At 48.4% G+C, this 60948-nt stretch overlaps 2 protein-coding genes across 2 annotated transcripts; both read left to right on the top strand.

Annotated features, from left to right (window-relative positions):
• The first annotated feature begins 1433 nt into the window (after window positions 1-1433).
• On the top strand, window positions 1434-2822 carry LOC136566461 (uncharacterized). The gene has a single exon (XM_066565615.1). The coding sequence runs from the start codon at window positions 1434-1436 to the stop codon at window positions 2820-2822; it is 1389 nt and encodes a 462-aa protein (XP_066421712.1).
• An 18909-nt stretch (window positions 2823-21731) lies between these two features.
• Window positions 21732-22664, top strand: PTF1A (pancreas associated transcription factor 1a). The gene is made up of 2 exons (XM_066561402.1): window positions 21732-22356; window positions 22462-22664. The coding sequence occupies exons 1-2, from the start codon at window positions 21732-21734 to the stop codon at window positions 22662-22664; spliced, it is 828 nt and encodes a 275-aa protein (XP_066417499.1).
• Window positions 22665-60948: the final 38284 nt, after the last annotated feature.

Below are 60948 nucleotides of genomic sequence, written 5' to 3'. Positions count from 1 at the left end.
AGAATTAGACTCCCCATGGCTCATGACAGCATCCGTATCTTCAGACCCTACTTTTTCTTGGTAATTGTTTGTTTAGGGGGGAGATCATATCTATTGCCAAAAAAGAGGAAGTAAACTTAGCATAAGTTTTCCAGCTATGGTATTAAAACCAAGTCTAAGCCAACACAGGCAACTTGGCTCATAAAGAGAAACTTGACCTCTTTCTCAGAGCAAATGTGATAAGGGCTTGGTTAGAAATCATAGAATAAAAAAGAGAGAAAATAGGACAGAAGGAGAAGGTTACTCTTACTAGTAACTTCACTCAGAAGAAAATCAGAATGGGCAGAAATGGGCAGAAGTCATAATGCCCATTATTTTAGCCATGTATCCACAGAATTGTAGTGATGCTCTTTTCTACTGCACCATGCTGCAAATCATTTGGACTCTTTTTTATGCTTGTGGACAGCCTAGTCTGACTTTGGTCAGAACAGGAAAAGAAGGGAGACTATTGTCAGTGCAAATATAGGATTTTTGCCACCCGTAAACACCTCCAGCATAAGGTGGCTCAGGAGATAGCCTGCATGAGAAGGATCTGGAAAAGTCTCATTCAGAGATTTTCTTCTTTTCTGAGTATTTAGCTGGTACTCCTAAGCATGTTCGTATTTTCTGGTCTTAAACCTTGGCCCTACTCTGTAGAAGAAATGAGTCCTGTGACATGACTCCACTGCCTCCTCTTTCATTCACTTTATGGAGGTTTGCACCGGGCAGTGAAGTGTTTGAAACCTCACTCCAGGGTCTGCCCCACCTCCTGCCATACCCGAGTGATGAGCTGATGGTGACACAACGCTCACAGCACGTCATGTGCTGCTCAGCACCTCATGGATTTATTCCTCAGCTCTTCACACGCAAACGATGCCTCGCCCCAGCCCTTTGAGGTGGTGCTGAGCCACACATCACAGAATTGGAAGCTGAGGGACAGCTGTGGGAAGTGACTCGCCCACAGTCCCCTGGGGCAGGGCAGGGAAATCTGATTACAGAAAGGGTTCTCAAAAGCTCTCCAAGTGTGAGCTGCTGCCAAAATTCACAAAGGCAAAGCAGTTTAAAAGCAAAGCGCCTTATTGAAGAAGTGCCCAGAGTTTTTCAAGACTAAAAGAATTTGTCTCAAGGCAGGTGTGTCCATGGGGACTGGTTTTAGTAGCACTGAGGAATTTGTGTGGAAGAGATTGGCGGCTTGCCACGGGGCAGAAGAAAGAGAAATGCATGCCCATTATTGCGCTCCCTTTTACTGTCTTCTCTTTTGTTGTGATGTTATTTTTTTTTTTTTTTCTGTTGCTCTGTGGTATCCTTCCTCGCTCCTGCTCCCCGGGCTCTCGCTTTCTTCACTGCACTCACCCTCACCTTGTGCCTGATCCCTCCCAGCTCCACATCAGTTCGCTCCCCTTGGTGCCCGAGGGATGAGCGAGCACACCGGAGCACACGGGAGAGCACGGGAGAGCACCGGAGCGCACGGGAGCACACGGGAGCACACGGGAGCACACGGGAGAGCACGGGAGAGCACGGGAGAGCACGGGAGAGCACGGGAGAGCACGGGAGAGCACCGGAGCACACGGGAGCACACGGGAGCACACGGGAGCACACGGGAGAGCACGGGAGAGCACGGGAGAGCACCGGAGCACACGGGAGAGCACGGGAGCACACGGGAGCACACGGGAGAGCACGGGAGAGCACGGGAGAGCACGGGAGAGCACCGGAGCACACGGGAGAGCACGGGAGAGCACCGGAGCACACGGGAGCACACGGGAGAGCACGGGAGAGCACGGGAGAGCACGGGAGAGCACCGGAGCACACGGGAGAGCACGGGAGAGCACCGGAGCACACGGGAGCACACGGGAGAGCACGGGAGAGCACCGGAGCACACGGGAGCACACGGGAGAGCACGGGAGAGCACGGGAGAGCACGGGAGAGCACCGGAGCACACGGGAGAGCACGGGAGAGCACCGGAGCACACGGGAGCACACGGGAGCACACGGGAGCACACGGGAGAGCACGGGAGAGCACGGGAGAGCACCGGAGCACACGGGAGAGCACGGGAGAGCACGGGAGAGCACGGGAGAGCACGGGAGAGCACCGGAGCACACGGGAGCACACGGGAGCACACGGGAGCACACGGGAGAGCACGGGAGAGCACGGGAGAGCACCGGAGCACACGGGAGAGCACGGGAGCACACGGGGGCACACGGGGGCACACGGGAGCACACGGGAGAGCACGGGAGAGCACGGGAGAGCACGGGAGCACACGGGAGCACACCGGAGCACACCGGAGCACACGGGAGCACATGGAGCACACGGGGGCACACGGGAGCACACCGGAGCACACGGGAGAGCACCGGAGCACACGGGGGCACACGGGAGCACACCGGAGCACACCGGAGCACACGGGAGCACACGGGAGAGCACCGGAGCACACGGGAGCACACCGGAGCACACCGGAGCACACGGGAGCACACCGGAGCACACGGGAGCACACGGGAGAGCACCGGAGCACACGGGGGCACACCGGAGCCCACGGGAGCACACGGGAGCACACGGGGGCACACGGGAGCACACGGGATCGCACGGTCCTGCAGCCATGTCCGAGCCAGCAGCTCCCTGCCCGTGCCGGGGGTGACTGCGGGATCCGGCCGGCAGCTCCTGGGGCTCGGATCCCCTGCAGGCTCCGGGGCTGGATCCCCTGCCAGAGCAAACCTTGGCTGTGCTCATTCTGCTCACCTGCTTTGCACACATGCTTTGACAACATTTACAAGGCAACTTCCAGAAAAACTTATCAAGGGCAGAGGAGTTGACGCAGAAATCAGGAAAAAGATGGTAAAAAAGTCCTGAGGGATTCTTGCACAACCTGCTTTATTCAGCAGACAAGGGCTGTTGTACTACTGATGCATGAGATGTAGAAATGAGGACCACAACCGGTCATCTTTGCTCAGGTGTCATTTGTGGAAGACCAAAAGATGGATCCAGACATCTTGTAATAGCAGGAAAAGGAACAGGAAAGAACAGCATCTGTTGCCCAACTTCTATGTAAGAGGCAAAGGCAGCACGGAGGAAGGTGCTGGAGTCAGGGACAGCAAGAATTTGTGTTTTCCTTTTCAGAGGAGTCAGCACTGAAAGATGATGACACAGCTGGTGGATGTCAGTTGAAGAGCTGTCTGTGAGCTCTCAGAAATGGGAGACCTGAGATCAATCCTCCCTGGTGTGAAAGTCTCTTGGGGATAGTTCTGACAGAGACATGGGATGTCTGTGCATTTCCTGGGATTACTGAAGGAGAAAGCCTGGTGAAGAGCTGGGATATGAGCAGTGCTAAAGCAGGTGTTCATTCTTGGGAAGTTCAGGAGATTGACCTCACTGTTAATCAGAATACCAGGTGCAAAATGAACCCGCATACGTTCACTGCCCCAGGAATGACCCTATCCCAATCCAGAAAATGTTCCCTCCCTATTTCAGCCTTTACATTTTACCTCTTGGTCCTGGGCCTCTCCTGAATGCACTTGGGTTCACGCTTGGATCCATTATGAACAAAGATTGTTAAACCTTGTCATGTACAATATGTTTAGCTGGAGTTTCCTTAGGCCCCCAGAGAAGGAGAAAAGGGGCCTCCAAGACACTTCTCTTGGCAATAGCTAAAATAGCCTCTGCCTCTGGGCTTAGTCTGTAAGAAGGGTATTTTCTAAAACTGGATCACATGTAACTTTCTATGACCTTGTAGCCTTCACTTAAGTTTTATGAATGAATCTCTATTAAAAGCAGGGGGTAAATGTTTTTCCTTTGTCCCTCTTTCAGTTTACAAATTTGTCTTCTCCTATAGCCAGCTGTTAAAAGATTGGTTCTGCCCCTGCTTTCACCTTTCCTGTTTTATCAGCTGAGACGTCAAACTGAGGGCCTGACCACTTGGTGTTAAAGATCCATGGCTTTTTTTGTAAGGCAGTGGCCTGGCCAACTCTCTAAATGCTGCCTTCTCCTACAGTTTGAGTTAGCCTCTCATACCCTAAATCACCAGGCATCATTGCCTTGAGCAATGAGCAGCTTCTCTCTCCTAATTCAGGGATGACAGCAGTGAAGCAATAGGTGAAAGAAACTGCGCATTTCTGGTGTTTGAGCACTGCTGAGAGGCTTGATTCTTTTAGCTCTTGAAAATTGCTTGACTTGCCCAGTTGAAAGGGGCTGTAGAAATACTTATGATGGCTTATTATTTTGATCCTGTTGCTATTTTTATTTCTATTACCTATGAGCCAGTTTTTCTTTTCTGCAAAATTTCACCTTTTTGCTCTACACCTGCCTCATGAATAGCCAGAAATTGCCAATTGATAAGTGTTGGAGGAAGCAGATGAACTTCTCCAAAGAGGCAATAAAACTCCCCTGCTCCACCCATACCACAGTATTTACCAAAGTCCCCTAAGCACCTCTCCACAGATAAATACAGCTGATCAGAGGTGTAGAGCTGTGCTTGGGGTGACTTCCTGCAAGGACCTATCCCTCTGTGCCATCAGAACCACTCCTCCGGATGGAGGAAGGCAAACAAAGCTATTTGGTGGAACCATGGTGGGGTGAGGGGGCAGCCTGTGCATGCTCGGGAGATGCGACACAGACAGGATGATGAGACTGGGCTGCTCCACAGCAGGAACACCCCACGGGGTGAGGTGTGGCAGAGGGAGTCGGTGGGAACAAGAGGTGGAGGGTGCGGCATGAAGGAGGTGACATTCTGCCCGAGAAAGGTAACAGGGTAGAGTTTTGGGATCCTGCTCTATGGAGGTATGGCATATGGTTGGGTGGTTTTGGAGAGAGATGGACAATGACTACAGAAAATCACCTCAAATAGATCAGATATTCCAAAGTGTTTTGACAATTTTCCCTCGAAACACATTGCGACTCAAATGACTGCTCTGCAGTGACCTCTAGGGCACGTTTGCTTTCAAACCTGCTGCAACACTCAGTCACCTCGGAAAAACAGCTTCCCCCAAACATATTATATGGATCTACTTTCTCTTCTAAGAGTGGCTTGTGCCATTGCCAGGCTGAAAGTCCTTCTTCACATAATGCCCTACACAGGCCTTGTAGAGAAGAGAGGGTTGTTATCTCCAGTTTGCTGGTGCATCAAAGGAAGTTGCAGATGGTCTGCATGAATCTGATCCAACACTCTTTGAAGTCAATGAAACCCCTTCCCTCGACCCCTCATTCAGTTGTCTCTCTCAGCTCTTTATGCAAATCATAGTCTATTTTGTGTGTCTCTCCAACAAAACCAACGTGCTCCTCCCAAGCATATCCCTTTGTGGAACCTGATAGCAAACCTTTCAGAATTCTTGGTGTTCTCTTCTTCTGATGAAGCGTGACTTGAAAGTAGATTGATGCTATCCAAAGCAGGGGGGAAGAAGTGAGCCCCAACCCTACAAATCTGTTTAAGTACTAATTACAGACAGCTATTATCACTGACTGCAGCAGGACTGCTCACCTGCGTAACAGCCAGGAGGAAGAGGCTTCAGAGAGGAACCTGATGAAAATCAGACACAATGCCAATGAATGCAGGCCACTTGATGCAGGAGGTTGTCAGGAAGCCAAACTGGAAAGTGCCGTCCAAGCCTAAAATGAAATCGACTGCATTTGCTACAAACAAACAAACAAACTGATGGATGGATGGATGGAAGGACAGAGTGCATAAGTCCTAGAAAACTCAGGAGGAAAATGTTGAAAAATTAGACCAAAATTCATGGTGGGGGCTAAACCAAAAAACGGGCAGCCCTAATTGTGGTGCCTGGGATACAACCCTAATGCTTTGTGCCTTACAAGATTGTCCTCATGTATTCATGCGCCAACTGCACCCCCACCCCCAATAACAATTAAAAATCCGGGATACGGATTAAAGCGATAGCAGGTGGCAATCTAATTACTATCAATCTTACATCTGAATCTCTCATTTGTCATATAAGCCCAGCAACAGCTGGCTCTCAGCCCCGGTTATCCTCGTGGCTGTTACAGCAGGTTCAAAGAAGGTGCCGAGGGCTGGTCCCGGATCTGCACGCTGCCAGGGAGCGAGGGGAGCCGAGGGTGTCCGGGTGCTGTGACGAGACGGAGGGAGCGCCACTCAAACCTTTGCTCTTTCTCTTCACTGGGGTCATTCACGGCGGGGCTCGGCCCCATCTTCCATCCATCCCGAACCAGGGCGGACTGATGGGCATCGCCGAGCCCGGGCTGCGGCCGGGCAGCAGCACAGCAAACGAAAGGCCATTCCAGCGAGACCTAGGGAGAAAGCCAATGTCTGGTTTTCGGGGCTGTTTCGGTCATATCGCGGTGCTCCAGGCGGCGGAGCCGTCCCAGCGCCGCTCCCGGCCCGCTCCGAGCGGCGACACGAGGTGGCGGCAGAGCCCCGAGGCTCCCGCTCCTGGCCGGCTGCTCCCGTGGGGAATCTGGAGAGCCGGCCTGGAAAAAGGCGGAGTAAACTATTGTGGGGTGAGTTTGGGGGATGTCTGTGCTCACACTTAACGGAAACTTGGCCGATTTTTGCAGCCAGGTACATCATACATACATCACACACGTTTCCTTCTGAACACGTCACACTTCCACCCCGGAGTGCAATCCAGGCACAAACTTATTCGTAATCTTGAGAGCTCTGTGTGGTGTTTGCCTCTGGAATTAAAACGTGGAGGCTGGCAGCACCATCAGCATCTTTTCTGCCAGCATTTGGTGAGAGACAGTCACCTTGAAATGAAGAGGGACAGTTCTTGGGTAGGGAAGGAGAAGAGGGAGCAAAAGTTGGTGACTCCAGGCACAGGGCAGGGGAGAAAGGGAATGAGGTACCCGCTGAAGTCGGGCAGCATGGACAGGGGTTTCAGCAGGTAACTGGAATGAGTGAAGGAAGAGGCTGAGGTTCCCACTGTAGAGTCATAGAATGGTTTGGGTTGGAAGGGACCTAAAGTATCCAATCCTCCTATCGTGGGCAGGAACACCTCTCTCTGCACCAGGTTGCTCTGAGCCCCATTCAGCCTTGTACACATTAAGAAATGGGGCATCCACAACTTCTCTGGGCAACCTGTTCCAGTGCCTTACTACCCTTACAGTAAATAATTTCTTCATAAAGTCTAGTTTAAACCTACTCTCAAAGCCATTCTCTCTTGTCCTAGCACTACATACCATTTTAAATAGTCTCGCTCCATATTTCTTGTAGGGTCCCTTTTGGTACTGGAAGGTCACAATTAAGTCACTCTTCTCTTTTCCAGCCTGAACAATCCAAATTTTCTTAGCCTTTCCTCATAGGTGCTCAATCCCTCTGATAAACTTCATGGCCTCCTCTGGACTTGCCTCAAAAGGTCCATGTCCCTCCTCTGCTGGGGATCCCAGAGCTGGATGAAGGACAGAATCCCCTCCCTTTACCAGCTGCCCAGGCTGCTTTTGATGCAGCCCAGTGCAGGTTTGGCTCTCTGGGCTGGGAGTGCACATGGCTGGGTCATGTCCAGCCTCTCACCCACCAGCACCCCCAAGCCCCTCTGGGCAGGGCTGCTCTCACTCTGCCCATTCCCCAGCCTGAGCTGACACCATGGATAACAGCATCTCTGAGGACTCCTTAGCCTGTGTAACCTGGATGTGTGTTGTGGCTCAAGCTGTCATTGCCAACACGACTCTTCAAATACATGGGGATATGTTTACCAGGTAAACTCCATTTGCATCTGATAACAGTAAAAAACTGGCAATATTATAACCAAAAATGTTAATGTTAACTTAAAATGTGTTATTGTGTCTTGGCTGCTATTCCTAAACAATTGCAGCCCCCAGGGATCCAAAATAAAGGGAGGCAGCATCTCTGCCCTCTAAAGGGAGGACAATCTGGTGTGTGAAACACCAGGCAGAAGCCCTGGGAATGCAGCTGAGCCGTGAAGCCCTATGGAGGATTTGCAATGAATGCTGGCATGGCAGAAAGAGGGCACTGAATTCACACGATTGCCCCAAGCCTTTGTGTGCCAGGGTGCAGGGCCAGCTCTGCTGCCCAGCCCCACAGCCATAATTAAGGGATTCCCACTCGCCATGAACAGGTGCAGCCCCACCCAAACAACAAGGCTGCAGACAAAAGATTACAAATAAGGCCTAAATCCCTCTACTGTACATTGCAGTGGTGAGGGGGGACAGGTGGCCTAGGGCAATTCAGGTTCAGTCCCCATGCTGCGGTGGGAAATTGCAGCAGCTCATTTGGATTTGATAACTCCTTGCTGGCTCTGTTGATTGGGAGGCCGATGGAGGCATGGATTAAATCAAACAGCCTGTAAGATACTGGCAGTGCAACTTTTCCTACAGGTTTCTGACAGCTTGCAAATAAAGGCACAGATGATGGAGAAGCTGTTTTCTCAAGCTATCCTTTTCTCACACATATTCTATGTAATTTATTCATTCATTCATTAAGCAATAATTGATTATAAAAACCTTGTACATCAGATGAGCCTGACTGTATGCATGCAGGGCATTTGCAATGCTCACACACCTTTGGGACTTGCTATGTCCAGAAGAGGTCCTGAGAGTTTTGGTAACAAAAAATTGTTCAAAATATTAAATTGCCATCTGATGTGATATTTACTGCTTTCCAAATTTATTGCATGTGTCTGTTGCATATTGTTGGGTTAGGCATGTCTTGCCACCGGTGTCCTGTCTGTAGATTTGGAGGGAGGTGTTACCCAGCTCATGCAAATTTCCAGTTTCACAGTCTGTACTACTTCATGCATCTGCCTTGGGTGCCTGTGGCTCTGTTATCACAGATCAGAGTGCTCTGCAAGCTTTCTTCTTGTTATCCTCACCTGAGAGGGAGTGAAAGGCTGTTTTCTGCATTCAGTAGGTAGGGCTGAGTTATGAAACCCTGGATTCCTCTGAATCAACAAAAACACGCCAGCTAAAGTTTAAACAGTGCAAGTTCTCTTCATAGTTGTTAGTGACCTACAAGCATGTAAAGATGGTCTAGAAATAATTTGAAGTAATTAGCTTCCTACATGGTATATTTTCAGTAGTGGTGAAAATCAGCCAGACTAAGTATGGGCCAGACTGAGTGCAAGGTGCTTGAGTTCTTTAAAAGTCTTGTTAGGCTTTTGAATCATTAATGGCAGAACGCCTTGAGAAACATGTAGCTGCCTAAATATTAGTCCTTTAACTTGCAGGTAAGTTGTTTCAGTTCCTTCTGTTGCCAGTGAACCAATAGTGGCATCTTCAACTGCCACCATACTCCACCTTAAAAAAGTTCCCTCCTGAGGGTGGTTTATTGTACCCATCTTTTCCCCTTGCCTATTAATGAGCACCTTATACAGGGCAGTTACATTAGCATAGATGTAGATGCCCAATCCTGCTGTAAATGTTCTCAGGTATCCCACAAGGATAGCCTGCATGAAGGCTCCAGCTGAGCTCCCAGAAAGGTGCAGGTCTCCTATTGATCCTGTATCATACCTGCAAGCCCCAAGTTTTGGATACTCCGTAGTACTTAACATAGTACTAGACCGTATAAGTCATTGCTCTGTGTGGGGGACTGAATCCCTCTCCTAATTAGTGTCCAGCTCTTGACTGGATGAAGTTAATGAGGACTCACACTTGCTTGAGGACGTTGATGCCAGAGGCATGTGTTTACAAGCCTAAAAAAGAGCAAAGAAGAGAGTCCTGGGAAGTATAAATCCATCAGCCTAACCATGATAATGAGAGTCAATTATTAATCAATTTGTAAGCATGTAAGTGATAAGAAGGCAGTAAAACATATCAGCATGGATTAATCAAGAACATATCACTTCCAATTAATTCAGTGTTCTTATTTGAAGGACTAACTAGGCAAGTGTGTAAAGGCATATATGTAATATATGTTGACTCTGTTAGTGTCCAAAGCCTTTACTTTTATTATAAACAAAGCCATTTAATGAGATCTAAATAAAATAGGGATTGAAATGAGCCTATAATGTTTGAATCATGTGAATGTGCTCATCCACAGTTCACTGTCAAATCTGGACATGCCAAGTGGAGTCCTGCAGGTGTCTGTTGCAGCTCCAATGTTTTCAATAATAAATAGGCTATGGGGAAAGAGAGTGCTTAATTCCGCTCCTGAGAGCACTGGCTGGGAGTGGTTGATCTGGAGAACAGGATTGGGACTCGCATTGATCTTCACAGATTGGAGAGCTTGCCTGAAATCAATAAGCCGCACTGTAATAAGACAAGTACAAAATGCAATCTTGGGAGAAAAGACAGATCAAATGCATGATTTGTGAAATGAATAACTGATGAGGCAGCAGTAGCGCAGGAATGGACCAGCTGGCTGTTGTGAACTATGCTCTATGCAAAATGGGAGATGCAAAAAAACAAATGTCATTTGAGGGTACACTAACAGCAGTGTTTTGGGTAAAACATTGAGGTAATTATTCTGCTCTACTTGGCACTGGTGAGGATTAGCCTAAGTACAGCTTTGGACCCTACACTTGAAGAAACGGTAGAGGGAAATTAGCAGCAAACACCATAGAAATGTTAATATGTTTTAGAAGTGCACACTTGAAGGGATATGGATTTGTTTAGTCTCAGGAAAAGGTCATTCAGAAGAGACATGAAAACAATCTTTGTTGTGAGAAAGTTTTTCATAGAGTGGGATGAACAGTGTTCTCCCATGCCTCCCGGAAGGTGAGCACTGGAGAAGAGCTACCAGGCTGAGTAAAAAAGTACTTTCAGTGTGTGGACAACTTCCAAAGGAAATGCAGCATCTCCTTGTGTAGATGTTTTTCGTGTCCCTGGCTTGGTTAATAATTTGCCACAAAGATAAAAGCCTCAGGGCTAAATGGATGCAGAGATGTGGTTTTGCAATGCCTAAATTGTAGGTGCTGGGCACACAGCCCCAAGGCTCCTGGGATAGTGACAGGCAGGTGATCAACATAGAATGTAGGAGAGACCCACTGGGCTCAGTAGGGAGCCAAAAAATGTCTAACTCTGGGCTGGACAAAAACAGAACTGCATTGAGAAGTGAGGGTTGAGGGATCTGCAGCAGAAATCCTTTCCTGGAACTGAACAACCATGACAGGTGAGCCATTCTTGTCAAAAGTCATCACGATAGTTTTAACATGATATTACACCCAAGACTACTCAAAAAAACATCACCAATGTGGAGTATTTCCTTGTGAGGCTATGTGGCAGCTGATGGCAGATTCCTGAGGAATGTGGACTCTTAAGGTGCTTTTAAGCCTTTGGTTTTTCCTGCATCTCTAAACCTTATCTCTTTCCAAGACAGGAATCATAATTTCAAAACTCAGCTCTAATAAATAGTACCTAATACTTTTAATAACATTATTTTAGTTTTAAAAGCCATTAGACAAGTTCATGGAAGGGAGAGAGAGGGAAATGTATCAAGAACTCTTAGACACGTGGATCTATGCATGGCCCAGGATAGTAATCTCATTGCTCTTATGGACAAAACAAAATTTTTCAGGAAGGATTGTAGAACAAAAGAAAAATTGTAAACAATATTTGTCAGTCAAGGAGCAGAAAAGGCATCCCAGTATGGAAGGGGCTTGAACAATCATCAGAAGAAGCCTAGGACTGTGAGAATCAAAGTGGCAAAGAAGGAAAGAAATCCAGTGTTAAGAGGTTGCACTTCAGGCACGTGTGTTCAGAGCATGTGCTGTGGCTGTGTCTTGATAGTCCTTGCCAGGGAGAGGAGGGAAAAGACCTTGGGTCACTAGCGAATGACGAAGTGGTCATGAGCCACTGAAGGAACATGGCCATGAAAAAGGTAAATTGAACCTTTGCAGTACAAAGTGAGGGATTTTGGCAGAAAGGCAAATGCTAACATCATTCTCCAAGGAACTGTGAGAACTCTGCTGGACAGTTGTGTACCATTACGGTTCTGGCTATCCAGGAAGATTAATTTATATGGGGAAAAGGGCAGGGAAAGGTGATAAAGAAAGGGGGAGTCCAATCCTGAGCTTGCTTTTCTTGTCCTGGCAAAGTGAGAGCTGGGAAGGAACGTGTGTCTATAGACCTAAGGGAAAATCCCATGGAGATTGAGATCTTTCATGGGAACCAACACCCACACCAGAACAGATGGGCATAAACCAGGAAGGAAGAATTCAAGGGAGGAGGATGGAAAATTAATGGAGTCTCTAACCAACAAAAAGGATCAATGACTGGAAAGCTTCATTTCTATTTAATCTAGAGCTGGTTTTATTTATGGAAGAGATTATGTAACACAGGCGCTTAACAGAATGAAGAAGTGCCTTGTTACCCATTGGGATAAGACTCTTAGTTGTTGGAAATTGTCAGGAATAAAAAATTGAAGCCAAATCACAGCGCCTCCTGCCAGCTGGTGTTGGGGAGCCTTACTGCCCTTGTTACACGGTAAAGCAAGTCTCTAGCGCTCCACCAGCAGAGCCCTGCTCTGCTGTGTTTCAGCGAACCCTTTTGCACTTGTGGGGACAGCCTTGTGTAGTGTTTCGAACGAGCGATCCTGCCTCGGAGCAGTGATGCCAGGACCCGGTCTCAAGGAACCATTTCCCCTTCTCTTGAGTGGTTTTGCGTCTTGGAGGATAGGAGACTCCTTACCAAATGTGCTTTTTGCATACTGCTTCCCTCCAGGGCCCTGTTTATGCATTCCCCACGGGGGAACGGGAGGGACACGGCACACCCGTACGGCATGGCACGGGCGGGGGGCACCGGGAGAGTCCTACCGGGAGCTCTGGGCAGCCCGGGCAGCCAGCCCCTGCCCCCAGCCTGCCCACGCCTTCTGGGGCGGTCACGGCCCCTTGGAGGAGCCCGTTCCCTGCAGGGACCAGTGGGGTTTGTTGTGGTCTCATTCCGCTGCGCTGCACTAAAGGAGAGACTGCGCCATCCCCGTGCTGCAAATCGGGCACCCGCCCGACATCGCCTACCCTGCAGCACCGTGGCTGCATTTCCCTCCGGCCTGCCCGTGCCCCGGGCCGGGCGGCGCCGGTGGCCCCCGCTGGGCACGGCCGCCCCGCTCGCACCTGAGCAGCTCCCGCAGGAAGCGCCGGGCACAGCCGCGGGGCCTCGGGCCCGGCCACCTCCGCGGGTGTGAATGATATTAACTTTAGGCCCTTCTGTTGACGGGTCAATTTAGAAGCTGATGAAACAGTAAATTGTTGGTGGAAACGTAGGCAGTTTTGTGCTTTGCCAAGCAGGTGCCTGGCGGTTTTCGTCAAGGATTGGTAAATTTACAAGAGCGCAGTGAACGTGCCCTTCCCGGGCTATTGTGAAATTCAGGGGCGAACAAAGGAGAACGTGAATATTCACACAGCCGCCTTTCAGCGTGTGGCATTGCTTCGCAATTTTAAAGCGCTGCGCTTTTTTGTTGTTGTTGTTTTGTCTAGGAAAAAAACTACCAACACTCCTCCCCTCCGAATTAGAAAGTACCTGTTTGCGTTTTAAAGAACATGGAAATCATCCGTGAGCAACCATATAATTTGATTTGCTAAGCAATCTGCGAGGCGATTGCACATCATTTATAATGTTCATTGAGCATTTTGCTTAATTGTGTCTCTTTTTGTAAAGGAAGCACAGCCCCCTCCCGGCTGCTGCCGGCACAAGTGGCCAGATTCCCATGGAGCCGCAGACAACCGCCGGCCCCGCGCGGGGCTTTTCCCAAGAGGAGCCGTCCCCGTACGCGCGTCTGGGGGGCGAGAAAAGGGCTCAGGTACGAGCTCGCTGTCTGAAACCCCTCTGCCCACAGCCCGCGGCTCGGCAGGTGCTGCCGTCCAGGCTGGCGGGTGCCCGGCTCGCCTCTCGCCGGGGCGGTGCGTCCCGAGGACGGCGAGCCCCGGGATCCGCAGGTGCGGGACGGGCCCGGCGGCAGTGATGCCGTGAGGGGCGGATTCCCTTTGCCAGCCCCAGGCCCGCGAGAGGAGCTCGGAGAGACCTGAAACTGGCACCAGAAGAGAAGGGAGGACCTTTCATGCCCGACCTCGCTGCGGTCCGCCCCATCCCGTTCCCCCGCGCATGTTTTGCCGCAGCCGGTCGCGCCTCCGCCCGCCGGGAACCTTTGCGCAGGCCGGCGGCGCGGCCGGGAGCCCGTCGGGCGCCTCGGGGCAGGGAGGGACCGGCCGGGGGGACGGCGTTGAGCGGGAATGGGGCGAGCCCCTCGCAGCCGGCGAACCCCCGCCTTTCAGGCCCCCGTAGGGAGCGGCAGGAGAAGCCAAGCAGGGCTCGGCGGGAGCGCGGCTGGGGCTGGCAGCCCCTCCGCTCTCCGGCGGAGGGAAGCCAGCAGCCCGCCCGCCGCCCGCCCGCACCTTTTGCCTGCCGCGACCGCCCAGCCGCACCATATAATTTGATTTTCCCCCGTGCCCGCAGATCGATTGCAGCTCATTTGATACATTCAGCGGTTCCTCGGGACGGGGAGGGGGGAGAAGGGCGGGCCGAGGGAGCCGGCGGCACAAGTGTTGGGATTCCCATGGGCTGTGCCTGCTCTCCAGCTTGCCGCACTGGCACCCCGGCCCGAGCGGCCGAAGGAGGGGGGTTTGCAGACACAGTGACCTCCGCGATCTCGGTTTGAAAGAGCCTGAAAGGCGGCCCGCCATGGTGCATTACCAGCCCAGCGCCCAGGTACCGGCTCGGAGGGGAGGGCGCACAGCCGGGCCGACCCCGGCTGCAGGTGCCGCCTCCTCCGCCGGGCGGGCGAGGGCCCGGGGCCGCCGCGCCGCCTTTGTGGGGCCGCGTCCCGCCGCGCCGCGCTCGCCCCGGGAGCGGCTCCGAGGGGGGAGAGCCTTTCCCCGCCTTGTTTATGGGCCTCACACGGTGGAGGGGGAAGGGGTGGGCTCGCCACTGCCTGCTCTGCTCCCTCCGCACCCCTTGGGCCAGTCCTTGCTCCGGGAAAGCCGCCCGGGTCCGGGTCCCGGGCACCTGCCTTCGGGGATGCTTGGGCTGCAAAGTCCGGGGGTGCTGTGGGCTGGTGAGGTTCTGCTGGCAAACGAGCTTCCGCAGACGTATCTGCAAAATGTTTTTGGGTCTCCAGTACCTCGCAGCTCAGCCCTGTCTGGTGCCTGGCGGGCGGGACTCCTCACCGCGTCTTCAGACCAGGAAAGTTGTGTGAAAGTCTATTACCACGAAAAGCACAGTGCCCCGCGGTTGCACTGGACAAAGTGTGATTTCAATTATGCTATCAGTGGTAAAAAATTCCTAGAAGTTGATAAACAAAATGCAGAGTTTTTTTTCTCACTAAACCTTTCCTGGTAATTATCATTTGCACAGATACTGGGCAAACTCTGGTCCCGTCTTTTGAAATACTCTTGCTTCCTTTCTCAATCAAACATTGCAACTCTGAATAAAGTGCAGCACGCCAAGGAATCCCAACAGGTGAGCTGTTGAGTTTTATAATTTGAGGAAAAAATTATCACATCCAGAATTTACTCCACTGAGACTTTATGGACTTCAGACTTGTTGTTTAACCAAACGCTGACAGTGTGGGTATGAAGATTTGAGAAGAATATTGGGTAGAGCCCGCATGGATGAAGATGGAGCTCTCCTGACTTGTCTTTCCATGACTGTGGAATGACCCCTTGAAGGGTATTGGATCAGCAATAGAAGTCAGGAAAATTATGCAGGTAATATAGGAATAAGAGTTGGATGGGAAACCAAACGCACCTGAGCACTTTCTGGGGACCTGGGGTATGGCCTCAGCTTCAGCTAACAGGATTCGTTGCTCTGGAATATCACATGAGTTTGGAGCTACTTCACAAGGCTCTGGGCTGAAAGGCAGCGTGCGGGGTGCGGATCTCGCCCCTCACCTGTGACTCCCCTTCACCTCGGAATGCTGCCCCTTTAACGCCACCCGTTATCCATCATTTTACGTGTCCCGGCTGTTGGGTGAAACGTGGCAGACAGTGGAGGCCGGGGCACCTGCGGGTTCGGGCGGCTCGGAGGCAGCGGGGGCCGGGCAGCTCCTGCCCCTCGCGCAGCACCCGCGGGGGCTCCGGGTGCGCGGACAGGAACAAGGACGGGCGCTGCCGCGCCTCACCCTGCGGCTCATCCCCGCGGAGGGGCTGAGGAGCAGCTCCCGGTGCCGTGCTCCTGCCTGGGTGCCCGATGGGAGACACTCCCGCCGCGCCCGCCGGCCGCTAAGACAGCCCGGACATGGGCGTGCGAAGGTGCTCGTGGGGATCGGGGCAGACTCTTGGGGAGTGCAAAGCCCGCCAGGACCCGACCCTCGGGCCCGGTCCGACGTGCTCAGCTCGGCAGGTGCTGGGACAGTCAGCGAGCCGGGACTGGCAGCCTGTCCCGCTGAGGGCAGAGCATGTCCCGTGAGCTTTGCAGCCCCTCCGGGGCGAGGGACTGCCCTCGCTTCTCGTCCCGGTTCCAAGAGACCTCAGAGGAAAGCTCTCTATCAGCGGGAAGCGATAGGTGGCGGCGGGCCCAGCGCGCCTCTTGCCCTGGACAAGAGGAGCCTCTGAAACACCCGAGCTGGCCCAGGCCTCTGGGTAAGGATCCGCCGCCAACGACATTGAATTAACAAACACTACCAACATCCTCCCCAAATAAACCATAACAAGCACCAGAGACACAAAGGAAGCCCCCAAGCTTACCAACCAACCACACCCTGCAGCTGCCACTGCAACCAGCCCAGCGCTCCGTAGTAAGGGCAGCGGTAAGATGCAACTGCCAACCCCCCCTAAAACAAAGCACAACCCTAAAAATAAAACAAATTCTATCATAAATTCCTACTCGGCCTCTCTCCTGGGCTGGGCTCGATTTACTGCGCGGGGGAGTGCACAGGGCCGAGCACCCCAGCAGAGTCAGGGCCGAGAGTGCTCTGGGTCTCTTCAATGCGAAGTTCGTGCCCTCTCCTTATTCCCCCGGCGAGGGGCTTTGCGTGGTCCGTGGAGTGTCGGGAGTGGGTGCTGGTGGGCCAGACTGCTCAGGCAGCCCTGCATGGCCCCATGTCCCGCCCTGTCTCTGGACCTTGGGCGAATCCTGGTTCCCGTGAAGGTGGCTGCCAGCTGGACTTGTGGTGTGGTCACTGACTTCGAGAGAAAGGCGATGCGCCTTTTGGCGTGCACCCAAAGGTGTCCAAAGGTGTTTTCGTTGTCCACCCCCCTTCCACCTCCCCTTTAACACTTGTTACTGCCCTCGGCGAATTGAAATAACCATGTGTCAAGCGCTGTTCATCCGTTTTCATTGCTGGAGAGTGGTGCAGGGAGGTGTCCTTCCCGAGAGCAAAACGGGGCCAGGTGAGACATCCATGCTGGACAAATATTGAAAGAAGGGAGTTTGCGACACAGGCGGTGGTGCCCAAGTGCGGTGCGGCGGCCCAGGTTCCGCTTGTACATGCTCCTGGTTTTTGCAGTTTTCCTTTTGTAATATCTTGGGCAACCCGAGAGGAACCTTCCCGCGCCTCTGGCGGTTCCTTCGGAGACGGTACTCATCTCCCAAAGGCAAATGTACGAATTGGAATCGTTCATCTTTAAAGCCATCACTGCAGCAGGGGTGAGGGCTGAGTCCGGCACAGCGAAGGAATCGCTCCTGCCGGGTGTCGCATCGAGCGCTCAGGAGCCGGGGAGCGATGTTCCATTGCCTGCGCACCCCAGCGCACGGGCAGAGCGCTGCCCGCGCCTGTCGTGGGGGTCTCCCTGCATCGTTTTCCTCCCTGGGGCACTGCTCTCAGATTTTCCAATGATCTGCTAGGTCTGGCTGGTTTCAAGACCGGTTTCCGAGCCCCCAACAGTTTGGAAACAGTGGCTTCTCAAAATATCCCTCCGCTTCCCTTTGCAACTTGCTCCCTTCGCCGTCGGTCCTGACGGAGCTGCCTCTCAGGGATAGACAGACCGCACTGACTGACTTCCCAGGCTACCTGCCTGAGTTTTGTGGCCCGGTGGTGTCGTGCCACCTCCCCAGTGTGGCATTCGCATCACACCGTGCGCCAGAGCTGAGCAGGCACCGGCAGCCCGGGGGGAAGGGGAAAGATTGCCATGGTTAAATGAACTGGGTTCCCCACTCCCTCTGGGCATTTGTTCCTCTTGGATCAACAGGAGAGATCCTCTTCTCCTCTTTCTTACCCCTTAAGACCTTCAGTAAGGCTGTCGGGAAGATGCTCCACCACGGCGTTAAGGAGGGGCACCCCGGCCTTGTCATGCTCTCGAGGAGAGGGACATACCGTGGTCAAAACGCTGCGCTGGGAGGAGGCTGGTGGCAGAGGTTTTGGGGAAAAGAGCCTGTTTGGGGGTGTTATTCCCCTTCACGATCCGGTGGCACTTAGCCTGTCTGACCTGGGGGAAACTTTGCAAGGCGGGTGGATGTGGCTCTGCGTGTCTCGAGCAGGAGCAGCGGGGTCAGGAGCCACTCGACATGGTTTGCTCATCGGCTTTCAAGTGTCTGGCTCCAGCCAGAAAGTGGCATGAGCAAGGACTCGCCACCATGGGTGATGACTCCTTGGGAGGGAGGGAACAGAGCCAGCTCTGTGGCCAGGAAATTCCCCCGAATTCACCTCGGTGTTGCTAGGGGTTTGCTTTCTTCATTTTCGGTGTGTTTTGCGGTAGGTGTGACATGGATTTGAGAGGGATGCAAGGTATATGTTAGATTTATACTTGTGCTTCTGGCTATGGTGCTCCGCCCGTAGCGATCATTCCCTGGCTGCACTCAAATCCACTTGCTTTTGAAAAAGGAGATTCCTCTGCGCTGCACGGGGCCAAGGTGGGGAAGGAGCAGGCTCCCGTTCAGGTGTGTCCCAGCGGGACAAGAAGGGTCAGGAGCTGAGCCCCTGTTCCCGGCTCTGCACAGGCCTGGAGCCCGGGCTGCTGGAGGGGAGCGGGCGCCGCAGCTCGGCAGAGCAGCACAGCTGCGGCACCGGCTGTGGGTAACCTGGCGGCTCCCGGGGGCCGTGGGGCTGCTGGGGGGGCCGTGGACTCTCCCGGACCACCCAGCCTCTCCATCCCGCCCAGCAGCCTCAAGACCACGACAGGTCCCTGGCCTCCCACCAGCGCCTCACATCCATCTACCGTGGGGTGGCAAAGCATTTAATCCAGCCAGCGCTGAGGAGGGCAAAGGAGGGACAGGGATGCTCTCAGGGGGCAGCGCGACCCCTTGGGGAGCCCCGGGGCAGGGAAGGGAAAACATCTCTGTCGGTGCGGTGTCGAAGCTGTGTTTGCTCTCCCAGGTGGGTCTTTCGGCTCAGCGGGACAGGGCTGCTCGGGAAGAGTGACCCGAGGGTGAGCGATGCCTCTGCCAAGATACAGCTGGGAACGCCGAGGGGCCTCCTGGCCGCCGTGCTCGGTGCCGCTCGGAGCGGTCCCCACCAGGCCACCGGGCAGCGAGCCTGGGGGAAGCCAGCCTTGTGCCCCGGCCGCACGGAGTGCCAGCAGCAGCTCTGAGCGGTGTGAACACCATCACAGCCCACGGAACCCAGGGAAGGGATAATTGCCCGCACTCGACGCTCGTGAGACCGCATCTAAGACTTGCGGGCATTTTTTGGACAGCCGGTGCAGCAAACAGTCGTGAGGGGCGAAGGGCTGACGAGGCAGAGGAAGCTGGGGCAGCTGCCTGGGGCGGGAGGGCTCTCCTGGAGCGGGGCTGGCTCAGCCTGGGGCAGAGGCAGTGTCGGGGGCACTCCGCAGCGCTGCGGGGATGGGCATCCAGCAGCCTGGCTCTGGACAGAGTGCGTGGTGACAGATCGAAGGATGGCGGCCGTGAATGGAAACAGGAGTCCGGACGCACTCATCCCAGGCCCCTCCGAGGTCCCCGGTCCCGCCCCGCGGGTGGACGTGAACGGGGAATTGCGCTGCCATTGCATCGCCCCTGTAACGGGACATTCCCACAGTTTCCCCTTTCCGGCACGGTGGGAGCAGTCCCACGGCCACTCGTGGGCGGTTCCTGACTTCGCGCACAGGTCTCCGCCTTCCCTTCTCGCTCTTTTCGCGTGGGCCGTCTGCAGGCGGGACTTTCCAAGAAGCGGTTCTTGCAAAGCTCTTTGTTCCCTCCCGTGACTCACGCGTTTCCCTGCCCTTATCACGGCGATGTCAGCTGCTTTGAAGTCCGGTCATTTATTACCTTCCCGGAGCTGGCCCTGTCTTGCTCTGCTGATAGACCCGGGGACGTTTCCACGCGGAGTTTGATCTCTGCCCGCGCTGGTGGCACGCTGGAAAGTCACTTTCGATAAACCTGGACAGACTCTGCCGGACAAACTATTGCAGCGCTAATGACAGAGATAATCCTCTCCTAATCTGGCGGGTAATCCATTTCACCCTAGTGAGAATTTTTAAGGCTTTAATCAGTGAGAGTCTGTTAGGGAATTATTAACAGAGCCTCTGCCGAGCGAGCTCGTCCAGAGAGGAGCAATGGGAGTGGGAAAAGGGAGAACGCAACGGGGCCCGGTGAGGTCAAAATCGATGCACGGCCAGGCCAGAGAGCTGACGTGATGAATTTTGATGTTGCGATAGAATTGCCTTCAGTTCGAACGCCACGAAAAACCCGCGCCATCGATTCCCCTATGCCCGCTGTGACAGCGGCTCTGCTGGCGGCGGGGACCGGCACTCCCGGGAGAGCGGGAGAAGCGCTGGGGGTAAGACGTGCAGGGGTGACGCTTCCCGGTGCCGAGAGGGAGGCCGTGCCAAAGCCCAGAGGCGCGTTTCGGTAGCGGCTCTTGAGGAGAGGTGCCGAGGCGCTCCGGGGCCCCTCGCTCGACGTGCGGGGCCGCCGTTGGGAGCTGCGGCCACGACAGTGCGGGTCTGTGCCGGGCGGTGCGAGTCTGTGCCGGGCGGTGCGGGGCTGTGCGGGGCAGTGCCGGGCAGTGCGGGGCAGTGCGGGGCGGTGCGGAGCGGTGCGGGGCAGTGCGGGGCTGTGCCGGGCGGTGCCGGGCGGTGCGGGTCTGTGCCCGGCAGTGCGAGTCTGTGCCGGGCGGTGCGGATCTGTGCCAGGCGGTGCGGGGCCGTGCGGGGCTGTGCCGGGCGGTGCGGGTCTGTGCCGGGCTGTGCCAGGCTGTGCCGGGCGGTGCGGGGCTGTGCCGGGAGGTGCGGGGCTGTGCGGGGCTGTGCCGGGCGGTGCGGGGCTGTGCGGGGCTGTGCCGGGAGGTGCGGGGCTGTGCCGGGCGGTGCGGGGCTGTGCGGGGCTGTGCCGGGAGGTGCGGGGCGGTGCCGGGCTGTGCCGGGAGGTGCGGGGCTGTGCGGGGCTGTGCCGGGAGGTGCGGGGCGGTGCCGGGCTGTGCCGGGAGGTGCGGGGCTGTGCCGGGCTGTGCCGGGAGGTGCGGGGCTGTGCGGGGCTGTGCGGGGCTGTGCCGGGAGGTGCGGGGCTGTGCCGGGCTGTGCCGGGAGGTGCGGGGCGGTGCGGGGCTGTGCCGGGAGGTGCGGGGCTGTGCCGGGCTGTGCGGGGCTGTGCGGGGCTGTGCCGGGCGGGGGCTCCGTCGGGTCCCGCCCGCCCCCTCCCGCCCGGTGCTGGGCACCGCCCCCCGGCCGCGCGCGGGGTCCCCCGCCCTCCCCGGCGCGCTCTGATTGGCTGGCGGCGGGGCCCGGCGGCACGCGCCCGGGGATGTCGTTATAAGACCCCTCGCGTGCCGGCCCGCGGCGCCAGCGGCTCCGGCCCCTCCCGGAGAGCGGCGGCGAGGCCCGGCCCCGCCACACCGCGGCGGGCAGGGCAGGGCAGGGCAGGGCGGGGGCGGCCCCGCCACCGCCACCGCCACCGCCGGGGCGGCTCGGGCAGCGGGCCGGAGACAGCGGCTGCGGGCGCGTCCCGGCGGGGCTGCCCCCCTGCCCCGTCCCGTCCGCGCCGGGCCCGGGAGCAGCATGGAGACCGTGCTGCTGGAGCACTTCGCCGGGGGGCTGGACTCCTTCTCCTCGCCCCCCTACTTCGACGAGGAGGATTTTTTCTCCGAGCCGCCTCCGCGGGACGTGCTGGCCGCGGACGGGCTGCTGGAGCCGGACGTGGATTTCCTCAGCCGGCAGCTGCAGGAGTACTACCGCGACGGCGGCGACCCCGAGGTCGGCTACCGCTGCCCGGCGCCGGCCGCCGCCTTCCCGCCGTCTCCCGCCTCGCCCGGCTTCGCCTACGAATGCTGCGGGGCGGCGGGCGCGGCCCTGCTGTCCCCCGGGGGGCGGCTCCAGGCGCTGGGCTCGGCCAAGCGGCGGCGGCGGGTGCGCTCCGAGGCGGAGCTGCAGCAGCTCCGTCAGGCCGCCAACGTGCGGGAGCGGCGGCGGATGCAGTCCATCAACGACGCCTTCGAGGGGCTGCGCTCGCACATCCCCACGCTGCCCTACGAGAAGCGCCTCTCCAAGGTGGACACGCTGCGCCTGGCCATCGGCTACATCAACTTCCTCAGCGAGCTGGTGCAGTCCGACCTGCCGCTGCGCAGCGCCAGCAGCGAGAGCCCCAGCCAGCCCAAGAAAATCATCATCTGCCACCGCGGCACAAGTAAGTGGCGGGCCGGCACGGCCCGGCGCGGCCCGGCACCGCGCTCCGCAGGAATGCCGGCCCCGGCAATAACCCCCTGCCTCCCTTTTCCCTCCTGCCCTCCAGGATCTCCCTCTCCGAGCGACCCCGACTACGGACTCCCCCCTCTGGCCGGTCACTCGCTGTCGTGGACTGATGAAAAGCAGCTCAAGGAGCAAAACATCATCCGGACAGCCAAAGTGTGGACCCCCGAGGACCCGCGGAAGGTGAACAACAAACCCTCCGTCAACGACATAGAGAACGAGCCCCCCTTCGACTACGTGGCGTGAGGCGCCGCGCGGGTGGTCCCCGCCCCCGCCCGCTCTGTACATGCTGTATGTAGAGACCTATATTGTAAATGTAATTTAAGATTCAGACTCTAAGGGCAATCAAATTTATTTATCTATTTATTACGGAGTAGTGATAATGAGGTAGAATCGTTTGTTTTGAATATATAATTTATATAATTTATCTTGATTTTTTTAAAGATATGCAATAGGTTTATTCCACCAGCACCTTTTTTTTTTTTTTATTTTAATGGGGGCAATACGTCAGAACCTGTGAAAATAATTTATTGCCGCACGTGGACTCTCCTTGTGTTTGTTAATAATAAACCCGAATTGTACGTTGTGGAGCAGTATATTTGTGGGAAGCGGCTTCCGAGGGTCCCGCCACATCCCGAGGAAGCCTTGCAATGAACGCCTGGACCGGTGTCCAGGCGGGCTGAGCCCCAAGGCTTATGGCATCCTCAGCCCAGATGCTGGCCTCACTCTGCCCCACCGCCGGCTCGGGCTGCGCTTATAGCGCCGGGGGGACGGGGACGGGCGGGGACACACTTTCGCCTTCTCTCCACCCCTTTTGACGTCCTCTCCTGAAGTGCTTCCAACTGATGTCTTTGTCTACCTCTAGAAGGTCCCCTCCTTTCAGTGTCTCAGCACCGCTTGTGGTTTCCAGCTGGAAGACCCGAGCCCCCAAACACAAACCTTGCGAGGGTGTGTGTCCCCCGCCTCGTACCCCCGACCGCGCCGCCGTGGGATTGGGCGCGCTGTCCAGAGCCGCACAAAGCTGCTCCTGAAAGTTGCCGGGGAGGGAAGGACGAGGCTGGGGGCCGGGCGGGCCTGGGGCTCTGCCGGCTGCCCCGAGCCTTCCGCGGTTCTCCCACCGGCCGCGCCTTGGAAACAGCCCCCGCGCCCCTCGCCCTGGGGCTGCCGCTGGGGGCGGGGGAGGGGGGATAGGGGGATGGCAAAGCCATCGTGCAACTGGTGGCAGAATCGCTCTGGTAGCCCCAGCTCAGCGTGCCCGGCTGCGGAAGGGACGGCTGGGCTGCACCTGCCCGGGGGCGAGGGGTGGGGGCGGCAGGGGCCGGGCGGGCTGGGGGCTGTGAGTGCTCCCGGCGGGAGCGGGGGGGCGGCCCCGGGCTGGGACGGGGGGCTCGGCCCGACGCCGCAGGTGCTGATTTTCCCGTGGCACCCGCGGCTCAGCCCCCGGCAGAGTCCCAGATGCCCGGCCAGGCCCGCGGCCGGAGCAGAGCTGTCCCCGCGCGGTGCCCAGGCGGATGGGAACCGCCCGGGTGAGCCAAGGTATAATTATAACTCATAATATACTGTACATCTCTCCTTCTCCTTTTTTTTTTTTTTTCCCAAACTGCCTCAAAGTGGGAGCAATATGTTGCATGCATGCTAATTGCATTAACCTAGTTAAACACATTTAGTTCCCTAGCGCGGATGGCATGGATCTATTCCAATAGCAATTAGAGGAGCTACTTACACACACAAACACGCCGAGGCTGGCCCGGGGCGGGGGCTGGGTGGTGGGGGATCACTACTTATTTATTTGCTCACTTTTCGTGCGATTCTGGGCTGTGGCGGGGCTGACCGGCCGCAAGCCTCGCCCCGTCCGGCGGCAGGCGGGCGGTACCGGTGTCATTGAACTTAAACGGGGCTCTTTGGGAGAAAAAGAGCCGACCTATAATTCGATCTTGTCCTGTATTAGGACCTCATTAAACACAGAAAGTCGCTTTTTCACAAATGCTTCCATCAGGCATGTAATCTCATTACACTCATTAGAAAGTCAAATGTTAGTCGGACTTCAGTTTAATTATAAGTTATGGAAGTGTTGTACCGTTTCCTTCTGTGTATAGCCTCGTTCGTCTCAATTGGCTTTGGTGATGCGATTCCCCCACAATTAAAACACTACAATCATTGTTATGTGGCACCTTTTCTTTGGCGTGCCACTTTTTTGTGATTCAATGCTTCAACACATCCTTTAGTATGGTGCAGATGAAGCGGAAGAGCCGGCCTTCGCATGTAAAGCACCAGGGTCTCTATCTTGTCACTCTCCCGTCTTGACTTGGCAAGTCCCTTTAAACGCAATCTTCAAAGAGACTGACAGCTCCTTTTGACTGACTCATCATCCATTCACCCCAGCGCCGCGCTCCTGCGACAAAATCCGCCGCACAGGGCAGGAGGGACGCGCCTATGCAGGTCCCCCGGCCCAGAGGGACCCGGCGGCTCACGCAACGCCGCTCGCAGCTCTTGCGGCACCTTTGGGGGGTTTGCTGGTGAGAAACACGGCTCGGCGCGGTACGGACCAGCGTGGGGAAGGCGTGACTGACAGCCACGCAACCCCGGTTCCCAGCCGCCTGCCCCCTCCTCCCCGCGGCCGTGAGCTGCACCCTCTAGCGCTGCCCCCGAGGCCCCGTGGGCAGCGGCTCCCCGCCTCCCTGCCCCGCTCCCAGAAGCCCCGCTGTCCCCCAAAACACCGCACCGGCTCCCGTGGGGCCACCCCTCCGCGCCCGCACTGCCCCGACGGCGCCCCGGGGGCGGGGGAGGCCCGTCCGGGCCCCGGGACCGTCCCGCCTCCCTCCGCCGCTCCCCGCAGCCCCGCGGGAGCTGGAAAGCAGGGTCGGAGAGAACAAAAGGGGGGGAATCCCCAGCCCCGCTTGGGGTGGGAGGGAGTGTTAGAGGCACTTGCAGGCGGTTTGCTTCCCGCAGTCTCGCAGCAGGGAGGTGCGGATTCTAGGTGTGCGGGCTGATGCTGTGCTTCCGGAACCAGCATCACTCGTGATGCCCCAGGTGTAAAGACAACTTAATTACCGAAACCGACAGTCCTCCATAAAAAAACCCCACCAAACCAAACAAAAAACCCTAAACCCCAACGACAACAACAAAAAAACCCAACCCGAAAAACTAAAGCAACAAACAAAACCCAAAAAACAACAAGCCCCCCCACCCAAAGGAAGGGAAGCATCAGACCGCTCGCCTGCACAGCCAGCAAAGGGATGGGAAGGCGTGCGTGACTCCTGGGCAGAGCCGTGCGCAGGCAGGGGCTGCCGTGGGCACTGTGAACCCGTCCCGCCGCGGTTCCCAGGGCCTCTCATCTGCCGGCAGTCGGGTGAGCGCCCTGCGAGGCGCGGGGCGTGAAGCCTCCCGAGCCCGGGATCTCATCCCTCTTTCATTCACGCATCTCTCGCTGGCACCGAGTACCAGCTGCGAGGTCGAACAAACACCAGTTGAGTGTCCCCTGGTAAACCTCCCGCTTTCCAAAGCATCCCGCAGCCGGTGGGAATGGTCCTAAATAACTCCACAACAAACCGCGCTGCCGAGACCTGGAAGCGTGGGCGGGAGGCGATTCCCACGACGGGGCCGGGGTCTGGCCAACAGGTGCTCGGGTTTGGCGGAGGGCGCCGGGGGAGCCCGGGGAGGCAGAGCCTCCGCTGCCAGAAAGCAGCCTGCTCCGGCGCCTCCGGCTTTACATGGCGTGGAAGCCGCAAACAATCGCAATGATATCTTTATTGCTAGGTTCATGTCCTGGGCTATAACATATCAATCCCTGTCGTGGTTCTCTCAGATGCACCTGGTATTTCAAACTTGTTCTTTTTGTGCTTCTGGGTCCTGGACTGCAGCTGCCTAAAGCGAGCAAAGAGAGAGGCCCTTACAATGTGTCCAAGACGTGTTGGCATGGTTTGCTTGTCTTTAATGTACCATTAACTATTGTCTTTACACAATATGGGAACTGTAAAGCATGACATGTGTTATAATAAAACACATTTTCAACGATACACTTGGACTCGGCGCTGGGATGCAAGCAAACAAACAGGCCCAAATCTTGTTTTGTCTCCCTCGCTAAGCCTACTGGCAATTAAACTTAAGACCACTGCTTTCCCCTGATCAGCCAATTAAATTTTATGTCTCCTAATTTTTCACATAGAAAAAAAGTCTCGGTGCCGGCCCCTAAAGACATTGATTTTCTTGCTATCACCTGGCGCTCAGACCTTAGTTCCATTTATCAAGAAGGGAAACGTCAGGCGTTGCATAAAGTGACTCTGTTACCATAAGGCTCTCACCATCCTGCCCTATTGTTTTCCCTTGTTAATAACTCATTACCAGGATTTAACAAATCAACCATTACATATGTTTTGTGTCTCCATATTTTGATCCGTACGATTAAGCAGATGTTACGATTGAAAATTGAAAAGTCCAAGGCTACTCTCGTCTGAAAGAAAGAGGGCAGCCTCAAACAACGAGCTAACAATGAGATTCAGAAGATCTTCAGAAAAACATTTACGACCAATAAACAGACTCCAACCTGCTCCATTTCAACCATTGTGCGCCTTAGGGGAATAATTAGGTTGAATAGGAAGAGGTCCGCGGGGTTTTCAATGCCAAGCCCACAGGTGCGGGGTGGCACGATGAATGATCCGCCTGATTTTTGCCAGGCTCAAGGGCCCTTCTCCTGGCCGGGCGAGCAGATACTAAATATTGTCATTTCTTTTAATTCACGGCGTTACTCTCAGGGCGAACAAAGGGGCGGGGAATGAATGGCTCCGGCTGCAAGCGAGGCGCGCCCGGCCGCCGCTGGCCTCTCCGGAGACCGCCCGGCGGGGACGAGCGCGCCGCCGCCGCCGCTCCCGGGGCCCGTCCGGGCTCGGGGGGGTGCCCGTGCCCCCCGTGCCGCCGCGCGCCCCCCGCGCCGCTCCCCTCGCGCCGCCGCCGCGGCCCCGCGCCGCCCCCGCGCCCCGCGCCGCCGCGCGCCTCGCCGGGACCGGACCCCGCGCGGGCGCACGTGCGCCCCGCCGCTCCCCGCGCCGCCGCCGCGGCCGGGAGGGGGCGGGCGGGGCGGCCCCGGGCCGGGGGCGGCTCCCGGCCGCAGCCCCGGTGCGGACCCGCCGCCGTCGGGGCTCCGGCGAGCGGCAGCGGGCGGCGGCAGCGGGGTTCTCCCGCCCGCCGGCCCGCGTTGCGCATGGAGGTCTCCAAGAGGGGGCCCGTCTGCCGGGAGCCCCCGCGGGCGAGGGCGGCGCCCCCCCTGTGCGGTGGCCGCGCCGGGGGCGGCCCCGGGGGGGGCCCCGCGCGGAGCCGTCGCGTCGCGCCGCGGGGCCACCTCTGGCGGCGGCCACGCCGGAATGAGCGGGGCTCCCCCCGGGCGGCCCCTGGGGCGGCGGCGCCGGCTCCGACGGCAGCGCTCCACTTTGCGTCTGCGGGCGCCGTACCCGACCGGGCGGCCGGGAGCCGGCACCTGGAGGACCCACGGGAGCGCCAACCCCCTGCCCGCCCCGGCCCCCGCGTCCCCAGCCTCCGCCTGCCGCCCCGGATCGGCGCGGACCCCGCTTTTCCCGTGCACCTGCTCTGCGCAACCTGGAACGCCGAGCGGCTTGGAGAAGGCAGGGCCGGCCCGGTGCCGCCGTGTCAGCCCCGTTCTGGCGCCTCGCACGACAGCACCGGGGTGCCGAGAGGCTCTTCCCGGCCCTGCCCTGCCCCGCCCGGACGGACCGTGGCCACCCCGGTCCCCCTGAGCCTCGCCACGCCGGGATTTCCAGTTGGAAGGGCGCGGCCCGAGCCTCCGGCCCCGTCGGGCGGAGGCCGTCCGCTCCCCGAGGACTGGCAGCGCGGCGGGGTCGCACGGGCGGGAGCAGCCGCCGCCAGCGCCCCGCGCCCCGACGGGGCCGGAGCCCTCTGCCGTACCGGGGCGCGGTGAGGGGACCGGGGGACCGGGCTGAGAGGACTCCTCGGCAGAGGAGCTCCGCACTCCCCGGGCGGATGAAGGAGGCTGCCCGTTCTGGGAAATGCCTCCGCCGAGCGCCCCGACGGCTGCACAGGCCCCCAAGTTCACCGGGGGCCGGGACAGATTCAGAGCGGCCGCTCGCCGCCCCCGCCTCCCGCGAGCCGGCCCCGGGCATAGCGACGGCCGGGCCGGAGCCACGGCGCGGACCCGGGCGGACGCTCCCCAGCGGATGGCGGGCGGGGACGGCCCCGGCCGAGGTGGGGACCCCCGACGGCTCCGACCCCCATTCGGGCGGTACCACGGGGAGCTGTCCCTTGCCGCTGAAGCGAGAAGCGGCTCGAGGCGCGTTGGGGCGAGTGGGGAGAGACCCTGTAGCGTTAACGCGGCTCGGCGAGCCTCTCTCGTGCCGGTGGGCTGGGAATGGCTGTTTTGGGAAACGGGGGAAAACACGGTGCCTTCGGGACGTGTCTGCACCGATCGTGCCCGCCGGCGTGGGGAGCGCGGGGTCGGGGATGCGCGGAGCACTGTGGCCCCCCCTGGGCGGAGCGCAGCCCGCGACAGTGACCTTCCCGCGGGAGGGACCGGGACGCGCCTTTCACGGAATTAGCCGCACAGACGTCTCGCTATAACTTTTGTTCCCTGCCACCGCCCGGACACAGCGCACCCGCTCCGCAGCCAGCCCGTCCCGTCCCCGACGGCTCTCCCCGTGCCCTGCCCCGACAATGCGTGAAATGCATCACTGTCACCGGGCGCGGGTGACAGATGAGGCGAAGGCGCGGACCCCTCGCCAAGGTCAAGTTGAAGATGCCGGTGGCGGCGCGGTCGCCGCAGGCTGAAGCTGAACAAGGCCCTGGCCCGGGCCCTTTCCGAGGTTTTTATTTCCACCTCCCCCGTTTCCCCTGTGCCAGCCCTGGCTCCTGGGACCTGCGAGGCCGAGGCGCGGTCCGAGGGCCTGAGGTGCTGCTCGGTGCTGCGCGGGGGTGCTGCTAGCGCGGAATGCTGAAGCTCCGGGCCCCGGGGGTCCGGGTCTGGCCCAGCCGGGCCGTGCTGGGCTGGGCCGGGGCGCGGAGCTCCGGTTGCGGTCACAAGCGCGGTCACCGCCTTGAAATAAACTGCAAAACGCTTCGGGGTCAATTTTACCCCGCGTTCAGCAAAAGTTTTCCAAACGGAGTCTGGTTAAACAAACACTTCGCCGTGCTCCCGGCTCCCTCTCTCCCTCGCCCTGTGATGATTGATATTTTTTATTCAGCCAACTTTTATTTACCTTGCAAAAATGTTGGGGACAAATGTGATAAATTACAGATATGCAAATTTCTTTGAATGGCGTTGTAAGTGTGTCTCGCTGGAGCTGAATAAGTCCTTGCAAGTCGGTCTGCGCGCACTCAGGACCCCAGGGAGCTGATCAAAGCACCCTTTCTCTTTCATCCCCAGTATTCTCCTCCAAACTATTTCGATACAATATGTTTCCATGATGCACTTAATGTGCTAGGGACACAGAACTCATTACAACCTAGCTAGTTCTGCCGACCCCTTTGTTCAGAGGCATAAAGTTAAAAAAAAAAGGAGGGGTGGAGGGGGGGCGAGCGCTGCTAGCTGCCAGCTTTCTGAAATGTTAAAGCATGCGTCATTTTTCACCAGGTCTCGTCTTGATATCCTCAAAAGACAAACTATGAAACCGGCCTCAGCCCTTTCTGGCATTAATTACGCTGCTGTCCAGCCGATCTGTTTTTCCTATTATATGCATTTCTCAGCAGGGATTTTTTTTTTTTTTTTTTGCAAGACTAATGCAGCTGCAAGTCGAAGTATGAATACGTTGTATCGGTATAGAAAAAAAAATAAGTGGAAAGGCTGAAAAAGATGTCAAAGTCAATGCTGATGTTTCTCTTGTTTGCCCCACGTTTGAGACAGTGACTTTGAAAAAGAGTTTTGAATTGCCCTGCTATGCTAACTGATTTTGTCTCGAATTATAAGCTTCTTAGAAGGGAAAAATCTCAGCTGGAGGCTGCTGAAAGCAGGTTACTTGTTTATTGAATGCCGATACGCCCAACAAATATTTTTTTCGCCGGAGAAAGGCTTCAAAGATTTGGGGAAATCACTGAAAATCAGAATCCCCGAGTTCAGGGCGATCCATTTCAAACCCATGGCGAGGTGGCGGCTGTTTGGGGAAATGACTCCAGCGGGATGACAGTAAGAAATAAACTCTATTTCAGCGGATGGCGCGTTTGTTTACGGGGTTGATTGGTTGACGGAAATGGCTGGCAGCCAGTTCTGGGAAAGATTCCAGACCTGACTCCGATTAACCCTCTCTGGTGAAACTCTGCTGGAAACCAACTCACCAGCAATTGCCATTAATCTACTTACTAATTAAGCCAATTCATTTCTAAAGGAGAAAAATTCCTTTCTTTGGCCAAACTGATGGGAGGAAATTTGAAAGAAGCGCCAAACTGTGTAACTGTAATTCAGCCAAGGACTGCTAAAACAAGGTGTTGATATATAGCTGGAGATTTAAAACAAGTTTCTAGGGCAACAATCCTTTGGAGACGGTGGTATATAGTGCATAGTAGATGAAGCTCGAATAATGGTGGACTGCAGTGTGCAATTGTACGGACATTGGTTGGAACCAGGACTGCTTTTCCCAATTAAGCCGCTCGAGGCTTTTACTCCTAATAATTTATCTGTCCCGTTTTAACGTTTCAGCCTTGGGTGACAGCTACAAAGAGCATTTGTGCCGGACCCAGTCAACATGGTCATAGAATCATAGAAAATACTGTATTGGAGGGCACCCACAAAGGTCATAGAAGTCCAACTCCTGGCTCTGAGCAGGGCATGCCCAAAAATCACATCATGTGCCTGAGACCATTGTCCAAACGCTTCTTGCACTCTGGCAGGCTCAGTGCTGTGCCCCCCTCCTTGGTTGCGGAACTTGACGTGCAGCTTTTGCGTGGCGAGGACATTCCATGTCCCCTGTCCCGGGGTCCGGACCAGCCCAAGAGGACACAGGGACCCACTCTGCTCTCGCAGGGCTCTGTGCCCGCGGGGCTGAAGCCCTGCCAGGGCTGCTCACGGCGTCCCGGCGGTGCCCATCCAAGGCTCTCCGTGGTGCTGAGGTGTCACCTTTAGGCGAGCAGGAAAAGAAAACATTTTCTTTAGTTCGGTCCGGGCGGGGGAAGAGGAGTCCCAGAGTGACCTGGCCGCCGGCCGAGGCCGCGGTGAGCCGGCCCGGAGCGTGGGTGCTCTTTTCAGAGCAAGCCGCCACCCCCTGCGCTGCGGGCAGCAGAGCACCTGCAAGGTGAGCAGCGGAGGTCATGAGGGAGAGCTTCACCCTTCGAGCCGGCACCTGCAGGAGAAGGAGCAGCCCTGGGCCCCCTGCGCTGTTTGTGGCCCTGCAGCCAGCATCCCTGCCCGCCCCCGCCCTCGGGGCCTGGCTCCAGCATGCTGCAGGGCACCCGCCGTCCCGGGCGGACCCGGCGTCCCTTCACCCTTCGCTTTTCCTTCTGAAACAGCCGTGTCCCCCCGCTGTTCTCTGCCCCGCACCTTCCTCTATCCCTCACCGCTCGCAGAGCAGCCACCGCTCCCCGTGCGGTCCCTTCTGTGCCCGCAGTGACAGCAGCGCTGGCATTCCCCAGGGAGCCCTGGCATTCCCCAGGCAGTGCTGAGGCTGTGGGGGCTGTGACAGGCACGGAGCGGGGAAGGGAAGGTGCCCAGCCCCAGAACACGGCGCTCCCCAGAGCCGCGCCCCAACCCCCGGACCGGGCGCATTAAGGGCGCAGCCCCCGGGGGTATGGCGGTGAGAGACGGCACATTGAAGGAAGGAGAGTTTTAAATCAGTGCAACCGATCCTTCGTTTTCCCTTGCTGTTGTGTTTCGTTTGCTTTGGTTTTGTTTCTTTTCAGGTGCGGGCAATCGCAGGAGGAACAAATTAAGCGCTCGGCGGAGCCGTCTCCGGACAAGGCGGCGGTGGTCAAAGCGCTCGGCGGGAGGTGGGAGGATGCTGAGCCCTGGACATGAACAAACCACCCTCCCAGAAAGCAGCAGCCTCGTGTCATTGCACTAAAATGACAAGATCTCGTGAAATACGCGGTACCACCAAGTGATGACAGCAGAGCTATGGACGCAAGCTGGAGAGGAATGGGGAAACATTTCCTCCAGCAGCTGATGGCAAAACTTAGCAGGTGCTGTAGGTAGTGCGCTGTGTCTTCGTATCTCAAGCAAACACTCAACTTCTTCATTTAAATCTCTCTCTGAGATCATAAAAAATACGATGCAATATCCTAAAAAGACTAATGACATTTCACAGGTAATGCAATTTAGAAAGAAACACTTCCATGTTTTCTTTTCCAACAATGTGCATTTTTGTAAACTGCTATAAATTGCAATTCAAAAGCCCTGATCTCGCCATCCCCAATCATTTTTTATACTGATCAAATGAATGCAGATACTCCCATTTGGGAGGGGCGACATGACATTTCACTTGGCAGTTCTAAACAGGTCACAGACCTTTCACAGACCCTAAGGCAGTGGGAGGGAGCTCTTTACGAAACCGTGTAACCAAATCAAACCAATGGTTACCCCTTTTCAATACCATTGGAATGGTTTGCACAATGCTATTCACATAGCAGCAGAGAAACTGAAAGGATGGTCATCCAATGGAAATTTCTTTTCTTTTGTTTAAACTTGTGGAGCTCCAAAAAAAGAAAAAATTACTTTTACAAACAATTACTTTTTGTATGACAAAAAGCTAAACACTTCTACGTACGTGTACACCAGGGCCTTCAGTGCGCCTGGATGTTTATACAGATATAGTCACACATCTGTGTGTGGGGATGTACATTTATTGGAGATGTTGCTTTGTCTGAAGCCATAGGCACAAAGACACAACATGGCTGCCCTGGAGATGACCTATTGCTTTCAAGTTGCTTGAACACATCAGAATTTCTATTGTTGAGGTTGATTAATTGAAACTGATAAGTTACCATGAATAAAGATTGTTTTTCTGTTTAATGTGGTGGGCCTGATTTGGTAAATGCTTCATTCATGTAGCCTTGCAGTGCAGCATATGGGCAAGATTCATTCAGTATCGCAAACATATACAATTTATTATGCCTGTATGGTCACAACCAAAAGGCCTTTCTATTTTAATGACAAAGTTTGAATGAAAAATTCCATTTAAAGAGTCACTAACATTAAGTGCGGCTTTGTAATTTATTCCTGTTGCCGGCTGCCGGGGAATCGAGCCCTTGGAAAAGAGGAGGCGCAGCGGGCAGGGCCGGCTCCGGGGCCAAGCAGCCGCCGCTCGCCGCCCCACGCGTGTGGAGGGCGCTCCTGGTGTCGCACGCTGCCCACGGACCCAGCGCCGTCGGGTCGCGGCACCGGCGCCGCCGCTGCGCCGGACGGGGCGGGCGAGGGACCCGCCGGGGCCTCCAGCGCCGCCTCTCCGGGCACAGCCACCCACGGGCCCGCCGCCGGCTCTGCCCGAAGCGGGAGGCGCCGGTGCCCTCCCCGTGCCCCGCCTGCCCTCGGGGCCCCGAACGGCGGCGCGGCACGGGCGGGGCTCAGCGGGGCTCTCCGCACCCACACGGAGCACAGCCCGGCCCCGGGAGCGGCGAGAGGGCGGCGGGACGCCCGTGGGTGCTGAGGGTGTCCAGCCCGGCCGTGGGTGCCACCGCGGAGGCGGTGACACGGAAAGGGCACGGGAGAGACAAAAGGCTCCGTCTCCAGTAGATAGGCCGGCCCAGGGCGTTGAGTTGATACTCCAGAATGAAGTTAAGCCCCCACTGTGGCCATTTTGCTTCAAGAATTTACACCCTAACCTTTCTCCTTGCCTGTCTCTTGCTGGATAACCACTGGTCTAAAAGTTTTCAACACAGACCATTCTCAGCCTTGACCTCACTTCTGCCTTAAAAGCCCATGTGGTTTTCTGTATGAGCCATTCCCAAGCGAAACAGGTCAAAACAGCAAAAAAGCCCATGTGGTTTTCTGTATGATCCATTCCCAAGTGAAACAGGTCAAAACAGCATCAAAGCCTCACCCACCAAGGGAAAAAGGATCAAACTTGAAATGAAAATGCGACAAAGACACGTCAGGAGCTGCTGTGTAGTGCAAATCACTGCATTTCAGTCCACGTGCAGGGTCTTTGGTCCTGTTCCTGTCTGAGGGGATTTGTAAAGCAACATTTCACAAAATCAGCGTGTTTGTCAGACAAAGTAGAGGTTCTGCAATATCACAAATAAGCAATTAATTATGGGGGTGAAATTTATGAAAAATCCCTTGAAAGAGCCCTTTCAAGCATTTTTTTAAAAATATGACCTCTTAACCTCCTCCTTCTCGATTGACAGAGTAATTTGAAACAGAAACAATGTAATCTATCAAAATAAGTTGTGTTACTTCTGTAAATCAGATATTTATGTTTGAGCTTTCTCCTACTGACAAGCTGTAAAGGCCCACTGTTATTCCAAGGCTTTATCTCTGAGATTCTTGTCTTTTCTGCTCATTAAGAGTCTGTCTATAGATTACAAAGTCAATAGATGCAAACACCAGACTGTGAGAAAACTCTCCCTGAGTACATAAAAATCAACAGCACTGGATGCTATACAATGGAAAGCATAGATGTTTGTAGGTGTTCGGTTTTATCATCTTTAAACAAGGAAGAGAGTAAATATTGTGGCAAAATTTCACCTTCCAGTGTTGCACACTTCCTTCTGCCATCCCTAAAGGTGGATCTCTCCGCAGCATCATTTCAAAATGGCAGATGTAAGTTTAAATGAAAGATAGTTTACAACTGTTTTGAGTTTTTCTACCCATAGCTGATTATGAATCCAGCTAGCCGGTGGTGGGCCTGGACGGGGTGACTTTACAGCTACTTTTATGGATTATCCTGTAGAGGCATGACAGGATCTAGTGGAGCTCTTTCACATCACTAAAAGACTGAAGGGTCCTGGGCCCTGAACAGGCTCCTTCAGTTCTTGAGAGGTGCTTCGAGGGGCAGATTTTCAGTATTTCCTACACTATTGCATCCAAGTTACTGTATGCACATTTTTTTAATGATGCCATGTGTGCATTCCTTTGTGCTCTCATGTTAAAACGAGACTAAAGTAAAACATATCCACAGACAAAACTCTCAGCTTCAACCCAAACCACATAAAGGGGGGATTATATAATGAGGAAGCTGAAGCACAGAGTCCAATGGATTTTGCCAAGCTATTAATAATCCAATATTACTGTCAATAACACTCTTTTAAATATCTACAAGTAGTGTTTGGGGCCACCCTTAACAGCTGGCAAAACGCCGAAGCGATTTCCCAAGCATCCCGTGGGTACCACCAGGTCTGAGTGTGCACAGCTCGAGAGGAGCCGGCCCGGCCCGGCCCGGCCCGGCCCGGCCCAGCCCAGCCCGGGGGCTGCGGTGCCACCGCGGCGGGGGCGGGAGCGGCTCCGCGGGGCTGGAGGGGGGAGCGGGGCTGGAGGTGGGAGCGGGGCTGGAGGGGGGAGCGGGGCTGGAGGTGGGAGCGGGGCTGGAGGGGGGAGCGGGGCTGAGCGGGGCTGAAGGTGGGAGCGGGGCTGGAGGTTGGTCACAGCACCACCAGTGTCTTCTTCCCCGTGCTGCCAATGGTTCTCATCATACCTTTACGAAAACTCAGTGTTTCGTGCTGAAGGAGCGATGAAGTTTCAGAGCAAGGTGCAATCAACACTTTCCTTTTTGCCCAGCAGCAGGGTAGACCCGGCTTCTTCCCCGATTTGAAGTTAACTTTGGGATGGGAGGGAGATAGGAAACTTTAAGATGGTTTGATGCTTTACAGTTGGCACCTCGTTTATTCCTGCTGAATTAACTTTTCCTGCCCATGCTATTGTCATGCATCACCCACTCAGGTGTGTGGTGCTTTTCTACTTCTCATGCCACAAAGAGCAGTAACTCCTCTGAGCCCTGAAAGAGCCTCCTCCACAGCAGAGCTTTACACCGGGGTACACGTGCCCAGCAAGGCCGGGCTTACAGATTATACTTGTAACTGCTTTACAAAAGCAGCAAAGAATTGAGTAAGTTCTATTTGAAAAAAAGATAAGGTGGGGGCAGATGTACAAGCTGGAACCTGTCTAAGATAAAGGATTTATAAAATATTTTGTTTTGCAGGATGTTAACCTAGGACATGATTTTCTCCTTTACCTTTAAAAGGTTTAAGGTTCTACATACTACATTTTAAATACAAATATATTTGTATGAAAATAAAGAACCTATGTTGAAGCTCATAAAGTCCTAATTATCTTTACTATAAATCCTATCGTATTATTAAACTTGTATGTGGAGATAGACAATTGGGGGAAGTGATGCACCACTTGAATCCTAAATTCAGGAACTTCAAGAATAGATAAAAGAAACAGTCCACTTCCTAAAATGTACTTGATTTATATTATCATACATTCCTAAGCCTCTGTTTTTTCATGTATTTTCTTAAGTAATTATTGATTTCATTAAACATTCACAGAAACAATCCTATGCATTAAAACATTGTTATTTTCTTGTTTAAAGAATAATTTCCCTAGCTGAAAACAATTCTAAGCAAAGAACATACCTGAGATTTACTGCAATTAATTCTACCTTGGTATACACAATTCTCTGGATTTATCCATGAGGTTTATCTGGATACAACCAAGAGATGATTTCACTTGTGCTTTGACATGGAGCACTGAAACTGTTCTCACTTCCACACTGTTTGTGAATGTCACCAAAGTGATGTGTTTCACCCTTTTAAAAAGGAAATTCACATTATTTTCACTGAGTGAAAATTTCTGAACTGGTGTCAATAATACCTCCATAAGCTGTCAGTTCACAATAAAATCAATCAAGGATATTTTAAATAGGAATCATATACCCGAAGCATTCCTCTATGTTTGCATCAGTTATGAGGGCTTTGGTATCTTGAAAAGAAATTCTAGCTTGTCATTCTTGACATAAAACTGATAATTTTAAAATCAAGTATTTTTGTACCATTCCTTTCTGAAACTGGGCTAGCAGTGTTCTAATATATTTCTTTGGAAAGCTGGACCATGCAATTTTCAATTTGGAACTTTTCAGAGTTTTCCTCTCTGAACATTTGATCAGATGACATGAAGCAAATTCATTCTACTATTGAAAGAGTACATTCTTGCCTGTTTTTGGTCCACCTACAATGATTAGTAGTTTAAAAATCTTATTTCAATAACCTCTATTTTCTGTCTGGTATTTATTACCTCTGGTTTTTAGGGTAGGTTGTCTCTCTGTTACTACAGGTACAAAAAATTATGAATTTGAGACTGGAAATGTTGGGAAGACTTTTCCTCATCCTCAGCTCACACTTATCACAGACAGTTCCTGATAACTTGCTTCTTTGGGTGTGTGCTTATGTATACATTTATCTCATGTGTGACTCCTAAAAGTCTCCAGAGAAAGCTCCTGCAGTCAGTACTGAATAAGGATTCTGGGACTGTGCTCACATGTCAAGATGTCAGCATTGACAGAGTGGAAATGACAAATTTTGCAAAGAAACCCCTTTGAGCACTTGCATTCTGCCCATAGTCTATATACTGCGATATCTGAATATTCAAAATCTTCATAGAAAGCCTGAGGCAATAGTCCCATGAGGGAGGACACGCAAAGTACTTTGCAAATACTTTAACTTGGGAAGAGGGCCATTTCTTCTTTAAAAATTGTTCATTTTGTTAGTATTTTTTGTTCATTCCACCACTCCTGATGAGAGGATGTAGGGATACCAAACAGAAAATCCATATGTCCCAATAGATGGGATGCCTTCCAATAATTTACTTGGATATGGAAGCAGGGATGAGTTTGGTTACCAGAGAATATTCAACACAGTTTATAAGCAGTCAAGAAGAGACCTTGCAGGGCAAAGGAGTAATTGAAAATATTAAGGATTCCTTCAGAATATCCCATATGTTCTTTGAGGAGTAACTGTGGGGCAGACATCAGCCAGTGGGACAGGTCTCTAACCAGAATGACATTACATAGCACTGGTAATTAGATCAATTATTTCTGTATAGCTTCAATTATGCATGCAGACATTGCACTCTCCAGCCTAATCAACTATTCATGAGAATGCCATCAAGCCTTGTGCAGAAGCCAAAACACAACTATCTGTTGGAGGAGTCTTGTTGAGTCACAGTTTTCCATATACTCCTTCAAATAGCTGAAATGATGAATTTATTGTAACTGCTTTTCAATAATAATAGTGTCAAGGTTAGGCTTGCTCTAAAGGAAATTAATAATTAATTTATTTCTAAGAATTTTCTCTAGTTAAGGGAGTATTTTCCTTTCAGTTAAACTGATAATGCAGTGAATATTCTTGTTTGGATAACTAATATATTTTTTCTATCTAAAGTTCAGAAATCAAAATATATTACAACTATGTACCAGACAAGCTGATTTTGCTATGAAAGCAACTGCTAATGTATTTCAGAAATAGGAATATTCCCACATATTTTCCTTGATGCTCCACATTGCCCCAGGGAAGGTAGCGATGATTTTTTCAAGTCATCAGAAAAACATGACACCCTTGTTGGTGAAAATGTAGTTTCTTTTTAACACAATCTAGCTGATAGCCTTTCAGTATCTAAAAAAACCCAAAACAAACAAAAAGCCCCCCAAACAAAAGCATTTTTCTTAATTCAGCCAATATTCAGCATTTAGTAAGAGTGATCAGTCTAAAGAAATAAACCAAGTCCATACTACAGTTTTGTAATCTGGAATATACTTCTGTCTTGCTAAAAGAGAGTGCAGAACATTTCCCATGCATTTTTGATCATAGTGAAATGCAGTCACATTTAAGTTTCTCTATGCTTTTTCTGGAGCCCTATAGCTTCATTCTTCCCTTGAGACTTTAGAAAGCAAGGCTCTGAAGAATGCTAAATGTCATTTGGCACCTAGGTATGGGATGGAATCACAGATTGCACTTGGGAAACCAAAGAATCATAGGCTGTGTTATGCCTGGTTATTTTCTATTCATTGTCTGTGAAAAACTCAGGTGGAAATTATAATTTGACATGGTGGTAGAAAGAAGGCAATGGCCACTCAAGAACCAGTCCAGGTCAGTACCAATAGGTGAGCAGATTGCTGAATGTATTAGAGGTTTGAGAAGGGAGCAACAGAAGGAAGACAGTTGAGAGGTCCTTCCATATGGATGAGAGAACAAATGATACAACATTTGGCTCAAATTCCAGGAACCATCAGCAATGACCAAGACAAGTTACTAAACATGTCTAACTGGACTAGCTGGTGCTTAGTAGGCATTTGCAAGGATCATGTATTTGTTTCACAGTCTTTGCAGAATGAAGGAAGCCTGCATGAAACCTCCAGTTACCGAAGCAATCAGACTTTCATTTGTGCATCATAAATCTCATTCGCAATGAGTCACAAACACACATCCCAAACGTCCATTCTTAACTAGCTAAAATAAAATATTCTCTGAGATTCTACCTCCAAACCTTCTGATCCCATGCCTTAAAGAACAGAATTTTGCCTCTGAGACCACTGTTCTTTTACTCAAAATGTGGGATTAAAGACCTCTTTTGCTTCCTTCCCAAAATCTCTCCTTCACTTGTATTTTAGGTCAGATAAAACAGTTACTGACAGCACGAATACCACCAAATGTGAGAGGTTCAAGTCCTTTTGAATGTAACCATCTCCGTTTTTTTAAAAAAAACCCATACCCATGCTATTTTTGCACTCCAAAATTGTATGATTGTGACATGCTAAGCAATGAGAAATACTTAAACTTCAGTGTATGTTACTATGCATCAAAAATTTCAGATTCACTGTCTTCAAACACTCAATTTTTGTTGCATTTGGAAGTCCAAGAAATTAATCTTTGTCTTCATTTCTTTTTTCTGCTCTTCTGTAGTCTGGCTATTCTGTGGTTCTATGGCTAGAAGAGAAATATTTTTTATCAAGGTTGATTAGAAACTATTGTTGACTACATAATAAAAAAAGCCAGGTTATAGTTAAGTTCATCTGAAACTCAGGAAAAAGATGTAAAGTTAAAACTGTTCTTAAAGAAAGAATAAAAGACTTTAAAATACAGAAATGAGACTTATATAAACAATTCTCCTGCTTAGCTTAGTAACTTATGTAACTTAGTAACTTAGCCGAGTGCTTAAAGAAAACCTCCAGAGAAGTATTTGCACTACAATCATTTAAGCCAAACTTAGTTCCTGAGGGACTTTTCTAGACCCTGACTCATTAAAATGAGCATAAATACTTTCACTAAATTATGGGAACTGGAATTATTTTATACATGCCTTTTTTCCAGGCTAGAACATGAAGAATTTAATATTGGTCCGCATATTTATATGCATATATGCAAATTCAGATAAATATATACAGAAAAGTGCATTTCTGTATAAATATCTGAATCTATATATGTAGTTATGTAATCCATATCTTTATCTGTGTCTATATAATTTATATTTAGTTACATTTATTTCTGACTGACAATTTACTATGCGGCACATTTATATCATGCTTAAGAACCCAGATTCATTCAATAATTTAAAGCAGGTCATGCACCCACAGTGAATCAGACTGCTGTTAGACACACCAGTGCATCATGTAGTTTATTAATAGCCATAATTTTAAGCACTTCAGCAACTAGTATTCCTTTCAAATAATAGCCATAATTTTAAGCACTTCAGCAACTAGTATTCCTTTCAAATAATTTAACTTTTCTTAAAGAATTGCTAAGATATTTTCATGTTCTCTTCTGAGAGAAGCATCTGAAAGTCAATGAATCCATTGCTATTTTCAGAGACTTGTTTAGAGAATTAAAAAGAGATACTTCAGGGTGCTTTTCACTGAAAACTTTCCTTTTTTTCACTGTATCTGAATTGATGGTTAAAATGGAAGGCTCATTATTTTTGTAACCTTGGTAGCTTTTCTGTAATTACCTACAGTATCCTGAACAATATCTTATTCTCCACTAGCCCTTACTTCAGTGTAATTTTTTTTCCACCTGAAAATTTTCTGGCTTTATATTGGCCCCTGGATCCCCATCACCTTCTGTCATAATGATGCCTTAAGTTTTAGCTTTTATATTTTTCAGGTTCTGGACTGCATTAGGATATAACTCTGAACGTCATATAAAGTGTTAGCAAGTTCTCTCCACAGTTTAGTTAGACAAAACAATATGGGACAATGTGGACTTGCGCTTACCCACAGCCATCCAAAGGATTGACTGAAGAACTTTCTGAACTTGGAGCATTTAAATCAAATCCCAACAGACTCAGTCACTATTGACGCCTCTGCCCTGTTCCTCAGAGTGAGCAGACTGTGCTAATCTTGCAACTAGATGAGAATTTATCATCCTATATTTAAAATCCCTGGAAAAAACCAGGCCTTTAATTTCAATCTGGCCTGTTTTTCTGTGCCCACCTCCAAAACAGAAAGGCAGATGGCTTTTTAGGGGTGCCTCTCCATGCTGGGCCAGGACTTGAAACATGAGCATCCAGCAGAGAGAGTGCCATGCCAAACCTCCCAGTGCTGGTCTCCCTGCCCTCTGCCAGGGGCAGCCAAAGCCTGACTCTGAGTTCAGAGAGCAGCTGACAGAGTTATGGTGGGGTTCACTCTGAAACCCACCTGGCTGGGCTCTGCTCCTCAGCCCAGGAACACCATGGTCCTTTGGAGTGGTTCCAGAGGAGAACTCTGAATATCCCCAGAGGGCTGGAGCACCTCTCCTACAATGACTGGTGAGAGGTGGGATTGTCCAGCTTGGAGAGAAGAAGGCTCTGACCTTCTTCACTGCAGCCTTTCAAGTACATCAAGGGGGCTTTTAAAAAAGTGGGAGATTTCCACAGGCAGATATAGGAAAAGGAAGGAATGATTTTAAACTAAAAGAAGGGAGATTAAGATTAAATATGTGGAAGAAACTCTCCTCAGAAAGTGGTGAGGCACTGGAACAGGTTGCCCAGAGAACCTGTGGCTCTCTGCTCCCTGGGAGTGCTCAAGGCCAGGCTGGATGGGTCTTTGGGCAACCACGTCCCCATCCATGACAGGGTGGCTGGAACTAGATGATCCCTAAAGTCCCTTCCAAGCCAAACCATTTTATGATCCTATGATTCATTCATGCTGCACAAGGATGTCTTGTTTACTCAGCCAAGGCCCAGGTTCTGTGCTATTTGTACGCACAAATTATTTACACAATATTTTACCACGTACACATGAGCATACCCAGCTTCAACAATCCACATTTATTGGACTTATTGTTTTATAACTTCCACTGTTATGTGGCATGAGCAAGCTTCTGTATCTTGATGCATTGAAAAGGTTTCTTTTGATAGAAATGAAACATTAAATAAAATAAACCAGTTGCCTTGACTTTACTTGCTATCTCACTGAGAGATGCACATTTAAGTGCTTAGTAACAGGTGCTGCAGATATTTTTCAAGAAACATGTCACTCTTAACCATATGCAGGGGGAAAGGATTTTTATATTAAATTAACCTACATTAACTGTCTGTCATTCTTAAGAATTACAGTATATAGTTAAAACCATACTGAAATAAAATTCCCAAAATATCTGTAGTATTCCCAAAAGTAACTGTAATGAAAAGGACATTTGATTGATATTCTCTTCAGAGCTGTAAATATAAGATACTCTTAAATATAGATGGAGCATCTCAGTTCAGGGTAGACTCCACATATCTCATATAAGAAGTGATTCTGGTCAAAAGGTTTGGAGCTGAGTTTCTCTTCATGAAAGAAATCAACCAGTCTATGAATTATTACCCACTGCTCTGCCCAATTAATATTTGCATTCCTCCAAATTTTGAAAATGAGAAACTTACTAATTTCACCATTAATGAGTGTGAGGTTTGGCTTTTCCCCCTCCTCACTTAATTCACCAATCTTTGCCTCTTCCCTGACATATTTTCTACAGACTCCTGCATATATAATGTGTATATAATTTCTCTAGGCTATCAGGTACAATAATTTCTGTTCATTCTACAGTGACTCCTGGCAAAGAGTTTCTTAAGAATTTATACTAAGAATGCAGTAATAATAATTATAACGATGAACACCTGTTATGTTTGTAAATATGGAATTTCTTTTGCTATATAAATGTATATTACATTTCTTAGGGAAAAAATAGATACAGAGTTACAGAGCAAGAATTAAAAAATACACTCCAGTTTTAATCTAATTCCAGACTACTAAAATGACTGTGATAGAAACAAATAAGAATACAGGAAAACAAAAATAAAATACCAGAATAAAACAGAAAAATACAAACAGATGTGTTGACTGTTTGCATTTCTTGAACATATATATAAATATATCGATGTATAAATAAATAATTGTACACAAGTACCACAAACACTGTGATACAGAAGATTAAGGCATTGCAACCAATACTCTCCAGTGGAACTTTAAAACAGTCAGTTACAACAAAAAATATGTTTTTGATCTCTTTTCAGGCTTCAGTTGAAATAACTAAGCAAATGCTATTGATCAGCAGAATTAAAGCAAATAATCAGTAAGTGTTCAGCAATCCATGGGACAGATATACATTAAAATGCCATTATTATACTACATTAAATATCTGAGCACAGTAACAGACCTTATGAAGTGGAAAAATCTGTGAGGAGTAGAACACAGAGTTTGAATTTAAAATACCATCCCTTTTCTGTCTACAAATTTATTATAACTTTAACCACAGAGCGCTGATATTTTATCTAATCAATGAAAATTACTACCTAATTTTTCAAGGCCCAGTTCATGAGTTAATTTGAACAGCTGTAAAATTTTTCCTTTTTCTTTTCAAAGAAAAGCATTACGCTGCAGAAACAGGTCTTCTTAATGAAGGGAAGCAAAAACCCCTCAAAAATATGAAAACTGTTGTATCAGGTGATAAGGATTGTTCTTAAATATGAATATGTAGTTTGGATTGTTTGGCATGTTTTTTCTTGAATTCATGAAGGAAGAGTGATAAGTGGCAATGAAATAAAGTCTCTTCCACCTCAAAATCATCTCAGAGTTCAGCTCCAGATCAGTAATAAATAAAGCTCTGACTGATGGTCGTATTTGGTCCTATATGTGATACATATGAAGACTTTAAAATAAAAACCCCTGTTACAAAACCAGAAGTTCCTGGGCATTTTAGCTACAAATAGTAAATTAAGAAAGATATAAAAGAAAAATTAAATTGATTTAATTGTTATAAAAAATGAAAGAGAACTGATATTAGAAGTATTTACTAAAAAATTACACTTAGTGTTCTCTAGCTATTTTCAGGTAGTTACTTCATTAGGCCACATAGTTTCTGATGATTTCATAAGACACATAGAAGATATTCTGGCCACAAGAGGGCTCACATATTTTATAGGGTTTTTTTTGTGTTTTTTAATGAGTACAACAAAATTATAACAATACACAGGCTAAATTCAGGGAAATATCTGCTGCCCAGATAGTCATGCTGTCAGAAAAAATAATTTTCCTGGTTCTTTAACAAACTATTGGAAAAAAGTGAAGGAAAAATAAGGATGTTCCTATAATCTATTTATTAGTTTATTTATTGTCTTTTCCTCAAAATTATTCTATTTCTATTACATTATACATTACCTCTGTATAAAATGACATATTTATCTCTTAATTAACAAAACTTTTAATGGTCTGTGTTAAAAAATATCCTCCAGCACCCACCTATTCAAGTAAGAGAATGTACACTCATTTAAGTAGAGCTGACAAGAATAACAGAACTTTATTTTTCTAAAGAGACTTGCATTGTTACTAAAACATTGCTAACATTTTCATTATATAATCAACAACATAGTGTATTCTCACCATTTTCAGATGAGAAGATAACTTGGGGCCAATTTCAATGAATACTGAGCTTACACAGAAGCTGTCCATTGTCCTTAGAGATATTGGATCAAGCTAAATGAGCCTGAAGTACAAAACAGAGTTTGCTGTGCAATGGATGTGTCTTCATTGTAGTTCACTATCTGTAGGACAGGAATGACTGCATTTCCTCACCTTTGATTTGTGTTGTGGAGATAAAAAAAAAATAAGGGAAAAGAACTGTCTGAAAGGCAGCAGAATATGCAGTTGGTGGGAAATATTGTTTAGCAGAGACCAGCATCAGTACAGATGAATTTGAAGTAAACTTGAATTTCTGAAAAAAAAAAATCCTGGAAAGAATCAAATGTGCTGTTTACATGACCAAATAGATTTTTCAGGACTCCATAAATCTGAAGTTAACATTTGTCTGAATCATTCTAGAACAGTGGCAATGACCCCACCAAGAACATACTGAATTAACTGATTTGGTGTTCACTCAGGGTCTCCTATTCTGCCATTCCAGACACCACTCAGGTGTAAACTGCTTCTGGTTGTAAATCCTACAACTTCCCCAGAGCCACAGAGCTTTCAGACTGTAGCTCCTGGGTTCATGGTCAGGGCCCTGGAAGCTGTGACAGCCCTTGCTAGAACAGAGGCTCCTGAGCCTTTCCACTCTATTTTTGTGCTGTGGAGCTCTGTCCTGCACTTTTCACAGACAACAAAGATGCTGCATGCACTCCATGAGACAAACACCACGAAAATGTGTGGTGAGGGGAAGAAATCCCAGCCCTGAGATGCGGCACTGATGAGCACCAGTGACCTCCAGAGTGGACTGGGGGAGTGGAACACGGGGAGTGAAGATGAAGATTTTAGGGAGGCTGGATAGAGCAGAGAAGTGCATGAGTAAAAAGTATGAAATATGAGAACAGTCATCACATGAAAAACAAAAGAAAGCACTGAGATTCTGGGATAGAGAATATGCAATGACAGAAAATGATGTATGAAAATGAAGTCTGGAACAAGGGAGATGAAAAAGAATTCTATGAAAGAGAGGCATTAGAAGAGAAGAAAAACAAATAGGGTAAAAAAAGCATAATAGGATTAAAAGCTCGTTCAAGACTGATATAAGAAAGACATTAAAAAGATGCAGTTTAACAGCACACAAAACCCTGTTTTTAAGAACTCTGAGTACTATTAGCACAGTGTACAAAATTACCTGTATCTTATCATTGTTACAAGCAGCTTAACAGATTACTGTTCTGTTCATTAATATTTAATCCCAATCTTTTAAACCTAGCCATTAAATCCTCAAAAGCTAATGATTAGGCAGCTGAATAATGTGTATAACTACCTTAATTTTAATAAATATAATTTGCACAATCTACAGGCTTGAAGTATTTTATCAATGCAATCATGACATACTTCTAAACCTGCTTTTTAAAATCTGATATTTCTTTTAAATATTGTATTATTTTGCTCAGATTCCTTTCTAAGATAGAAAAAAAGTGCAAAGAGAAGAAGCTAAACCATCACAGAGGCTTCTTAAATGTGTTAGAAGCACAGCTCAGAAATTTTGGCCAGGATCTTTCTGTCATTTGCTTTTCCTGACCTTTATGTTTCTTGAGTTTCTTCATTTCAGCAGCCAGGTTTATCTTACCAGCTTGCTGCTCAGGTACCATGCATATTATCTGCAAGGAACTAAAACACTGATTATTCTCTTTGCCAACTATGCAAAAACAAATGGGAAGTTTAGTTCATACACAGTGCTATTCTTGGAAAAAGTATTCCCTTTTTGGGGTTGTTAGATTTTTCCAATATCCTGTTAAGAACTGAAATATTTTGTAGCCTAAGTCAGTGGTTGGAAGTTGCAATTTTTGAGGTTTTGTTTTGTTTTGCTTCTAAGGATTTCAAAAAAATACAACAACAACAACAACATTTTGGAAACTGTAAGAAAAACAGTGTTGTGGATAATTAAATGCAATCTTGTAGCTGCTATCAATGGTAAAATTGCCATTGTTTTAAATGGATGAGAACTGAAGACCTCTTGTTAGAAATGCCCCTGGCAAAACCAGTGCTCTGTGGAAGGCCTATGGCCATGTGAACAGAAAAAAGAAATTAACTCCTGACTCACATCTAACTCTGGTTTTTATAATTATGTCTATACTTGGTGACCAGGAATCCTTCCTAATCTTGGTTCTGGGTGGATTCTCTGACTCAGATCAGTCCAAGGCAGCAGTAGGAAAATGCAGGGACACAGCCTAGAAGGGAGCTGTGGCACATTCCCAGTCTGGGTGCTTGGATGGACAGGTGCCCATGGAGCATCCTGGCACATAACTCACACACATCCTGTGTGCCTTCAGATCTTCACCTCCCTTTCCTGGAAGCTGATTCCCATTGCACAGAAATGGCATGAGGATTTTTGAAGGGTCCTGGGATAAAGCTGCTATGTAAATGATTGCTACTACTTTAGCAATTAAAATCTTAAAGATGCCATAGTTCTGTGAGATCCCTAGACTTTAGAGAGGTCCACATGTAAATATTTATAAAATATATATCTAAACAGAACCACAGAGAGGTTGGGGTCTGAAGTGGCCTCTGGAGCTGTAGCAGGTTCACCTAGAACAGGTTGCCCAGGATTGCATCCAGGTGGGTTTTGAACACCTCCAATAAGGGAGACTCCACAACCTCTCTGGGCAGCCTGTTCCTGTGCTCTACCAGCCCTGCAGTACAGAGAAGTTTTTCCTCATATTCCTCATATTTCTGTGTTTTAGTTTGTTTCCATTGCACCTTATCCTGTTGCTGGGCATCACTGAGAAAAGCCTTGCTCCATCCTCTTGGCACCTGAACTTAGCTTGTAATAATTAGAAGATCACCTTGACAGTAAGTTTTCCCATCTATTTTTAAGATATTTCTGTCTCATAAGGTGTTTCTTTCCCAATTTTCTTTTCTCCTTGATCATTATACTTTCAGTTTCACTTTGTATTGACAGACTGGTCATTATAACTTCCTTGCAGTGGTGAAAACTGACAAAAAAGGCCTAATGAGCACACAAACCTATTTTAATTTCCTGTAATATTTTTATTATTTGGGCAAAGAGAGCACCATTGATGAGGCACACTGTATCAAAAATCTGTAAGTAACCAAACAACCTCAAACCTTTCACTGTCTCTCTTCAGGGTGTCATATATGTAACTTTTCCAACTGAAAATTATATTCTATACAGAACAAAATCTGAAAAAAACAAAGATGAAATTCTTGTTGTGTCCTCTCCCCAGCTATCTCCTTCACACCCTGCACAAACACACATTCCCTCCCCTGTTACATTTCCACAGGTCTCCTGAACATGGACATGAATCTGGCAAATCAAACACTGCATCCACCCACCTGTTTGAACAGAACTTCCAAGTTTTCAGGCATGCTTTGTATGAAGTCCTAGCCCTATCCAGATCAGGTCCTCATTTTGTTTTTTCAGCTGCAGATGCATTCCACTTTCTCTCACATCCACATGCTGGTAGCTATGTGGCTCATTCAGAGGTGTAAACACCAGAGTTAAAGAAAAGATAATATTGAAGATACATTGCAATATCAGGGCTTTCAAAATAAAGAAAAGAAATCTGCTAATGAAATTCACTGTAAATATTCATTCTTACTAAATGAGTGCAAAAACAAGCCCATGTTCAAATCCTCCTTACAACAGAGGGATTTCATACTGATGTAGCACCTTGGATTTCAGTGTCAACATAGCTGGGCAAAAGGAGAGTCTGCAAAAGCAGAATCAGACCTATTGCAGCTGTACACAAAATGGGCTGGACTTCAAGCCATGGGAAAATTGTCCAAAGCAGCTCAAAAGTCACAGGATTTGATTCCCACTTGTGTGAAATAGAAGCGCAGTAGGGCTCCTGTAGCCCTGACTGGTGTCCTCACTGACTGCTAGGACACAACAGAGAAGGAAAGGCCATGTCTAAAGAATTTCCACAGTTTGAAGATGCTCAGCTCTTGGGATGGCTCCGTGAGGAAGCAGTGGCACTTCTGAACTCCAGCTCAGTATGACAGTCAATAGGGGTGACTGTCAGGACAGCTGCACTTACGCTTCCTATAACATTTATTGGGAAAAAATGGTAAAAAAAACCCAATATAAAACTAATTCTAAGGTCAGTTGCATAAAATTTAAAAATATGAATGTTTTGAAGAAATAAATTCTCTCTGTTATGTTTTCTATCTCACTTCTTTTCCTCACTGCAAATAATTATAATTTTTTTCATTAGATCACTTCAGCCATTCCTGTGTTTTGATATTCTTTCTACCCTGCTTCTATTTACTCCTCTGAAGTCTCAAAACAGTGCTTTTCCTGCCTGAAAAGAAGAGCAAATACCTTTGCAGATGTGGAAAGCAACCACAATCTGGATTAAAATTCAACTTCTGAAGACAAGTGAGACTCCTGCCCCTTTTCAAGGGTGTCTCTGGTGTATTCTTAATACAGAAGGAGCCTTGATCAATATCTTGATTTGAAAAGTCCTTGATATTTAAACTGTATCCTTCAGCTTTAAAACCTTAAATAAAATATTATTCAGATTTTATATAAAAGTCAAAATAAACACTAAACATCAAGGTAAAAAAACATCAGGGCATTCAAACTTGTTTTTCAAAAGTCTGGGATGAATCATTCTAAATGTATTTATTACTGTCACTCATTCTGCTTACTGCAGAATGATGAACTAAATTTTAGGCCCTTCTGCACCTGACTGAAGGTAACAAAACAGGTTTCTGCCTGCTATTGGTGTATCAACAAAGCTGGGTGAAGGGCTCTGAAACTACTGCCTTCCTCCTTACAGTAGATTTAAGCTTTATGCCTTTGTTTTTTATTGTAGATATTTTTGCCCCCCATGAAGGAGAGGAACGATGAGGAGGACTGTATCTTATCAGAAGGCTGATTAATTACTTTATTATACTGTATTATTCTATTCTATATTACATTACATCTAAACTGAATCTGCCAAGCACTCAACTGCACACCAACCGCACAGAATCTCGTGACTGTCAGCCAAGAATCACACACCTGGATTCAATTGGTCAGTGAATCAAAACACTGACACCAGAATCCAATTACCAGTTCCCTTCAGGTAAACAATCTTCCATGATGCCTTCCACTTGTGAACAAACACAGGAGCAGTAAAGGAGATAAGAATTGTTTTTTCTTTCTCTGAGGTTCAGGGAATGTGAAACCCAGAAATATTCTTGGGAAGAATTGTGCCTTGCTTTCCTCTGCGAAGAGAAACGTGGCGACAGCTTTTCTTACGTAACGCTGCTCAGAGTAGGACACCCCACAAGCTCAAGCCTACTGTTTTCCACTGTGAGGCTCAGCTCTGAGCAGCCACCCTGGTCCATGTGGTGGTTTTGGGCTGCCCCAGCCCAGGGCCATCTGGCAGGGTTGATGGTGCCTCCCCACAACTGGGTCGGGTCCTTGCCTGAGGGCATTTGGTTCCAGACAATGCTGGTTCAGATGAACGCTTTGGCTGACACTGCAAGTGCCATCTGTTCTACAGGAAATCCTTCCTCTGGGCCATTAATGAAGTGTTCCCAGCACATAACTATGTATTCTTCTCCCTACAGAAGGTTTCATGCAGTAGGGATTATGAGAGGATGTTATTTGAAAATGAGTAGTTTGCAAAAATACCACATTTCATGACATAAATTTGCTTGACACACTCAGTACAGAGGAGCCCTACCACCTCTCTGGAAAAGGAAGCAATTATTTAGATGGTGTTTCAGCATGGTGACAGCACCTCAGCACCTCAGGCAATGTGAAAGAACTGAACCTTGATCTAAACCTTGCTTCCTGGAAGTCAAAATATGAATCCATTGAACAGATTCCAAAACTTAAGTAAGGAAATGGAGATCTTCTAGCAGAAGTTAGAATATTCTGTGTTAGCATGGTGATGATAAGAGTTATATTTCAGGGAGGACTTTTCATATATTTCAGATATATAATCAAACATGAAATTCATTTTTGACAAAATACACATGGCCAGAATCTAATAACTAAAGCTTTTTGTGTTTGCTAAGCTTTTAACCCATTCAGACACCTGAGCTGGAACATTCTGGGTAGGAAAGGGCATTGGCAACCATTGGTTTAGGTAACATCTCCCCCTCCTTCCAAATTAGTTTTTATCTTGAAAGGGGAAAGTTTGAAAAACAACATATGCTGCTTGACTCAGCACAAAAAGCAACTCATAGTTATGTTACAGAAATATTATTACTGCATTTCAAAATTAGATTTGCTCCTCAGTAACACTTTTAATTGTCTGAAGAGTTCTAAAATGAAACCCTTTTGGCTGAACAGCCACAAAGGCTGGAGAGGGATGAAGATACCATGGCTTTATAGAAAATCTCAGAGACAGGATTTCCCTTTATGCCTAATGAAGAAGAATGTCATAAATATCAGATGCAGTAACCTACTGAAAATCATCTGTTCTGGGGAATTTCAGGAACATTCTTTCCTCTTTCTAGAGTACTGAAAATACAACTACAAAAAAAATCAAACTAAAAAACCAACCAAGAAAAAAACCCACCAAAAAAACGAAACGAAAAGAAACGAAACGAAACGAAACCAAGAAAACCGAACCAAGAAAACCAAACCAAAACAAACCAAGAAAAACCCAAAGAGAACATTGATAGGTTAATGTTCTCTTTTTTGGAAGTAGTTACAGTTTCCACTGCTTGCAATTCAAATCCACTCCTTTTAGTCTACCTAAGTTCAGAAAGATCAGGCAAACTTGTATGAGCCTCAACAAGATTTCAATAATAATAAATATTATTTTCCATCACTTATTGTATTATTCTAAGGTTTTATGATAACAAGGAGATAACCTTGAAGAATATAAATACTAAGGAAGGAAACCCTCCAGTATGTACCAAATATTAGGAGCTGAGGGTTGAATGTAAGGAAGTTAGAAAATAGAATAGAACTAATAAATTGAACTACAAATAGGGCACATAAGGTTATGGAACAGATTTTGGGAGAAATGAGCCGATTTCATTAGTTGTGACATTATTTCTGTTCTACTCCTACACCTTTCCCATCATGATATTGTTTGGATATGAACTATTGCTCTAATGAAAATCACTCACTAAGAAAAGTCTCCCTTTTGATGGGACTAGCTAGAATGATCCAGTTTGTTTCCATCTCTAATTTCCTGGTGCTGCAATAAACATTATTTCTTACTGCTTGTATCTCCCTTTTTATCAACAGTGCATTATGAAGTGATCAGTTACCACTGAAACAGAGGATAAACAGATATCCTATTATTTTCAAAAATCTTAATCTATACCACAATGGATTTTCCAGTGTAAATATAATCCCTATCTAGATACATAAAAATGTATAGAAGTGAATGCAGGTGTCTCCTGCTCTATCTATTTAAAAAAAAATAATTACACAATCAAACCTGCAACAGTACAAACACAGTGTAAAAGATCAGCTAACACTGGATGTGTACTTAAAAGTAATTGAATAGTAATTGAAAAGTAGTTGAATGTTATTGAATGTGCTGTTGTGTGCTTCCTTCAAAAATCAAAACCTCCAAACCACAGAGCAAAGCCTCACCTATCATTGAGTATTTTATCCATTAACAGCTCACTGTGTGTTGAAGTCTCCCTGCCCGAGGGGCTCCATCCCCCAGGGCTGCAGGAAACGGGCAGGGAGGGGCTGGCACACCCCACATCCCCTGCACCCACATCCCCTGCACCAAATCCCCTGCACCCACATCCCCTGCACCAAATCCCCTGCACCAAATCCCCTGCACCCACATCCCCTGCACCCACATCCCCTGCACCCACATCCCCTGCACCAAATCCCCTGCACCCACATCCCCTGCACCCACATCCCCTGCACCAAATCCCCTGCACCCACATCCCCTGCACCCACATCTCCTGCACCAAATCCCCTGCACCCACATCCCCTGCACCCACATCTCCTGCACCAAATCCCCTGCACCAAATCCCCTGCACCCACATCCCCTGCACCCACATCCCCTGCACCCACATCTCCTGCACCTACATCTCCTGCACCCACATCTCCTGCACCTACATCCCCTGCACCCACATCCCCTGCACCAAATCCCCTGCACCCACATCTCCTGCACCTACATCCCCTGCACCCACATCCCCTGCACCCACATCTCCTGCACCCACATCTCCTGCACCACATCCCCTGCACCCACATCCCCTGCACCAAATTCCCTGCTCCAAATCCCCTGCACCACATCCCCTGCACCACATCCCCTGCACCCACATCCCCTGCACCCACATCCCCTGCACCACATCCCCTGCACCCACATCTCCTGCACCAAATCCCCTGAACCACATCCCCTGCACCCACATCCCCTGCACCCACATCTCCTGCACCAAATCCCCTGAACCACATCCCCTGCACCAAATCCCCCAGGCAGCACCACCCAGGGGTGCTCAGGTCTGGGCCTTAACCTCTTGCTAAGAGCCTGCAGGGAAGAATTAGGGTTTGCACTTTTTAGGAGGGTGTGTGGAGGATGGGAAGTGATCTTCTCTCTGGCAGGATCACTGCAGGGCTGTTCAGTATCCATACAAAACCTTACAGCTCTAAAAAGAGCATCTGCAAGCACAAAATGATACCTAACAGAGAACTGGAAGACCTGTAAATCTTATTTTATCAAGTTGCACTAGGATCAAAGTGGTCATCTGAAGACCAGTCCTTAACAGGACCAAAAAGGATTTTCGAGGTGGTGTGGAGCATGATTTTTTGTCACAATTCTGTGTTGTTTCTACTGAGATTGAAATTTTATGTTGTTTCTGCTGAGATTTTACTCTATGACTACAGCATTAGGGCAAGCAGAAATCTGGGTAAGTGTCAATGCAGTACTTAATTGATACAGAATCCATTACATGAGAACATCAATCAATTTTTTCAATAATGGGTATTCCTCTGTGGCTATAATATTTTGAGCCACTAGTCTAAGTAACAAATAGGTAATTAATAACAGTATACAAACTTTTTGTTTTAATCCAATCAAGTGCCACTTTCCAAGATCACACATACTTCAGCTAACCTAGATGTGCTGTAGTTCAGTTTATCTCAGCATATGGCTTGTTCTCACCACATGCCATAGATTTCCAAATCTAACTATAATTAATGGGATTTGTCAAATAGCTATTGAAGGAAATCCAGCCTCAAAAAGTGAGGTTGATTAACACATTGATTTAGATATCAACTTCTAAGCATTGCCTTAGTTGTTTTTTTACCTATTATTTGAAGATTGGGGATATTAATAACCTTTTACTCAAATAAAGGCATTGTGAAATACAAATTCAAAGTAAATTTAAGGATAACACAAACAGTTAAAAAATCTTTTGTTTTTATAATAGTACACTACTTTTATTCTGATATAATGAGAATATTCTGAAACAGTTAGAAAAAGTCCACAAATATACCTATACATGCACACACACACACACATAAATATGTACATACATATATATATATATATATTTGTTGACACACACACACATTTTCCAGGCAAATACTTTCTAAAATGATTAAAATATAATTCATAGCAGAAGAGAAATCCAAACAATTTCACTGTACCCACACCTTTGGTAAATGACAGGGTGTAGAAGTATGGATAGATGAGAAATCATATTTTTATTTGTTTATGATCACATTTAGAAACCTCATAGAAGAAGGAATCTTTAAATAGCTCAAATAATTAATGAAAATAGTTATAGAGCCATCATTCTTATGCAGGAAGAAAGAGCTTTTTTTAAAGGAAAACATTAAAATGCTATTTAAATGGTATTTTTTTCCTGATTTCTCTTACATGTTCTTTACTTGAAGTATTCAGAAGTTGGGAAGTGTACAGAGGGACTTACATGAGTAAGGATTTGGAAAGGGAAGATGACTTATGTAAAGCAGTCCACACTTTCTCTCAATAAATCAAGGAAGTGTTTTGGTTATTCAGCATGAAAAAAGGAGAGCATAAATGGAGATTTAATCCCTAAATGTCAAGAATACCTCAAAGACATAGAACCTGATTATAAAACCCTCTAGACCACTGCTGCTGGGATAGCCTCCCATGCCATTTAAAATGAAACTAGAATACAATAGAGGACAAATAGATTTCCTGAATGAACTGTTTTGTGGGCATATTTTGAAGTGTTTCAGGGATAAATTATTGCAGGCTTTTGAAAATTATACTAAGCATTAAAACCCACATTAAAGTTGTTTATGTAGTCATGCATACTTTGTTTGCAGACTCTTCTATATTCCAATAACATTTCTTGGTTTGCAATAATCTGTTTTCAATATTGTTCAATGAATCCTTAATATCCTGAGTACTGATAGCCACAACACAGTAAGATCACTTTATATCTACATTTGTTTGTCAGATTTCCTTCAGCTGTATATATTCATTACAAATGTATTATTGTGCCTTGAAGGCTGGAACATGTGAAGTGCAAGAGTAAGGGACCACACCTCACATCAGGTGTACAAACACAGAGAACTCCAGGACTCCTGGCAGGTATCAGTAATTCCTCAAGAGCCTCCTGGCACCACTTAGGGCCCACACAGGATTTTTTCTGGTAGTTACTTACTCAGCTGCCAGCTGTACCCAAATGCCCCAGCAGCATTTCAAATCCTGCTTCTTTCTCCATGGTCCCTACAGGATCACATCCTATTCAGCTAATCTCAGTGAAGTAGAAGAAATGTTTTCCACATGAGGAAAAACTGGAGTAGCTTTTCTGAAAACCTGCTGTGTGCAGGCACTGCCACAGCTCAGTAAGCTGCTGGCCTTCTGCAGTGCTATTCTGGCATTAAGGTAGGATTTGTGCTGCTTTTGGTTATGAAATATATCATTGCAATGGCAAACAGCAGCCATCCTGGTTTTCTGGCACTGTGATTCATGTAGTTGTGTATTTTTGGTAAAGCATTTTTTCCTGTGGAAAAACTAGGATTTGAGGACTGTTTAATATTTTCCAGTATTTTTAGCTATCTGTGATGTACAGTGGTAATAAAGGGACTTCTTCCTTCAGACTCCTACCTTGTAATTTGAACTGATTTCAGACAAACATCCCCCGAGTGGCACTTCACCAATAGCTGCAGCTATTAAATAGTATAACCACCACCCTGTGGTCTGCCATGTTCTCCTCTCTATATTGAAGGACAAGGATCAGTGAGTACATGTTCAGAGAGGCAGAAGGTAAGGACCTAGTCTACTAGTGATGTTACTGAACTCCATTTATATTAAATAGAAAAAAAAGGCTGTTTAAAAAAGTGCAGTTGTAAAGAAAGTAGACTGCTTTTTTTTAATGTAAGGAAAGAATTGAATTACTTCCATAATACTCATACATACTTATAAAGCGCAAACACAGGCTTAAGAGAAACTTGTGGAAAAAGAAAAACTAGACTAAGACAAATTAAACAGAGGTATAACACAGGCAGAACACTTTGCAATATTAAGTAATAAAATCTGTATTTTCCTTATGAGTTAAAGTTAATGGCATTTTTTTTGGGCCACACTCAGGACACTTTGCACTTTTCCCTTGTCATCTTCTCTCTTCTCCCTCTGCTGCTAAAAGAAACCACCAAGAAATATTAACAAAGCTATGGCCAGAAACCTTTGCAAAAAGTCTAATATTAACCAGCATTATGGTTTACTTGACAATTATATTAAAATGAGTAAAAAAGAATTCATCTGTGAATGTGTGTTCAAGAGGCGTAGGACTTTTTTTCAGATATAAAGTGGATTGTATTAGCACTTTGATCTATGCCAGTGGAAAACTGTTTTCCAGTTCACCATCTGGGGACATCATAATAACTAGAGGGAAAGTATGCACTCTTTTTCTTTGAAAATGCTGCTGAATATGAGCTGGGGCTGTCAGCAACATTAGAAAGTGACAGCAGCTCCTGGCTTGTCCTGAGTTGTAACAAAGCCAGATACTCTGTGTAGTGCTCAGCACTGCTCATGGATTTGTACTGCTCAGAAGATGGGAAACTAACAATATTGTCTATAGGCAATTAAATGAAACAGAATATTGATAGAATCATTAAAGACAATGGAAGGGGAACATATAACCAATTGATATTTTCTCCCATAGGATTTTTCCAGGATTTTACTATTGATTGAATATTCAGTACTTTGTTCCTGATTCTGTTTTGTAATTGTTAATTTTAAAATGTTAATCTAACACTGTTGCATTTTCCAGGATTTAAGCCACTAGGAAATGTAATTTTCTATCACCAACATTTTTTATTTATTAGAATAAAGTAAAAAATATTCAGAATTTTATAGTAATACAGAAAACATTACATTAATGTAATAATCTTGATCAAATTGCTTTAAGAACTTGTTAAAACTTAGAGAAGATCTTTTGAAAGCACAAAAGGTTTATTCCAATCAGAAATTCTAGGATTTATATTTTCAGATTCAACCTTACTTAATTTTTATGTTCCAACTTCATCCTTCACGAGCACGGTGTCCACTGAGAGTGTTTTTATTCCTGTGCTTGTCCATCTTTCATTTACACATTTGTATGCACTCAGAGTACCAACAAGAAGCCCCAGAGAGCAAAGCTTTTATGTTCTCACTGAGTCTTCTCCTTCTTGCTGTTTTCCAGAGGAGCAGCATTCCCTGTTCAATATTTCCCATCCACTCTGCACATTACTCCTTAGACTAACTTGATTTGGCTGCATTACTGCTTTTGTATTTGTATTTCTTTTGTGCTTGATACTGATCTGTTTGATAATATGCAATGAAAAGACAAGGTTCCAAAAATTTAATGCTAAATAAGATCAGGGGTTGCAATCAACCAAAGTATCTGCATCACCTTTCACAATCAGTTGTGAACACTGTCCATGTTTTGGGGGCTTCAGAAGCAGACTCCAAAATATGCCCTAGATGTTTGAGAACCATGTGATTGATTTTAGAATTAGGAGGAGAGAAGAGTGAGAGCAAAGCTCACTCAACTGCCTTTGCAAAGGCTGGACTCCCGTGCACTCAGACTATTTACTACAGCTGAGCAGAGAGGTTTGCCCAATTCACCCAAGAACAGCCCCTTGGAAGAAGAATTTCTAGATAAAATTTTGAACTAACTCTGGATTAATAATAAACTAGAAGTGGAGGGGCCTAATAATGAATATATGGTTTAAAAACATTTTTATCCTAAGAATTTTTCTCCTCAATTAATAAAGGCTTTCTAATATCTAGATTATGTCAAACCTGACTGCTTAAGCTTTGATGTTAAAGGTCCCACTGGAATTTCTAGAATTATCACAACTAAATATGTGGTCTAAAATTATTTTTCTAGGTACCTCAGAGATGATCCAGAAATGTGTCTGAGCTATTTTCATTTATTTTCATTTATTTTTCATTTATTTTCATGATATTTACATATCACTTCAGAAACAGATGATGAAGGTAAATCAACCCTCAGTTACAGCACCTTACACTTTCAAATGCTTTTGGTGAATATACCAGTCAGAGTGTAATTTTTAGAGCTAACTAGGATGCTGGCAGAGTCTTATCCCAAAAGATTTTCCCTGAAAAAGCAAAGTCTATACTCTGGCCTGACTTTAGACAAACAAGTTTTAAAATATTTTATTTATTATTTCCTATTTAATGCAGTCCTGCTTACACCTTCAAAGAAATTTTCTTAAAATGTGATGAGAATTATAAACTATATTCATTAGGAAGGTGCATACTAGAATTTATTTAATATGCAACTTATTTTGTAGAATTTTTTAACCTTCACAAACTGTTTTGAAACATCTAATCTACAACATTATACTTTGTTTTTTTCCCCTTAATTTAACAAAAAATGCAGTCCTACAGTACTTACCCAGACTCACTGAAACTGAAAACTGAGTAAGTACTGTAGGATTGGTCTTCTATTAAAAAAGCCCAAGACACATGGTGCTGGGATTAACAAAACAAAGTAAAGCAGCTATGACTTGGCACAAAGTTTGACAAGCTGCAGAAAAGCAAATGTTTAAATAACTGAAGTGGTACTGTTTTTCTATTCACAACCTTTTCTCTTCTGAACAGTATCATATTCTTTTCCAGCACATTTAGATTGCAAGTCAAGCTGTGTTTTATTTTTTATTATAATAAACCCAGTCAGTTTACTGTAACAAAGACGTACTAGCAGTGATCAGTGTGAAAGCCAGTACGAAATCAGGCTGGGGAGAAAAAAAAAGTCAAATGGCAAAATAAAGGACCAGCCGTCTGGAAAGTTCCTGGATCATGTAAAAAGAAAATAAAAGGCAGTGTTCTTATGAGACTAATGCAGAATACAAAAATATTTTAAGACAAAAATCTGCATCATTGCCTACGACATTTACAAACAGCAATCCTTTCAAATAATGTTGCATTTATTAAATATTTTCCAAATCCTCCTATATCAAAATAATAGAGATTTTTAAAAAAAGTATTTCTAGTCACAACGTTTACCTCTGTTCTTTTCAAAATATGGTAAGAATAAAATAAAACTGTAAAGTATTTTTGCTGTCTCTTTTCACATGTAAAATAGCTTTCCTACTTTTAAAATAAAATTATTGAATCTATGGGATATCACAAGACTTTGGGATATTTTTTAAGACTTGCAATAATAAATGATAGTTACAAACAAAAATTTATACATCAGTATTTTACCAGATTTTTAACTGATGGTCCTTAATTTTCAAGTTCTGACTTGAATTTCAATCAATTAAAACACATACATGTGAGATCTAGTTTTGGATTTCATATTACAAACAGGCATAAATTTCTAAAAACCCTTTCAAAGGCCAGTCTCCCTGATAAAGAGGCTACAGGCACTTAGCTTCTCCCTGGGTTTAAACCTTGTCACACAAACAAACATTTGTGTGATAACTGCTAGCACATAGATGTCTTCACTCAGAGCTACATACTTTATTGGAGTTTAATAATGCCACAGGAGTCACACATATAAAGCAGAGTGTGATGTTACAGGAAGTAGGAAAATGATAAATTCATAAGAAACAGAGACTTCAGTGGCCTAAACCCTCAGAAAAGTGGCTATTTGTGGAAACCTGCTCCAGCCAGATAGCAGTGGCAGTTTGGAGCTGCAGGAGCAATTCCACTGTAGTGCTGTACATGGCAGAAAGATCAGCAGATGTCTGTATCATCTGCAGCAAGTTCTAACATGCCCCTGTGAGACAAACATTGTCAGGCAAATTACACATCTCTTCTCACCCAGGACAAAGGATTGTGCCTAAAGAGCAATTTACCCAAATTTCTTTATGAATTCTTTAGAAGTTCCAGAATCAAGCTCCTTTAAACAGTTACATTGCATGGCAAAGCTCCCTCGGTTCTGCTGGGCTGGAGCTGTCTGTCAAAGCGACTGTCACTGGGAACTCACAAGTTAAACATCTATATTTCCCTGTGTCACCAGGAGCAGTTTGTTACTTACTGAATTTGCATTTTGAACATATTTAAAACCAGACAATGTTGAGTACAACGCTGACATTCATTTTCTTTCATAAAAACGGAGAAATGCTCCCCTTCAGCACAATAACCCAGAAGCTAGAATGCTCAGCCACAAATCAGGACAGCCGACATTGTATGCTGCTGTGAGTTTTATGGGGCTTGATTACAATATCCCAAGTCATGGAAAAGTAGCCTAAGTACCCCTCTATGATGAGAATAAGCCACCAGTTCTGTTCAAGCTGTGCCATTGGACACAAAGAATATGAAATTCATGAGACTAGATAC

Source organism: Molothrus aeneus, chromosome 1 (genome assembly GCF_037042795.1).
Source record: "Molothrus aeneus isolate 106 chromosome 1, BPBGC_Maene_1.0, whole genome shotgun sequence".
NCBI classification, from domain to species: domain Eukaryota; kingdom Metazoa; phylum Chordata; class Aves; order Passeriformes; family Icteridae; genus Molothrus; species Molothrus aeneus.
This window is presented reverse-complemented; position numbering and strand designations above follow the sequence as displayed.

Excerpts from the sequence above, each read along its gene's own strand:
- PTF1A (XM_066561402.1), top strand. The coding sequence starts at position 21,732 with ATGGAGACCGTGCTGCTGGAGCACTTCGCCGGGGGGCTGGACTCCTTC. Across the intron at positions 22,357-22,461 it reads CATCTGCCACCGCGGCACAA|GATCTCCCTCTCCGAGCGAC; the intron begins GTAAGTGGCGGG and ends CCTGCCCTCCAG.
- LOC136566461 (XM_066565615.1), top strand. The coding sequence starts at position 1,434 with ATGAGCGAGCACACCGGAGCACACGGGAGAGCACGGGAGAGCACCGGA.